Here is a 72089-nt window from a genome sequence, read left to right on the forward strand (position 1 = left end):
TTAACATAAAAAGCTTTTGCCATTTCAAAAAATCTTTGACTAATTCTTATTTGAGGAAACTTTTGAAGGAATCTTTCATAAAATTTTGTTTGAGTCATATCCAAATAGTGTTTGGCATTGGGCTCACGATTTCTAGATACAATTCACCTTCTAAAAACATCATTTTGGTTAGACAAAACCCTTGTGTTGTCGTGCCAAAAAGTTTCAATTAATGTTCTTAGTGCATCAATAACAACCTTGTCTTTGCGTGGTAGTCTACCCGAGAATGCCCAAAGAGAATTATTTGTTAGGATCCTCTATTTTCTCCTACCTATATAATGCTTTACATAATGTTATTCTACTTATGTTTAATGACTTACTTGTTTTGCTTATCAAATGATCTTTTTTTATTTTCTTTCTCATTATGGTTGATGTAATAACATGTCTAGTAACATTAGAATCTTTAGTATGTGATTTTGAGCCAATAGCTTGATATTCATCAAATAGATTTCTCACAAAAGTTCTTTCGCTATTACTTTTGGATGATCTTCAACCTAGAATTTTCATTGTCTCTCTAAAATTCATATGTTTAATCATTTCAACAATCAATTCAACACTGAAGGATGGCTGGTGATGGGAGATTTTAACACGCCTCTCAAGGAGAATGAGAAATTTGGGAGCATTCCTTCCCAACTTGAGAGTAGAATGGATTTGATGAATTTCATTGATAATTAGGCGCTACATGATGTGGATCTTCAGGGTGCTAATTATACTTGGACTAACATAATAACTGGTTTTGATCTTATACATGTGAGACTTGATAGGGCCCTTATCTCTAATGATTGGTTCAATAATTACATATGTTCATTCAATGCTCTTTCCCGTATAGGTTCGGATCACTATCCGATCTCTTTTGTGGTGGACCCTATCTCTAGGAGGAGAAATTTCCCCTTCAGATTTGACAAAATCTGGATGGCCCACCCCAAGCTTGAGGAGGCTATTAAGGTTCAATGGAATATCTGAGTGGAGGGTTTTGCCATGTTTCGTGTGGCTAAAAATCTAAGGCATGTGAAGGACAAGGTGAAGAGATGGAATAAGGAAGTCTTTGGTGATATTTTTGCCTCTCAATCTACGATCCAACTAGAACTCAAGGATATTTAGGCTAAAATCCAAGATAACGGGTATGATGAGGTCTCTATTACCTTTGAGAATGATATTTTATCTAAATATCATGATATCAATAAGAAAGAAGAGGTATTCTGGAAACAACACTCTTGTTCTCTATGGCTTGAGGAGGGAGATAAGAATACTAGATTCTTTCATATGACTGCCTTGAAACACAAGGTAGCCAATAGAATCTCAAAAATTTCTATAAGGGGGACCTTGTCTTTTGAGGAAGAGGATATAAGAAAGGAAGCTAGATCTTATTTCTTGACTCTGTTGTCGGCTGACTGCAATCTGGATAAACGTGTTCAAGATTTACTGATCGGGTGAGACCAAAATCAATTTCTCTTTGTTATTCCTTTGGAAGCTGAGATCAAGATGGCGGTCTTCTCCTTTGAAAGTAATAAAGCCCCAAGTTCGGATGGCTTCCCGAGTTCTTCTTTCATTCATTTTGGCACATTATTAGCCAGGACATTGTTAAGGGTGTTAAAGAATTTTTTAGATCTAAGTAGATTTTGAAAGAGATCAATGCAACCTTTTTGGTCCTTATCCATAAGATACCAGGTGTTGATGCTATGGATCTTTTCAAACCTATTAGTCTTTGCAACTCCTTTTATAAGATTATCTCTAAGGTTCTCACCTTAAGACTTATTTCCATCCTTCCTGATATCATTTCTCCCCAATAGACTGGTTTCATTCCTAGAAGGAAAATTCTTAGATCCATCATCTAACTCTCTAGATGTTTCCAAAAATCAGGGATTCTTAATGAAACTTGATTTGTCGAAGGCTTATGAACGGGTAGACTGGTATTTTCTTTTTAGAATCCTTAAAGCTTTTGTTTTTTGTGAGAGATTGATTCATCTGATATCCCAACTGATTTCTACTCCCTCACTATATGTTATTGTTAATGGTTCTCCTACCCCCTTTTTCAAGTCTTCAAGGGGCCTCAGACAAGGGGATCCCATATCCCCAATTTTGTTCATTATTTTGACTGAAAGTTTGGGAGGATATATCAGCAAACTTGTCTCTAAAGGTCATCTAAAAGGTGTCAGACCATTGTTGGCTGAAAGGGTTTGCTCTCATAAACAATTTGTCAACAACACAATTTTGTTGGGTGCTTCAACTATCAAGGAAGCCAGGACCCTAAAATTAGCTCTGAATAACTACTACCAAGCTTCGGGACAGTTGATAAACTGGAAGAAAATCTCCCTCTTCTTCCTCAATACTCCTGAATATAGGCAAGTTAGAATTGCTAGAATCTTGGGATGTTAGATCATTTTTCTCCCCTCTATCTACCTGGGTCTCCCTCTATGCCAAAAGCCTCCTGAATCATTTTGGAACAGTTTGGTGGATAGATTCCACAAAAAGTTAGCTGGTTGGAAAGGTGCTCTTCTGAGTCAAGCTGGGAAGATCCAATTATTAAAATACTCTCTCCAGAGTTTACCAGTGTATGTTTTAAGTCTATTTAGAATCCCGACCAAGTTCATTGGTGCTATTTAAAAGATTCAAAAGTCTTTCCTTTGGTCAAAGGTTAAGGAGAGGAAAAATATTTCTCTGATCGCCTGGGAAAATTTTGTAGACCGAAAAAAATGGGTGGCCTTGGTCTAAGAAACATTAAAACCATTAACAAAGCCCTCCTCTCCAAACAAATCTGGAGATCGTTTGGGGAAACTAGTGAATGAAATTCAATCTGAAATGACAAATACTTGCTTCCTCAAATGTCTCTCGTAGAGTTTCTTAATTCTTTTGAAGCCCCTTCTCATTTGTGTGATTTGGAATAATGCTGCTCATTCTAAAATTGTTGTTGGAATAGGTAAAAGATGGACTATTGGTAATGGTAGAAAATTCAACTTCTGGGAGGATATTTGGTTGTTGGAGACCCCCTTTCTAGCAAGGATTGTTTATCTCCTTTTATCTATGTGTTCAAGGCTAGATTTGGAACTAATGTGGCTGATTATTGGAAGGACAACCACTGGGTAAATCTAAATTCAATAGACCCAACCCTTAACCTTATTATGCTTCTGCTTAATTTTGTTTTGGTGGACCCTATGCTTGAGGATAGGATTATTTGGTTGTGGCTTCTATTGTTCTTTTGTTGTCCCATTCTCAAGAGCCATCCCCTTGCTAGTATAAAGCTTAGTTTCATGGTCTAACTCCCAAGATCAATATCTTTTTTTGGATCCTTCTATAGAATAAAATTATTACCACTAACAATGTCTACAAAAAAGGCTTCTATCTGCCCAATAGTGATGAATACTAAGAGGGGGGTGAATTAGTATACCAAAAACTACTGTAAACAAACTCTTAAATAGTTTAGTAGATAACCGATGAAACAGATTCACTAATAAACCAGTTAAGATAAATACAAACCAAATAGTAAACAAAGCATTCACCCACAAGAGCACAATCACCATAACACAAGATATTTGACATGGAAACCCAAATGGGAAAAAACCATGGTGAGCAAAAATTCACAAGTAACTATCTGCAGAATAGAAACCAGACCGGTTAAGGTCATACAATGTTCTTCACTAGAACAGATCCTATTAGGAATCTAGATCTCTGATAGGAGATAAGTCCTATTAAAGACTACCTTGTTAAAGGATTTTAGATCCACAGTTGTGGACCACCTTGTTAGAGGATTTACAAAGGCTTTATTGGGCCTACCTAGTTAAGGGTTCCAGACTTGTTGAAGATATTAGTAATCAACAAGTGAATGATCTAGGCAATAGCACAGTATGCTTAATTAGATCCTTGACAACTCATTGTTAATGCATTTCAGCATTACTTCAGTCATCAATATCTCCACACTCTGTCTCTTCACATAGACCTAATCTTCTCTCCTATGATCACACATAACCTTTACTATTCTATCTTGCATGCTCTCTCTCATACATACAAACCCTAGACATGATGTCCTTATAAAGGAAACTGATTTCATGTCGGTCCAATAGGAGTAGACTGCAAGTTCCCAAGTTTAGTGCATCTAGACACATTTGGTAACATGACACAAACTCACCACCAAAGTGTCGGTGGATGATAACTCATCACACATTACAGAAATACCAGCTGGTAACTCATCACAAAGTAATATTGGCTAATACAATATACCGATTACCGGTTGTCAAAAATGAAGACTGGTAGATCATAGTGTTCTGATCAAAAGTTAACTACCGCTTGTTTCCTTCATACCACTTGTGATCCTCGAACAGCTTGAGGTCTCCATACTGCTTGAGATCTTTAGTCAATCTGTGACTAGTAAACATCTTATGCAAAATACCGATAGTCTAAAGACTATACATTCAATAATGCACAATATTGGTTGGAACAATTATCAGTTGAGCATAACTCATACATCAAGAAAGTGTGTCCATCATCAAGAAAGTGTGTGTCCATCAATGAAAATCAAAACATCATCAAAATGCCAACAAATAGGTGTTACCTTTGCCTAAACGAGGAAGAGAATTTTAACCATATCTCTCTTCACTGTTCCTTTACTCACGCTATTTGGTCACAGATTTTGCAGCTATGGAATTTGAACTAGGTCTTTCCTAATTCTATTCAAAAGTGTTTCATTGGTCGAAGATGCCCATCCATGAACAATTATATCAAAATTCTATGGGACCTCATTCTTCCTCATGTAGTTTGTGGAATTTGGAAAGAAAGGAACAACAGAATCTTCAGAGACTCCTCCTCCCCTAAAGTGGCTTTTACTAAAATTAAATGAGCCATTGTGGAAAATCTGAAAGCTGATGGTAAGCCTCTTCTTTTTAGGAGAAAGGATGAATTAGATCTGTTCAATAATTGGAATGTTTCTTCCTCTATAGACATGGGTTATAAGAAGGATAAGAGAGAGAGTAGCAAGTGGTCTTTTCCTTTGACAGGTTGGCTCAAAGATAACTTTGATGGGGTGGCCAAGGGAAACTTGGGGCCGGCTGGGTGTGGGGGAGTGATAAGAAATGAAGCAGGCTATTGTGTTGCGGCGGTGGCACTCCCCATGGGATCCCATACTAGCCACTTAGCCGAAGCCATGGCAGCTTACCAAGCTCCCGCCCTTGCTAAATATTTGGGATTTAATAAAGTTTGGCTCGAGGGAGATTCTAATAACATTGTAAAATTCCTAAAGGGTCTTTCCTCCCCATCATGGACCATCAAAAACATTAAATCTCAAGCCAAGGAGATAATCAATTCCTTTGAGTGATGTGTTATCTCTCACAGTTATAGAGAGACGAATACCATGGCTGATTGGGCTGCCAACATGGCTATCCATGTTGGTCAAATGATCAGCTGGAAAGGTGATCTAGATCTTCCTCATGAGGCCCGTGCCATCCTCATTTATGACTGAGTGCATGGAAAAGAGGGAGTAATAAGTGATGATTACAATGTACTTATTAATGAAAGTTTCCATAATGAGTTGGAAAGAGCAGTGCTTGAAGGTTGAGCTGGTGTTTAATATGGACAAGACTCTGCATGCTTTCTAGGTGCCCATTTATTCTTTGAGGGTTTCCCTACTATGCACTTTGGTCTTTGTTTTTTCCTTGCTCTTCATTGTGAAGGGAGTGATAAATTCAGCCGTTGATGATATGGGAGGCAATGAGAAAATGATTAAGCCACTTTCCTACGATGAATGGAAGAAGAAGCAGAAAGCGTGGGCTATTTTAGAGACTACTAAGATGACAGGATATATGGAGTGAATTCTAGGAAAAAACCCTACTATTACCAGATTATTCAAGAAGAATTGGAAAGAGGGTAAAGATACTATAGGTAGAAGAATGGTGGAAATTGATGAAGGAATGATTGCTGAAGTCACTAGGATGCCAATGGAGGGCAGAAAATTCTATAGGGATAGAAAGCTCACAGAGGCTACTATTAAGCGATTCTCGAAGGAAGACTCTGAGAAAGCCAAACTAGTGAAATCCAACAAGACCTACTACTTGTTGAAGGTGATTAAAAAGGTATGGAGATGGATTCTATTTGTTGTAATGCAATATGTCGCTCTTGACTGTAGATACTCTCATGTTTATGGATATCATTTTGTGCTCTTGAATCACTTCCGCCAGAAAGATATGGTGTCTATTCCTTTTTACCTGTTTAGTTCCTTAAACACTAGCATAAATGATTTTAGGGCTAACTCGAATAGAAATCCACCCATGCATGAAGTGTTAATGTTTCTCTTATAAAACCATGTCAAGGCCTCCTCTGTGTAGCAATCTATTAGTGAGCTTTCAGACTCGGAAGATGAGTCTAAAAAATTAGATGATAGTGAAGGTGAGGGGTCAGATATGGAGTGGGAAGATAATTTTGATACGGATACCTCTGCTAAAGGTATTGGAAAGGGGAAGGATAAAGATATGGCTTCTGGGTCAAGCAAAAATAGTGTTGGAAAAGGGGTTAAAAGAAACAGGAGTAAGGGAGGAGGACAACTAGTTAGAAGAAGATGATGAGGATGATGATGGTATGGAAATTGAAAGTGAAAATTCTACCCCACCACCTAAGAAGAAAACTAAGCGAAGTCCTGTTATTATTGATATCTGCCCGGAGAAGGAGGATGGTACCTCAAAGACCCACTCTACTTCATTGGACCCTAATAAACAAACCTGTAATGTTTAGAAAGAAGGGAAGATTGTAGTGGGAGGTGAGACTTTTCCTCCTAATGACAAAATTATTGTTGTTGATGTGGAGACCCTGGAGAATAAAATTGTCTTTCCAAAATTTATCTAAAGTAGTAGCGATTCTCCTATGACCTTGCTTCATACCAAAAAGAGTGGGATAATGGAATTTTACAAGATTATTGAATGAGTCTACTCAGAGATAGAAAGCTTGAAGTCTCAATAGGTGGAATCATCCAGGAAAGAGGACACTTTAGAAGCTTTTGGGACAGGTAATCTCATCTCCTTACCTAATTATTTGAATGAACTAACAAAAGCTATCAGTGATGTGGAGGCTCTCACTAGATCTTATGGCTCTCAATTTAAGGTTATGGAGGCTAGGTTCAATGAATTGGAAAAGAGGGTTCTCAGCCATGATAACACCCTAAAGATAATTGAAGAACAAAGCCAAAAAATTATGAAAGCCTCTGTTGATAGCTTCAGTGTGATGATTACCAAATTAGAGCAGACCCACCAAGGAAAGAATAGGATAGACATTTATGAGGATAAGGTTCCGGCCCTTGAGGGTGTGGCCACTAGACATGGTAAAAGAACCTGGGAAACTATGAGGAAGATGACTCAGCAAGCCAAGGAGCTGGAGGATCTTAAGGGTGTTGCTACCTCAATGGTCCAACTAGAGAACGAAGCAGTGGAGCTTCTCAAAAATTTCTCTTAGGTATGTTGTTTTGTGATCTCGGTTGTCCCTTAGGTTTTTCTGTGCTATCTTTTTGTTTCCTTTTGTGCTCTTGGTGGCTTTTTGTCTCTACCAGCTATCTTTGTTTCTTGTTTTGTTCTATCTAGTTAGACTTTCAATGTTTTATCTATTTTATAACTTGCGGTAAAGGGTTTTGGAGCCCTTTCAAAACCTACTTTTTACTTAATCAAAAACAATTAATTGGCATCTTGCAGTTTGGTTTAAGTTTTCAAATTTTTTTTGCCATATTCTTTTAACCATTCTCCTACAAGTTCGTTCATTCATTTTATCAAGCATTGGCTTCAAAATATTTTCATCGATGTCAATTAGATACTTTGGTTTCCTATGAATGATTCTAGGAAGTGTTAACATCGGTGCATTGCATGTATTAGGTACATTCATCACATCAAATAGAGATGGTGTATGTTCATCATTGCGTTCATTAGGTTCAGATGGTAAATCAAATGTTGTTGGTGCATCTTCATCATTTGTTTGATTATTCATTGTGATCTCTTCTTCAATTGCATTATGTTCATTTGGTAAATCAAATTGAGATGTTGAGGATGATGTACCTTCTTGTCCCATTTATCTTATGTCACGTAATTTCTTCATGCATTGCCTTTGTCTTTCCTTATCAACCTCTCGTTGTTCCACTGTTCCTCACTTTTTCTTTCCCATTGTTAATACCGGTTGTCCTAAATAGAATCATTTTACATATATATGTAAACAAAAGTTCTTAAACAATCAAATAACCATAAATTTGAACAATCACAACTATTAAATAACATATATATGTAAAGAAAGGTTCTTAAATCAAAACTATTAAACAAACACAATAGCATTGACCAAACTAATAAGAACAATAATTCAATCATTTGAAATCATGCAAAACAAAAAATTCACTTACTTCTACATATAAAACTATCACAAAAGCATAGTAACAGTTGTAGTGGGGCCTTCAATGACCTGAAAAACTTCTTTTGAGGCCGTTGAGGCTATTGGGAAACTAAAACTATGTCTAAGAACCGCGTACACACTATGTTTAGTAACCACGTGCATGCTTTTAGTCCCTAAAAATGCTCAGTAGGCCAACATCCATATTCCCAGTACATCGTACACGCTTTTAACTTATCAAAACCTCGTACGTGTTACTTCTAGTAAATAAAATATGAAGGAAAAGGGAGGGAGGGAGGGAGAGAGAGAGAGAGAGAGAGAGAGAGGGGGGGGTAGGAGAGAGGATGGAGAGGGAGAGAGGGAGAGAAAGGGGGAGAGGAAGAGAGAGGGAGATGGATAGGGATGGAGAGAGAGAGAGAGAGAGAGAGAGAGATTAGATTATTATGTTCCAAGTGGTATATAACGAGATGGGTAAACAAAATATAGTTATAAAATAGGTGGGAGGAGAAAGTATTGTGTTACAGGTTGTGGGTTTCATGGATAACAGAAGAGTAGAAGTGATAGTGGAGGAGGTAGGAGGAGAAAGCTTGAAAGTATTTCTGAATTTTCTCTACATAAGAAAAGTGGGTGATAATGAAATTTTAGCCAATTATAAACAACTTGCGAGGCTTGTAGCCAATTTTCAAATAAATAAGTTGTTTACCAAGTTGAATTTGTGTATGGATGTGGTATGGAGGAAGGGGGAGAGGGGGACAATGCTGCTTTGTTGTTTGTGTAAGAAGTATTGGTACTACTTTTTATATTGTAATAATGGTTTGTCTTTCCACCTTAGGACATAATATGACCCCTTAGGACATCATATTCTCCTAAAGGGTCATATGGTGTGCTAAGGGGTCACATGATGCCATTAGGTGTTATGTGGGGTCCTAAGTAGGAGAGAGAGATAGAGAGAGAGAGAGGATGGAAAAGGGAGAGAGGGAGAGAGAGAGAGAGAGAGAAGAGCTCAGATTAAGGACATTCCATTATCTTTTGTTTTATAATATATTGGTAGGTGAACAGGTCAGATGTTTTTTGGGCCATGTTTGAAGGGGATCTAATGATTCAAAAGAAAGGAGTGATTGTGATAAAGGAGGTGGGAGATAAGATTATCATGTTCCAAGTGGTATATAATGAGATGGGTAAACAAAATATAGTGATGAAAGAGGTGGGAGGAGAAAGTATTATGTTTCAGGTTGCAAGTTTCATGGAGAACAGAAGAGTAGAAGTGATAGTCGAGGAGGTAGGAGGAGAAATCTTGAAATTGTTTCTGAATTTTCTCTACAAAATAAAAGTGGGTGATAAGAGAGAGAGGGATGGGGTATGGAGGAAGGGAGAGAGGGGGAGCATGCTACTTTATTATTCTTGTAAGTATTATTGGTAATACTTTTTATATTGTAATAATGGTTCATCTTTCCACCTTACGGCACTGTAATGTCATCTTTCCATCTTGACCCCTTAGGACATCATATGCTCCTAAAGGGTCATGTGGTGTTATTTGGGGTCCTAAGGGAGAGAGGGAGAGAGAGAGAGAGAGAGAGAGAGAGAGAGAGACAGACAGACAGACAGAGACAGAGACAGAGATAGAGACAGAGACAGAGACAGAGACAGAGACAGAGAGAGACAGAGACAGAGAGACAGAGACAGAGATAGAGACAGAGACAGAGACAGAGGATGGGAAAGGGAGGGAGGGAGATGGGGAAGGAAGTGAGGGATGGAGGGAGAGAGAGAGAGAGTGAGGAATAAAAAAGGGAGGGAGGGAGATGGGGGGAGAGGAAGAGATGTCACATGATGTCATTAAGGGTCACGTGGGATCCTAATTGAGCCACACATATGTTACAACATCGTATGACCCCTTAATACACCATATGACCCTTTAAGATATCATACATGGTCTGAAGGGGTCATATGGCATCATTGGGGGGTCATGTAGGGTCATAATGGGGCCGCACATGTGTTAGAACATCATATGGTCTTAAGGGGTCATATGTGTGCTAAGGGACCTTACATGATGTCATTAGGTGTTATGTGGGGTCGAGAGAGAGAGCGGGTAGGAATACAATGTACAATAAGATATCAAAAGACAATATATATCAATATACATGTACACACACATACACATATACATATAATACACATAAAATATCAAAAGATAATACACACATACATATTATATATATTATACATGTATATATTATAAACATACATATATGTATACATACACCATACACATATTATATACATATACATACATATGTGTGTGTGTGTATATATACACATATTATATATATATATATATAGTATCTACATATATACATATACATATATGTATGCACACACACACATTTTGAGCATACACATTAATTTATTTATGGTATAGTATCATAGGAAGAACTGCGTACGCACTGCTTATTCAAAAAAAAACCCATATGCGGTTCTTATTCAAAAGAAACCCTATACGCGCTCTTGTCTGTTTAGGCTTGTGAATAGGCTTGGATGACAAACTTGCGGTTTGGAAGTTTGATTTCCCTCCATTTCCCTCCTTTTTGACGTGTTTTGTTTTATGAACTTGGTTTCTCAACTTTGTCATCATCAGGTTTACACTTCATCGAGTGGGTATTACTAAAATTTCCACCATATTTTCACCCATCTTCTGAGCTTTCTAACCATATAATTTTTTTAAATTTGAACAATAATAACATATTATTACAAAATTTCGTTTACCAATGTTTCCATAGTTCTCAGAGACATACGTGTACCATTTTTTTATTAACTTTTGATCTACTTATCCAAATTTTAAAAACTTTATATATTATTGTAGTGCACTTGATTCTTTACAAAAAAAAAAAAATTTAATTGCATTTTTGATTGTTTTGGTGCAAGTTATGCTTTGCACACGTACACGTACCTGATTTTTAGGATGTGCTTGATTGGAAAAATCATTAAAAAAAACACTTAAAAAAAAATTACAAAAAAATACACAACTTCTAGTGCTCACTCTTACCTATCTTTCTGCCAAAGGATTTGTCAAATACTAAATGTAACTATGACTTTTTTGATGCGCACGTCAGACACTATGTTATGTTTTTCAGAAAAAATCAGGGTCTATTTTAGTGCGCAAAGGATTTGACCCCCTTAATCTTATCCAATTTTGAAAAAAATTAGTATTTTGGAAACTAGATTCAGAGTAATACAATCTTTGTTCTTTGAGTATCTTCATATCTTGGGTGGATGGCTCTCAAATTTCTCCTCCAAGTTTAGGTTTGCCTGATTTCAGAAGAAAAAAAAAGTGTCCACTTATACCCCCCTTTTTGCACCCCATCTTGGTGCACTTACCCATAACCCAGTATTATGAGAGAGAGAGAGAGAGTAATCAGGGGGAGGGGGAAAGGGGATGAGATTTATTTATCAAGAGAGAGAGGGGGAGGGAGAGAGAGAGAGAGAGAGAGAGAGAGAGAGAGAAAGAGAAGGTGAAAGAGAGAGAGAGAGAGAGAGAGTTTGGCAACAAATAAGGAGAATGTGATCTAGATAGGGAGAAGGATAGATTGGGAGAGAAGGGTAAAGAGATCTAGAGAGAGAGTAATTAGGGAGAGGGGGAGATGGGAGGAGATGGAAGTATCAAAAAAGAGAGAGGGAGAGAGGGGGAAAGAGAGACCTAAGTTTAGGAAGAGACTGGGCAGAGTGGAGTCCAGAATGGGAAAGGGCTTGAGGAGGTGGGCAAGGGAGAAAATGGTATAGGGAGAGCGAGAGAGATAGAAGGGGAGAGGGAGAGGGGATTGGAAAGGGAGAGAGAGAGAGAGAGAAAAAATGGTATAGATCCCTTTGCTCTTCTCTCCCTAGATCTCTCTCTCCCTTTCCCCTTCTCTCTCTCACTCTCCCTCTCCCTCTCCCTCTCCCTTTACCTATCCATTTTCCCTTCTCTATCTATTCCCATTCTCTCTCTCTAGATCCATATTCCTTTCTCTCCCTTGATATTCCTCTCCCTCTCTTGTTCTCTCTCTCTAGATCCCTTTCCCTTTCTCTCACTAGATCTCCCTCTCCCTTTCCTCTTCTCTCTTTCTCCCCCTCTCCCTCTCCCTCTCCCTCTCCCATTCTCTCCATATCTCTCCCTCTCTACTTCTCTCTCTCTCTCTCTCTCTCTCTCTCTCTCCCTCTAACTCTCCCTTTCCCATTTTGTCCCTCTCCCTCTCTCTCTCTCCCTCTCCCTCTCCACTTCTCTATCTCTCACTCTCCCTCTCCCTATCCATTTCCCCTTCTCTCCTTATCTCTCCCTCTTGATATGGGAGCACTCGCATGAGTGAATCACAATCCAACATCTTTACTTTAGGAGTTTGGCAGCTTGCATGTTTCGTTGATGTGACATGATGTATCAGTGAGACAATTTCCATGTCTCACCAATAATATGCTCTCTCTTTGATAATATCCTTATGTTGGAATAAATGAACACCGAGAGAGGGTGGGGGGTGAATTAGTGTTCTGCAATTTATAACTTTCTTTAACTGATTCTTAAACCAACGGATGCAAATGAATAAAAGTAAAGTGTAGAAACTCAACGTACACAAGCATGAAACCATAACACCAGAATTTTACGTGGAAACCTAGAAAGGAAAAAACCACGGTGGGATTGAGACCCACAATATTATAATATTGTGATCAAGAGTATAATAATATTACAAGGGGAATGCACATGCATTCAGGCACACTGCGTAGAGCTCACTTCTCAATTACAAAAGAGAGGGATATGGCCCCCAGAGGACGCACTATCCTAAAAATGATTACAAATGATAACTGATTGTCTAAACTGATGAATAGCATGTACAAAATCCTAAATGCAGTTCCGGTTAAGCACAAAGAGTCTTCTTCCATTGTTCTAGCTCATTGATCTGCTCTGTCATATACCAAAGCATAAATTTAAGGATAGCGCACATGAAAATATGCCAAGACACCCATACAATCTTCGCACACTACTCTCTAATACCAAAATGCTCATATAGATCAGTCTTATATATCCATATCACTTGATTAGGTCACTAACATGTCAGCTCCAAAAATGTTTACAAAATATGAAACATGTAACAAGAAGTCGGCTCAATCCAATTACAAATGCACATGCGGACCAAAAAAAATTGATAATACGCTTCAATCAAGTCAACACAACTACCTTGAACATGTCACCAATCCACAAAATCATCCTGAAGATTCCACATAACACGCTACATAACAAGATCCTTGTTCTTCCTGAAATACCGTATACTGGATCATCAAACTTGGACTAGAATCAACATCGAAAGTTAGGATTGCAGAATAAGCAATTCCAATAAAAAATTGACTACCTCTTCCACCGCAAACAAAAATGGGCACCCAAAATTAAGTTCTACTCAATTTACTCATACTTTGTCGAACACTGTGTTCCACCTTCTAGACTTAAGAAAAAATTCTAATAGAATGAATTTTCATATATTGAATGACGCTTCTGATCTGAGTTGCCATCAACGACAACTGCTAAACAATTCTCAAGCACTTATCTCCTCTAGAATAGTATCTGTTGCCAATAATCTCCCCCTTTGGCATTGATGGCAACACTTAGTGAAAAATGACTAAGTGTCAAACCAAAAATGACATACACTGCAAAAATTCAAAACACTTCAATCTAGCAGGCTCCCCCTGAGAATACACATCATTTTTCACTTCTCTCTCCCTCTTTGACATCAATGGAAAAGGCAGGTATCCTCTCAAAATTGTATGTACAATGGTATACATAGTAACTTACAAAAATTTGAAGATGTCTACAAAAATAGTCCTCAAGGACTGCAAGTGATCATCCCAACCTTTCTTCAGGTTCTCCAAAATGTTTATCAGAGCACTAAATAGGTATGCATGCATTTCTTCTCCTCTGAGATCTGAAGGAACACTCTTATTCAGTGCAGTCAAGGCATCCTGTTGACTGCTTAGTAAAGTATCCAACCAGGGAGTGATCAAGTTCCTCAACTTTCTCACTCTACCAATTATCCTATCCTTCTCTTGATTCAGGCTCTTGATTTTATCAAGTAAATACATTATCTAAGCTTCATAATTGCTTGCAAAAATAGATTGGGGTGAATAGGACTGAGATATACCATCCAGTTGTCCTTCACAATCTCTCATCTTCTTATCTATCTCTATAGTGAACTTTAGGAATAGAAGACATGACTTGTATATTTTTCTACATTCATTCAATGCCTCCTGAATTCCCTTCACACCGATTATCAGACTGACCCTATCACCTTCAACCATTCGCAAAACTATCCTTAACCTCCTTGCATTGAAATGATTCAAAAAATTTACATTTGCAGCTTTCTCTAGAGATTCAAAATGAGAGTATACTGCCTTAAGCATACTTCATAGATTACTAGAGGGCGATTCAAGTGTGTCTTGCTTGAATATCGACAATATTTTCTCTTGTATCGAAAGATATAAGCTCTATGTCCTTAGTGTGGGAATTCACCAAATATTCACTGGCATTTTCTTCTTTTCTTGTGGTATCTAGATCTTGAAGTGCCACTGTGAGTTGTTTCTATAAACTAGATTCCATTGCTTCACTATCCTGGATCTTCCTCAAGCTGTTAGGCTTCCTTAGAGGAACTAGGCTCTGATACAAATTGTTGCAATCAATGAACATTGAGAGGAGGGGTGAATCAATGTTTTGCAATTTATAACTTTCTTTAACTGATTCTTAAACGATCGGGTGCAAATGAATAAATATAAAGTGCAAAAAATCAACACACACAAGCACAAAAGCATAACACCATAAATTTACGTGGAAACCCGGAAAGGGAAAAACTATGGTGGGATTGAGACCCACAATATTATAATACTGTGATCAGGAGTATAATAATTGATAGACTTATAAAGCATTGAGAGGGAGGGGTGAATCAGTGACACCAAAAACAATACTACTTTAAACACTGACTGGTAGATATACTTAACAAGTTTACTCAACACTATGTATGCAAATCCAAAATGATATTAAATCATCCACAATAAGTAAAACATCCACCATAACATGTGTTTATACGTGGAAAACCCAAATGGGAAAAAACACGATGAGATGGGACTCACAAGTTAACTATCTGTAGTAATAGGTAGCTAGCCAGTTAAGGTCTACAAAAGTTGCTCTGCTAGGGGTGAATCCTATTAAAGATCCCAAATCTCTATAGGAGCTCTACCCTATTAAAGGTAGTACCCTGTTAGGAGTAACCTTGGTAGAGAATTTTTTAATCTGCACTAATGGATCACCTTGTTAAAGGATTTGTACAATGAATCTTGTTAGAGCTTACCCGGTTAGGGGATTTGACTGTTGTAGTGATTAGAAAACAATAGGTGGTGTGATCTAGAAGTAGCACAACTTGCTTGAATAGATCCTCTTTTGCGCACTCAAAACTACATAACCAACATATTTTGCAATGCCTTCAACAACTTAACACTTCTATCTTCGCATAAAATCATCTCATATCATATCTAAAATAGTTCATCATAATGTCATTATATAGACATTTAGATTTCATGTTGGCTTTGGAAATTATATCACAATTTCCTAGGTGCAATGTATATGGACAATCAAACATAACTCATCACAAATTACCGCCAAAATTTGTCGATTAGGGTAGCTCATCATGACCGGTGATAACTCACCACATAATCAATGAATATTGATTGGAACACTGATACCAGTTAGAGTTAACCATTTCAATATGTAAACTGATTGTCCTTCATTGCTTCTTTGATGGTCTCTGTTGAATCTTCAAGTTGGTGTCAAGTCATTCCTATATATACTAGTTGTCTACATGTACTAGTTTGACACTCTTGAAACCATCATAAACTAAACTTCCAATACCGGTTGTGTTGGTATTTTGGTATGGTTTTGTCATTGATGTCAACACCTACTAATACACCTACTTTGGAGATCCAACAACATTCACCGGCAAGCAAGTAAACTATGCAACAGTTACTGGTATATGGTTCACCGGCAGGATATATTGTTCACCAGTACCTGGAATGATATGGAAGACACTTGGTAATGTCGAAGACATCGTATGGACACTTTTTTTTGAAGAAACAATCATTGTTACATTCATATTTGCATATTTTCTTTTACCAGCAAATAGGTCCAAGTTATCTAGGGTTACACTGACAGGTTTATCTTTTCCAGATCAACATGGCATGCTATGGAGATGATTTATTATTGTTGTAAATGCATTAAGCCGACATGTTCAATCGATTATTGCATCAGATATTATATTGTTTGTAAATTGTTTTTATTGTAATATCTTGTACAGCCGACCTACTAAAATTGGTCTTAGGGTATGGTATAAATATAAGATCTTATTTGTAAGATCAAGTGTGGAATGCGAAAAAGACTTGAGTGAAGGTATATGCAAGATCAAGCAGGGATATACACGAAGACATCATTTGAAGGTGAAGTTAGGTTTTTGTAGAAGCATATCAGCATTACATCGGTACTGAATCCAGCATATGAAGATGCTATTTTGAGCAGTACATTCTTATTGGATTTAACCATCCAACTGTAGTCAGTGTGATTCCCATTTTGTGATTGAGCAATGAGCTCTAGGCTGTTGGCCTTTCTGCATGTGCAGACCGCATTTATGTACACTTACTATCTATAGTAGTATCATCTGATTGTGGGTAAGGTTTCGCACCGTGGTTTTTCCCCTTATAGGTTTTCCACGTACAAATATTGGTTTCATGTGTTGTGGATGACTTTACGTTATGTTTCATGCATTAATCCTTACCGGTATAGCAATTTACTGTTAACACTATCTACCAGCATACTTAACTAGTTTACTGATATTAAGCATTAAAGTTGGTTAATAAGTTTTTGGTTTGAATTTATTTGACAACTGATTCACCCCCCCCCCTCTCAGTTGTCTCTGGGACCTAACAATTGGTATCAAAGCCTAGTCCTCTTTTGCAGAAGTTTAAACAACTTGAGGAGATCCAATGTCTACTAATTATTTCAGGAAGGATAGTCCTAAACTTGATGGAACCAACTATGGGATATGGAAGATCAGAATGGAGACACATCTGAATTGCATTGGTAAAGACATCTAGGAAGTTACTAAGAATGGTTATACTGTTGCTGTAGCTGGTCAGACTGCTCCAACTACCTTAGCTAAAGATGAAGAAAATGATTGCAAAGCAAGAGAAGCACTTTTGTGTGCATTATCAAATCAAAAAATCATGGGATTATCATATAGGTCTACTACTAAAGCTATTTGGGATCATTTGGAAACACTGAATGAAGGAGATTCCACAGTCAGGATTGCAAAACTTGAAAGCTTCCGAGTCAAGTATGAACATCTGAAAATGGAAGAAGATGAAAAGATTTCTGCTTTTATGGAAAGAGTAAATGAAATTGTTTTGGGTATTAAATGTTGTGGAGGAACTCTGAGTGAGGATGAAATTGTTTCAAAAATATTAAGAGATTTTCCACTGGCATATAAAATGAAGGTTACTGTTATAAATGAATTGAGAACAATGCCTAATACATCAATAACAAGGGATACATTGATTGGAAAACTTTCAGCCTTTGAAATTGAGGAATTTGGTCCTGTTGCTATAAAGACTGATTTGGCCTTTAAAGCATCAACATCATTTGCTCCATCATTTGACAAATCAGACTGGAGAGCCTTTTATGCAAGAGAACTTGAAGAAACCAGAAAGGAGAATGAAGAGCTTGAAGAACTTGAAGCACTATTTGCAAGGAAAATGCCAAAAGGTCCAATTGGAAGTAAGTATGAAGGTAAAGCACCCTTTAAATGTTTTAACTGCAATAAGATTGGTCATATGGATTCAAGATGCCCTGATAGACATGCTAGACTAAGAGAAGAAGCTACAAGAACATACAAGCCTAATCCTGAATATCAGATATACAGATTTAAAAAGAACAAAGACAAATCTTGTTACATTGTTGATGAAGGTGTGACTGATGATTCTGATGAGGATCCAGTAGACAATGGATGGGTTTTTGTTGCTATAACAGAAGATCAACCAGCACCTATTGCTCAGCCAGTAGAGCAAGCCCTAGCAGCTAAAGTTGAAGAAAAGGATGAATGGATTATTGACTCAGGATGCTCACATCATATGACTGGAGACAAAGGTAAATTCTTGAACTTTCAAGAATACAATGGAGGTTTAGTAAGATTTGGAGATAACAAAGCTTTTTCAATCAAAGGTAAGGGTTCAATATCTTGATGGTAAACATAACACTGACAATGTCTACTATGTTGAAGGATTAAAGTATAATCTTTTAAGTGTTGGTCAATTAGTTGAGAAGGGATTTCAGTTACAATTTAAAAATGGAAAATGCAAAATCATGAATAGAATTGGTTTGGAAATTGCAACCGGTAATCAAACTAGAGGCAATATCTTTCATTTGAATAACAGTGAAAAGGCATGCTTAATTGCACACATAGACGAAAGTTGGTTATGGGATAAGAGACTATGTCATGTAAACTTTGATTGCATGGTAAAAATCAGTACTTCTAAGGCAGTTAGAGATCTACCTAAAATTGTGAAACCTCATAATACAATTTGTAAGGAATGTCAATTTGGGAAACAAGTTAGAGCTAGTTTCAAAAATATTCCAGAAAAATCCAATAATGTTCTTGACTTAATTCACACTGATTTATGTGGTCCAGCTAGAACTAGAAGCTTACAAGGTGATAGATATTTCATGCTAATTATTGATGATTATTCTATAATGTGTTGGGTTACTTTTCTCAGAGAGAAATTAGAAGCACTTGGAAAGTTCAAACTATTCAAAGCAATGGTTGAAAATGAAACCGGTAAGAAAATCAAATGTTTAAGATCAGATCAAGGAGGAGAATTCACATCTAAGGACTTTAATACATTCAGTGAAGTGAATGGAATCAGAAGATAGTTATCAGCACCTTAGACACCACAGCAAAATGGAGTTGTTGAAAGGAAAAATAGAACTATCTTGGATGCAGCTAGAAGTATGTTATCAGAAGCAAATCTACCACATGTGTATTGGAGAGAGTTAGTTAGCATTGTTGTCTATACATTCAACAAAGTTCACATCAAAGGTAAAACCGGTAAGACCCCTCATAAACTATGGTTTGGTAATACTCCTACTCTTAAGTATTTCAGAATTTTTGGAAGTAAATGTTATATTAGAAGAGATGAGTATATTGGAAAATTTGATCCTAGAAGTGATGAAGGAATATTTCTTGGTTATTCATCTAAGAGAAAGGCATATAGATGTTTTAATAAAAGATTGCAAAAAATTGTTGAGAGTAAAAATGTAAATATTGATGAACAATTCAGAGGAACTTCAAGGTATATAGACTCAGAACCGGCAATAGAAATTGTGACAAATGAACCTATACTGAATCCATTGGTACAAAATGAAGATCCAGTTACCTCGGTATCATCAGAAGATTCCACAATAATTGAAGAACAACAGCAAACTAAGACACCCCGGTATGTAAGATTGAATCATTCTGAAGATCAGATAATTGGAAACAAATTTAAAGGAGTTATGACAAGAGGAAGATTGGCAAATGAAGAGGTATGTCTTATTTTTCAAATTGAACCATCATCTATCAATGAGGCATGTGAAGATAAATTTTGGATTAAAGCTATGGAAGAAGAATTAGGACAAATTGAGAAAAATAATACTTGGACATTAGTTCCCTGGCCTAAAGATAAAAATGTAATTGGAACTAAATGGGTATTTAGAAACAAACTTAATGAAGATGGTAAGGTTGTTAGAAACAAAGAAAGACTAGTGTGTAAGGGATATTCTCAGAAAGGAGGAGTTGATTACAATGAAACCTTTGCACCAGTAGCCAGAATTGAGGCAGTTAGATTATTCTTGGCTTTTGTAGCTCACAAGGATTACAAAGTTTATCAAATGGATATTAAATGTGCATTTTTGAATGGAGATCTTGAAGAAGAAGTATATATTGAACAACCTGGTGGAATTTCTTTGATAGATGACAATGATATGGTTTGTAGGTTAAGAAAAGCTCTGTATGGATTGAAACAAGCCCCAAGAGCTTAGTATGCAAGGTTGGATAAGTATCTTTTGAAGATTGGTTTTACTAAAGGAAATGCAGATAGAAATTTATACTACAAAGTAACTAATGATGACATCTTGATTATTGAAGTATTTGTTGATAATATAATCTTTGGAGGAGAAGATGGATTATGTAAGGAATTTTCTCTTGAAATGCAGCAAGAATTTGAAATGTCTATGATTGGAGAAATAAAATTCCTTTTAGGTTTGCAAATTTCTCAGACTAATAAAGGTATATTTTTGAGTCAATCCAAGTACTTGAAAGAATTACTAAATAAATTTGGGATGGAGAGCTCTAAACTGGTAAGCACACCCATGACTACAAATGACAAATTATCTCAGAGGGATGAATCTACACCTGTTAATCCAGCTCGATACAAATCTATGATAGGAGGTTTACTGTATCTAACACAAACCAGGCCTGATATTATGAATGCAGTATGTATTGTTTCTAGATTTCAAAGTAATCCTAGGGAAAATCATGAATCAGCAGTAAAAAGGATTTTCTGGTACTTACAAGGCACAACAAATCTTGGATTATGGTATCCTAAAGATGAAAATTTTGATCTATGTGCATACACAGATACAAATTGGGCAGGAGATGTAGATGATAGAAAGAGCACCACTAGAGGAGCATTCTTTCTTGGAAAGAGATTAGTCTCTTGGTTGAGTAAGAAACAGAGTTGTACAGCTTTATCAACAACAGAATCAGAATATATTGCAGCAACAACTAACTGTACATAGGTATTATGGCTTAAGCAAATGTTGAAGGACATAAAGGTAACATGCATGGAACCTATTACTATATACTGTGATAACACTGCAACAATTGATATATCTAAGAATCTGGTATTACATTCTAAAACAAAACATGTTTCTATCAAACTGAATTTTCTAAGGGAAAAAGTTGAAGAAAAGGAGATAAAACTGGTTTATGTGAATACTAAATAACAGCTTGCAGATATTTTCACAAAACCTTTGCCTAAGGAGACTTTTGAGTATCTTAGAGATCATCTTGGAGTCATACCTCCACCGGTAGAGACTTAGACAATTGATTATTGTCATCAACTAGCAAAATTAAAAAGACAAATCTTTTATTTCGGTATTTGATGAGAAAGCTACTTCTCAGGGGGAGTAGTTGGCATATTGAATTGGTTGGTATTTTGTAAAAACTTGACTTTTTGTGACTTTGGAATTTGATGTCAAAGGGGGAGAGATATCTATGGAAAAACACATTATCTTTTTTTGGGGAGATATTTTAGGGGAGAGATTTTGAAAAACACATTTGAGAGATTGGTATTGTTACTCCCAGGAGGAGAAATATAGATTGTTGGTTTTTGTATTTGGCATTTCTGTTTTGGCACTTAGATGGTTTTTCCATCTTGTGTTGCCATTAATGCCAAAGGGGGAGATTGTTGGTATTTTGGTATGGTTTTGTCATTGATGTCAACACCTACTAATACACCTACTTTGGAGATCCAGCAACATTCACCGACAAGCAAGTAAACTATGCAACAGTTACTGGTATATGGTTCACCGGCAGGATATATTGTTCACCGGTACCTAGAATGATATGGAAGACACTTGGTAATGTAGAAGACATCATATGGACACTTTGTTTTGAAGAAACAATCATTGATACATTCATATTTGCATATTTGCTTTTACCGGCAAATAGGTCCAAGTTATCTAGGGTTACACTGATAGGTTTATCTTTTCCAGATCAGCATGGCACGCTATGGAGATGATTTATTATTGTTGTAAATGCATTAAGCCGACATGTTCAATCAGTTATTGCATCGGATATTATATTGTTTGTAAATTGTTTTTATTGTAATATCTTGTAGAGCCGACCTACTAAAATTGGTCTTAGGGTATGGTATAAATGTAAGATCTTATTTGTAAGATCAAGTGTGGAATGCGAAAAAGACTTGAGTGAAGGTATATGCAAGATCAAGCAGGGATATACACGAAGACATCATTTGAAGGTGAAGTTAGGTTTTTGTAGAAGCATATCAGCATTACATCGGTACTGAATCCAGCATATGAAGATGCTATTTTGAGCAGTACATTCTTATTGGATTTAACCATCCAACTGTAGTCAGTGTGATTCCCATTTTGTGATTGAGCAATGAGCTCTAGGCTGTTGGCCTTTCTGCATGTGCAGACCGCATTTATGTACACTTACTATCTATAGTAGTATCATCTGATTGTGGGTAAGGTTTCGCACCGTGGTTTTTCCCCTTATAGGTTTTCCACGTACAAATATTGGTTTCATGTGTTGTGGATGACTTTATGTTATGTTTCATGCATTAATCCTTACCGGTATAGCAATTTACTACTAACACTATCTATCGGGATACTTAACTGGTTTACCGGTATTAAGCATTAAAGTTGGTTAATAAGTTTTTGGTTTGAATTTATTTGACAACTGATTCACCCCCCCCCTCTCAATTGTCTCTGGGACCTAACATGTTGCAATACAAGTAACTTTATAAGTAATACCGGTAGACAATGTGAACATATGTGTGTGTACATGTTTCATCAATGATAACATATGAATTCATTCATTACAATCATCATCAAGCCAACAATCTCCCCCTTTGGCATTGATGGCAACACTTAGAAAATTTTACAACTTTACAACTAAGTGTGCTTACAAAAATTGTACACATATATTTCTACTCTTACTCCCCCTTAACAATACACACAAGGAAATGGTTGTTGTCCCTATTGGAACCCAAACTAACCATAAAGCTAAAGCTATGGCAGCTCTCCAAGGTATCCTCCTAGCTAAAAAATGGAATTGTCCCTACCTATAGATTGAAGGGGACTCAAACAATATTATAAATTGTCTTAAGGGGGTCTCAAAACTCTCATGGTCGATCTACAACATAATCATCTATGCTATAGACCTTATTAGCACCTTTAAAAAAAACTACATTTCCCACATTTATCGGGAGGCCAATGGCTCTGCTGACTGGGCTGCCAATGCGGCGATTAACAAGGAAGCAATTACCATGTGGACGGGAGAACAAGGACTCCCTGAAGAAGTCAGACAAATCATTTGCAATGATTGTTATAGAAGTACTCCAAAAATACTTGATGGGCAGGATAATTATGAAAAAAACTGACTTGAGTACTTCGAGTCATTATAATAATGAGAGACTCATTCATTATAATACCAATGTCATTATTTCCCACACTTTTTGGGCAATTTTGATAGTTCTGAAAAGCTCACCAGCTAATTTGCTCTGCAAGTTTCAAAATTTGGTGTTGAGGAGCGACAACATGGGTGTTAACAGGAGGCGATATGAACCAAGTAGCTGTAAAGAATGGAAACAGAAGGAGGAGGTTTGGGGTATTCTGCAGAAGGGTGGCTTCTCGAAATTCATGGAGAGACTCCATGGTCAAGACGACATGGTCACCATTTTTTTCTGTAAAAATTGGAAAAAGGGCATGCTGAAAATGGGAGACCATACTGTAGAAATTGATGAAGATTTAATTGCTCAAGCTACAGGCCTCACAAGAGAAGGGTGCAACTTCTACAGAGATAGGAAAGTCAGTAGGGAAGCTATTGAAAGATACTCGGATACCGAGAAGGAGAAAAAACTGTTACTATTTACTAAGTTGTCATTAGTTTTATGTCCAAAGTCAGCCTATATACTCTAGTCGGTTATTACTACCGAAATATTCAATCGGTAAGCACAGAGCAGTCAGTTACAAAAGTTACAAGTCACAAAGTTTAGTATACATCAAGTTGTCTATCGAGTAACATTCTATGACTACCGAGCAGCAAAGATGGTATACCGAGTTAATACACACCAAGTGAAACGTGTTACCAGATTCATTGAACCTAGACACATATGGGAAACATGTTACAAAGATCGAGGAACAAGAAACCGTTAACACATTGGAAATTGTGACTTAAGATTTTATATGATTTTGAGGATATCTATCCAATGAAATAATTTTGTATGGTTATTCTTTTAATGAATCATGTTTGTAAGATCGAAGCATGAACATATCACTGTTACAAGAGATCTATTTATACAACATGAATTGAGGATCAAATATATGTGTGTGAAGCAAGACATATGTGAAAAGAAAAATCATGAGAAAGCACTAAGTGTTATGACTGTTACGATTGACAGATATACACAGAGGTCACTGAGAAGGATTTCAGAGAACAGTCAAGGAACAAAGTAAACAGAAAGGTTTACCGAGTTAATTTATGATTTACCGAGGTATGCTATAAGCAAGGTAATTTCATTTTGAGCACATAGAATCTGCTATAACATTTCAGATGTGAAGTTGTAGATATTTTGTAAGATTTTGATTGTAATATTTTGAGTTGTAAGAGAAACCTTTAACAGGGTAAAAGACTCTAACAAAGTCTATAGATTGTAAAGCCTTTAACCAGGTGCAGCATTTAAAATAAGTGTTGTAAAATCCTTTAGCAAGGTAGATCTAAAGATCTTGATACTCCTAACAGGGTAAGCTATCAAAAATAGCTAAACATGTAGCTCTAACCAAGCAACCTTTATTATTGCAGTAGTGAAGTTGTGGGTGCCATCCCCACCACAGTTTTTCTCTCTAACCAAGAGTTTTTGCGTAACCAAAATATATGTGTTATGGAGTGAATCATGTATGATTGCTATTTATTTGTTTTAGCATTATATTATGTTACAGCAGTTTTCGGTTTATGCTTAACAATAAATTTCTTGTTGAAGAGATGATTTGAAGTACTGATTCACCCCTCCCCTCTCAGTACATTAGCTTTCCATATTGGGCCTAACAATTGGTATCAGAGCTTGAATCTTGGAAAAGGGTTTAACTACCTAAAGAGAAAGATCTTATCAATGGAAGGCTACAAACAATCTCGGAGAATTGTGAATCTACAAAATGAATTGGATCATGCTAATCAAGGGATTGCTAACATGCAGAAACAAATGCAAAAATCTCTGAAAGTTAGAAGAAGATTGTCTGATAATTTATAGGACTCTCAAGAGTTGGTGGAACAAATTGAGACATCATCTGAGAACAATATATCTGAAGAGACTGAAGAAATGATTGGAGCATTGAAAGAAAAGAACAAAGCACTGACTGATCAGCTAAAAGAAATGAAAAGAGAACATGAACATTTAAGCACACAGATGACTGAAAATCTTGATGCATTGAGGACAACTGAGGATAACATAAGAGATACAAAAAGAGAAAAACAACAGCTTGAAGTATTAGTGTCTGAAAAGAATGATGAAATCACAAGGATGACTGGAATTCAACAAAATCTATCTAATCAATTGGGTTATGCACATCATGAAGCAAATCTTAAAGATGATGAGAAACAAGCATTGAAACTTGAAGTATCAAGGTTGACCAATGAACTTGAAACAAAGAAGAAATCCAAAGAAACACTGAAGAAAAGTTATGAAGCATCGAGGATGTTGGATGAGCAACTAACTACAAGAAGACCCAACAAAGATGTAGGACTCGGTTACAAAGGAAAAGACTCTACCGAGAAAGGAATCCACATCACCGAGAGAGGAGAATCATCAAAGGAAAGAAGCCTATTTGCAACTACTATGGAAAACAGGGACATACTGCCAACATGTGCTAAATCAGAAAAGGTAAGCAACCGAATGTCAATAGGTCTAATGGTTATTGTTACATTTGCAATAAATATGGTCACACATCTAACCAATGTAGGACAAAGTCTACTAGCAATTATCAGAAGGCAAAATTCAAAGGGTTTTGCAAAAACTACAATAGATATGGACACAGTACCGAGAAGTGTTAGTTTAAGCAGAAGAACTATATGTGGTCTGCACACCGAGCAAATACTAGAGGCTATCGAACTCACACAGATCTTAACCAATAGTATACTACAGTACCATGGGATTATAATACAAGGATATGGTGTGAATGTTGTGGAAGATATGGACATATAAGTGCCAATTTCTTTATAAGGTTTGGAGTGAACAACCGAAGATCATGGAGAAATCCTGGTATGGCATGTTTTCATTGTCACAAAGTTGGACACTTGGCTAGAGATTGTAGAGATCAACCTAGAGGAGATATTGAAGAAATAAAAAGCAAATTCTAGATGATTTGGAAAAAGAAGGAAATTGTGTCAAATGAAGAAAGCGCCTTACCTACCAAGTTAGGTGCATCTACTTCAAATTAATCGGTAAAGGTATGAAGGGATTGCATTCTCTCAAGGTTAAATATTAACAGTTCCTATTTTATCATGTACTTAATTCAAAATCTGCATAGCTAAGATACATTAGCAAGTTTGAAAGTTTATCAAGTCTTTTGGAGCACTAGTCAAGTCGGTAAATGCAGGAAGCCTATCAAGTTGGTAAATGCAGGAAGTCTGGCTACTCGGTAAAAGCATAAAAAGGAAGGTAAATCGGTTTAGTGGAATCAAGTGCATTTAATGTTTTCTGACCTGACTGCACGGAGCCCGATAAGGTAAAATGTGTACTTAAAGATTTTGCACAGTCATTTTACACTTACCAAGTTTTTAGAAAGCAGAGCAAAGCGATTCAAAGGCGATCAAATCTCTTCCAAAGCAAAATTCAAGGTATTTATATCAATCACAATGCATTGTCAAGCAAGTTAACCGATCATATTAGTTGTGAATATTTGTTTTATATTTACTAAGTGGAAAGCGTCTGCTGGTTAAAAGTTTTCAAACCCTAAGGCTCTTTCATTAGTGATTATCCAAAGTTTGAAATGGCTCCTAAGATTCAGAAACTCGTTGTTGTTGAGAACATTGAGAAGCCCTCACTGAAATACTCACTACCTCCCAAAGTAGCATCTGAACCGGATGATAAAACTGCATTTTCACTCATTCTGGATAGGGTTTTATTAGTTGAGGATGTCAGATTCTTCACTAAGTGCCGTGTTGAGGAACTAGGTCACACAGAGATCAAGGACACGTATGATGAAATGTGTACCAATGGAAAACTAGATAGCAAGTTTGAACATATCAAAGTCAAGGGATTGACCAAAGCCCTAACCTACCCGTGAGTCTTCAAACCCCAATGGGTTAAATTTTTTTTTAGTAGAGTTCATGATGACTTTATGTGGTTAGAGGAGCAACCATTCAAGATCACCAAGGAAATCATCCACTTGATCACCAGTTACCCTATTTTTGACCATGCCTGAGCTTAGAAAATGATTTCACAGAAGGAATTGATCACTTTAATCGGAATTAAATCTGATTGCAGAGGTCTAAAACTAAACAATATCACAGAGGCAGAGCTAAAGTTTGCAATTAGAGTCATAGGTTAGTATTTCTTTCAATCGGCAACGGAAAATAGTGTACCCTGTGCTACTGTTGATTTAGCCTATAAAATTGTGAAGAAAGGTATGAAGATTGATCTATGCGAAGTGTTGTTGAAAAATATGTTTGAAAATCTCAACACCATAAGGAAGCTAAAGAAGAACAACTCGACAAACACACTGAAGTTTGGATCACTTTTGGTATGCATATTTTTCTATTTTGAGAAATTATTTCCATCAGTCGGTAATGTAGCTTGGGACCTACACTGACCAATCACCCATCAAATCAATGACTTCATCAAACAGCTAGGTGATTACTTCAATGAGATTATGGATGATTATTTTAGCAAGTTTCAAGAAAAGATGCATAACAGGTACAGAATACCACCCCAGTTAGTGGAGAAATATAAGGACAATATATGTTTTGAAGTGGACACCGAATACTGCTATGTCAATGCGGTAGAACCAAGAACTCAATGGTTTCCACTTATGGGTTATGAGATTGATTTTGACATTACGTAGTAGCAAATAGATGCCTTTCTTGCACTGCCAAGGCATGCTATCGAGATCAGATACGGTACATATGAAGAAGTTAAAGAAAAAGTCAAAATGAGCATTGTAGTACCAAAGGCTACAAGGAAAGCAACAAAAATGATTAAAGCATTAACAAAGAAATTTGGAGAAGGTTTTTCCTCCACTCCTGTCAAGAGCGTTCAAGTCATCACTGAGGAGGAATCTGAAGCCCAAGAAGCAGCTATTACATTGAGCACCAAGTTGCAAAAAGGGAAAATTTTGAAAAGGAAGAAACATGATACATCATAGGTATCACTGACTCCTTCAGTAAAGCGCCCAAACACTAGATCATCTGTAGTGTCACCAAGCAAGAAATAGAAAAATGTTGCAATTCCAAAGATAACAAAAACTTATAAGAAATCTACTCGGAGACTCATTTTGAATAAAGAGTCCAGTGACACCGAATCTGAAGACGTAAGTAAATTTCAGATTGTTAAGAGTAAAAAGAAAGATGTACATAGTGTTAATAATTTTTGCAAAAGTTTGAAACAATATGGTGGATTTGGAGCATTTAGATATGTAAAATATGATTCTAGATCTAATGCAAAAAAGAGACAAATAGAAGAAGCCATAATCTGCACTCTTTTGAAATTTTGATTAGTCCCATTGGAAGTAACTAATTCTCTTCCAAAAGAATTGTATTTACATATTGATAACAAGTGTAAATATGCTATGGACTTAGAAAAATAGATAAGAGAAAGAAGTCTGGTACATCTCTTTCCAGACATGTCAGTAGATGAGATAAGTGAACATCTAAAAAACTACCAAACAAACTTCCTAGTCAAGCAAAGAGCCTTGAAACTGATGAATGGCCTTTATATTGAAGTAGAGAAAGAGACAAAAGAACAATGGCAAGAAATTTTTTGAATCAAGAGTACTGATGAGCAAGGTGAAGTTGAAATAGTTGATATCACCGAGCAAGATCCTGCTAAAACTATACAACCTGATGAGGATGTCATGGATACCGAGGTACAGGAACAGGAAATAATAGAAGGGAATGCTTATGCCAAACTGGTATCAAGTGAGTCAATTTTGGAACAAGTCAAGTCCTATCCTCTGGTAAGCCAACATGTTTCAACTGAGACACCTCAGGATACAGAACAAGGAAAAGAGGGTCACCAGTCTACAGAAGGAGAAGCTATTTCTCAGGCCACCGGGGAACAAACTTCTCAAGCCCCTTCAAGTACTGACAATGTTACAACTAAGACCTCAAACAAGGATTCACTGAAGGCTACATCTGAGGCTAAAGAAATTGACAAAAGTGTTTCCTCTACCGAGCAACCTACTGAGGGTGAACAAACCTCCCAAGCCTTTGTATTAGTTCAATTGGTGAAAGCCTCCTCCTCTAAAGAAAAGAAAATGAAAAAGCATAGTTTCAAGTTAGATTTGTTAAAACCAATTGTGTTGCTGAATGTAGACATATCCAAATTAAAAGGGCAAGAACTTATTGGATTCATTGACTATGCAAAGCCAAAGCCAAACAAGAGAAACAAATGGCTATACAAAAGAAAAACAGAGTACTTCAGAAGGTCAAAGCACTATTAACAGAAATGCTACCTGAAGCTACAGTGACAAAAGATGCAGCCATCCATATTCAACTGGATGAACTCCTCAATAATATTGAAACATCTGGAGTAGATGCATTTGAATACCTAAGAAAATTGAAGGACAAAGAGCTCATTGCAAAAATGATTGAAGAGGTACAGAAAGCCATTGCTATCGGTAAAGTAAAACTTGTCAAATTTATTGCTGAGTTGTCCCCTCAACTCAAGCACATTCTTTATTTATTTCAGAAACTCTGTACATTTTCTTTATTCATTAAAGATATTAAGAATAAAATAGAATTGATTGAGAAAGAGATCACTGATCTCTCCAATAAATTGACCACTGAGCCAAATTCTATTCAAAATTTCTATACCAAGTTACAAATGCTCATGGCTCAACAATTGGAACTTAGGAAGGAAGAGCACAAAATAAGGATGGACATTATGACTCTTCAAACCTTATTCATTCCACACTTGTCCTCCATCCAAGAATAGATCAACAAGGCTACCTCCTTATCCACTCAACAAGAGGGAAGCACTTTAGATGGTCTGATTTCACTGTTAGCTGATATTACAGCTCAGAATTCACTCATGGATAGTGTCAAGGATGCACTCTCTGCTGCTCTCACCAATGCAAGAACAAAGTATAAATCCATTTTTGACCAGTTGCCTCCACCAAATGGTAACTAGTTTTGATGTTTGTCAAAAAGGGGGAGTATAGTGTATACAAGAGGAGTATACCGAGCAGATCAACATATTGGAGTATATAGATAATTTTGACAGGGGGAGCAGTGAACCAAGCAGTGAATACAAAATATTGATCACAGCGCATGCATAATTAGAGTTATGTACAATATATTGATAAGGGGAGTATACTGAGTATACTATTTTATTGACAATTGTATATACTGTCAGTTTAGTCAAATTTTGTAATGTATATAGATTTTTTGAGTTATGACTTTGAAAGAAGTTTTGTCAAACATTTCAAAACTAATGTCAAAAGGGGAGATTGTTACTATTTACTAAGTTGTCATTAGTTTTATGTCCAAAGTCATCCTATATACTCTAGTCAGTCATTACTACCAAAATATTCAGTCGGTAAGCACAGAGCAGTCAGTTACACAAGTTACAAGTCACAAAGTTTAGTATACACCGAGCTGTCTACCGAGTAACGTTCTATGACTACCGAGCAGCAAATATGATATACCGAGTTAATACACACCAAGGGAAACGTGTTACCAGATTCATTGAACCTAGACACATATGGGAAATGTGTTACAAAGATCGAGGAACAAGAAACCATTAACACATTGGAAATTGCACCTTAAGATTTTATATGATTTTGAGGATATCTATCCAATGAAATAATTTTGTATGGTTATTCATTTAATGAATCATGTTTGTAAGATCGAAGCATGAACATATCACCGTTACAAGAGATCTATTTATACAACATGAATTGAGGATCAAATATATGTGTGTGAAGCAAGACATATGTGAAAAGAAAAATCATGGGAAAGCACTAAGTGTTATGACTGTTACGATTGACAAAGATACACAAAGGTCACTGAGAAGGATTTCAGAGAATAGTCAAGGAACAGAGTAAACAAAAAGGTTTACCGAGTTAATTTATAATTTACCGAGGTATGCTATAAGCAAGGTAATTTCATTTTGAGCACATAGAATCTGCTATAACATTTCAGATGTGAAGTTGCAGATATTTTGTAAGATTTTGATTGTAATATTTTGAGTTGTAAGAGAAACCTTTAACAGGGTAAAAGACTCTAACAAAGTCTATAAATTGTAAAGCCTTTAACCAAGTGCAACATTTAGAATAAGTGTTGTAAAATCCTTTAGCAAGGTAGATCTAAAGATCTTGATACTCCTAACAGGGTAAGCTATCAGAAATAGCTAAACATGTAGCTCTAACCGAGCAACCTTTATTATTGCAGTAGTGAAATTGTGGGTGCCATCCCCACCGCAGTTTTTCTCTCTAACCAAGAGTTTCTACGTAACCAAAATATATGTGTTATGGAGTGAATCATATATGATTGTTATTTATTTGTTTTAGCATTATATTATGTTATAGCAGTTTTTAGTTTATGCTTAACAGTAAAGTTATTGTTGAAGAGATGATTTGAAGTACTGATTCACCCCTCCCCTCTCAGTACATTAGCTTTCCATATTGGGCCTAACAAAAATGACTGGTAAAGTTGAGAAAAACCTACTACCTACCTAGGGCTTTTGCCAAACCCTAGCGGGAGGTCCTCTTTGTTTTAATGTGTTATATCACTCTAGATGGTAGGTTCACAAAAGTTTATGGTTATCACTTTGTTCTGCTGAATCACTTTAGGCACAATGATAAGGTTAACTTCCCTTATTTTCTGCTTTGTTTGATGAATGTGTCCCTTAAGGCCTACAAAGAGAACCCACTGGGTGATACTGCCATGCATCAAGGCCTTATGGTCCTAATTTATGACCATCTTAAGGCCAACCAAATTGCTTGGATGCAGCCCTTTGTGGATTCTGAGGATGAGGGGTCTGACCCTACCTTCTTAGAGGAAGAGGAGTCTGAAAGTGACCCTTCAACTGACACTGAGGAGAGCATGGATGTCTCAAATTATGAAAGTGGGAAGAAGAGGAAATACATCAAAACTAGACCTTCATCCTCTAAGGGCAAAAAGCCTAAAGGTAGACCCCTGATTAGCATTTCTTCGAAAGAGGAGGCTTCAGATGACTCTGAGGAGGAGAACCCTCAAGGGCTACTGAAGAAGAAGACAAAAGCTCACACCCAGACTAGGAAAAAGCACAAGAAGAAAGAGGAGACTATTAAGGAACTGGAAGCCCACAAGGAGGTAAGGGTCCCAGAAGCTGATCAGAATCTGGAAAAGGAGACCATGGAAGAGGCTCTTAGGGCTATTGACACAACTACCACCCAGCACACCCCTAAAGAGGAAAAGGCAATGCCTAGAAAAGTTAACTCCCCCTCTAACCCTCCCCCTGAGGGATTGCAAGGTTTCATGGAAACTATGGAGTGGCTTATTAATGGTTACAAGAAAGCGGTGGACGAAAACAAAAAACTCTATAACAGAATCTTGATCCTAGAAACCATCAATACTGGGGAAGGGAATACCATGGCCAACTACATAAAGGACCTGAAAAGCACCTTTACCAAAGCCGAAGACATAAGAGATGCTTTCAACCCCAGGTTTGAAAAAATTGAGAAGGATTTGCTAGAAAGGAAAAATCTTGCTGACACTAATGACCACACTCTCTCGGAAACTGTTAGCAAAATTGGTAAAATTGAGGAGTGTCTGAAGAACATTACTGAACAAAGCCTAAGCATCTTGAAGATTTCAGCCAACAGCACCAACACTCTCATCAGCAAACTGGATGAAGAAAAGGAAATCCTGTATATTGAACCAGAAACTGAAGGAACAGGGGAAGCTCAAGGCCCCTGAACCCGTACCATAGGCAAAAAGAAGGACAAAAAACCTAACAAGGATCTGGAAGACCTTAAAGCTGTCGGGGCCACTTACGACGAGCTAGTGATAAAGGTGAAGGACTTGTTGAAGAAAATTATTGTGTAGCGCCTTCTTTGTTTCTTTGTTGTTGTTTGTTTTGCTCTCCTTTTAGTTCACTGGTTTTTTTGCCGGTCTTTTTGTATGCGGTTCTTAAGCACTGATCTTTTTGGTGTCTTATCTTAATATCCTTTGTTAAAGGTTTCGGGTCCTGAAAACCTATTTTTTTAATTAATCAGAACAATACACACAACACATACATATTTCTACTCCCCCTTTGACAACAATGCCAAATTGAAAAGTAAAATGCATATATATATATAGCAAAATTTCCAGCAAATGTTAACATATACAAAAACTTAAAAAGTCTATATTAAGGAGTGTTCACTTCAATTTGCAAGAAAATATCACTGAAAGTAATCTTCATTTGAGACAAAACATTTTCCCATGTTTCCAGTAAAGTTTCAGTGATCTCAATGGTTGTCATAATCTATGCAGAAAATTCTTCCATGGGATCAATTGCACTCATCTTTGGAGTCACCAAAACTGCTTCTGCATCCTTGTATACTCGCTGCAAGATGTCCACCTTCGGTCTCAATAAGTTCTTTAACTACTTCAGGGATCGAAGTCTCTTTGCCTATTCAAAATCATAGACATCTAACTGGCTTTGCAAATCATCCACAGATTTGCCAAAAGTTAAGAAAAATGAAACATTAGATGTGTGCGCTAGAATTCCATACATATCTTGTAAAGGTATGTAGGCATTACATATCTTTGCCAGTTCCTTTTTTGTCTCTGTTTGATTCTTAACTATATCAACATAGAAAAATGAAACATTAGATGTGTGCGCTAGAATTCTGCCTCGTAACTCAATAGCTTTTCTTAAAAGATCTTTGTTCAAGGATAAAGCAATCTTCCCTGTATCAATATCTTTCATTATTTGTTCTCCTCTTTTCTTCCTGTAGTTTTTCTTAGCCATAGTTTGAGCTGCTTCCTCAAGGGACTTGAGTTGGTCAGAAGAATCAGAAACCAATTGGCCAAGCTTGTCAATAGGAGTGGGCAAATTCCCTATAGCAGTCTCTCATAGAAGATCTGACAAAATTTCCACTACAATTTGGATGGTTTTAGCTTCCTTCCTATGTTCCTTAAGTCTCTTCTTTTGTACTTTGGATTGCATCACATTTGCAATCTCCAACAATTTTGATGCACTCATGTTGTCAACATCTATAGGACCTTGTATGCCAATTGAGTCATCATCATCATCAGTCTGCTACTTGACTAATGCCTTCTCTAGTTCAACAGATTTCTCCTTCTCAATTTTCTCTTCCTCTTGTTCTTTCTCCTTTTCCCCTTCAAAGGATTTCTCAGCAACTTTTACAACAGGTTTCTCCTGTGTAGCCTATGAAACCGGTGGGATTTGAGGTTTCACTGGTTGATCTTTTACCAGTGTGGGTGGAATATTCACACTTGGCTGAGTTGTCAGTATCTCCACTATATTAACCTATGAATTAGTAGTTACAGGTCGCTTCTTATCAGGTTCAATGATATTCCAAGATAGACCTATAGTATCATGTATGTCATCAACAAAGATCACCAGTTGAGAAGTAGTGCCATCCTTATTCTTGATAGGATAGACAACATCAGCTTGCACTATTTCTTCCTCATCTATTTTTGGTCATATTGTAGGCTCAGTTTGCTCATCATCATAAGACTTTGAATGATTATGCATCCGTTGAACATTTCGACCTATCTGATGAGTCTCAACTTCAACAAATTGAATTTTCCCATTCAATAACTTCAATCTTCTTGCCTTAGAGATAAACTGTCCTTTGTAATTATCAAGTAAGGCAACTAATTCATCTCCAGATAATTTAGGAAAATATTGAATAAATACATTATCAATAATTTCTTGGTCTTTGTCAACAACAATTTGCCACTTATTTGCAAGAATAGAATACAAAGAATCAGAAATATCATCTTTAAGATCCTAAGGTAATCAGTTATATTGACATAAATAGTTGATTACCTGTTGAATAATTTGTTCCTTTTGATCTTAATCAAATGAATTAAAACATTTCTTGACATTATCAAATCTGTTTCTCCCTAATGTTTTCAATGTCTTCTCAAAATCAGTCATAGGCTTGTAAGATAAGACATTAATAGGAATACTTGCCTTTAGCACTTCTTTTACTAGTTTAGCTGCTTTACCAGTTGCTTTCATTTTCTTGGGTTCCTCTTGAGTATCATTATCATCAAATTCTGCTTGAAGAATCAGTTGTCGACCTCTCTTCTTTGTTGCAGACTTCTTCGTAGTAGTTACTTTGGGTACCTGTTCCTTTTCTACTTGGACACTGTGTGTCACTCTTATATTAGTAGGTACAAAGGGTGTTGAAGGTTCTTTCTCAACCTTCTTCTTCTTTCCTTTAACATTATTGGGTTGAGCACTACTGGTTTCAGCTTTTGCAGTTTGCTCCTTAATAGTATCCAATCTTTTCTTCTTCTTGTCTAGTGGACATGCCAATAGGTTATTGGCATAACCAATCAATAAGTCATAATTGACTTCATAGCTCATGTCTTCCATTTCATCTTCTCTTGGTTCAATAGATTCCATCAGACAAAAATTAGTGGTGACTGTGAAAATGATGTTCTTAGCAAAGTTTTTCACCACATCCTCAGGTAGCCTTACCCTCATACTCATTTTCTTCTGAAATTCATTGAAATACTTGTTTATTGCAGCAGAGAAAGTGTTTTTAACAGCCTTAATGTTGTTCTTGATTTGAGCAGTTATCGATAGGTCTTTAGACCATTCAATATCACCAATTACTGGTAGGAAATTCTGAAAGTAAAAGAATAAACCAATCAATAACTAACCAAATTTGAACTTTTGATTGTGGTTATTCTTAATTGGCTATAGATTCAACATCAATTGACTCCTTATGGCCTCACATAGGTCATAATTTGCATTCTTAGCAATCATTTTATAGGCTATATGCATTGCTGTAGATGGCACACTATTCATTCTACTGGAATAGAATATCCTATAGCCTCTAACCATAGTAGCCAGTTTAATTGTTGGGTCCTTAATGTTATTAATAGAAAATGCACGCCCATCAGAGGTAGATGAGGTTAAAGTGGTTACAATTTCTTTAGAAAGCCGCCTCAGCTTGGGAACTTCACCGGCTGACCAAAAACCAGTCATAGCTTGAATAGCTTCCTTGGTTATAGCGTGTGTCCTTTCCAAATACATGTTTTCACCATGAAAATGACTAAGAATGATTCTTATGTGTTCCTCTTCAAAATCCTCAAGAAAATAAGTTGCATTATTAAAACCCTTCTCATAAACCCTAATATACTCAGGTTGGATCTTTCCGCTCTTATCACAAAGGGATTTCAATTGAGAATAAATTGACAATGATCCTAAGTCTTCAATTTTACAATCAATATAGCTAGTCAAATCACCATTTACAATGACATCGTCAGGAACTTGAGATAAAGAATTGTAAGACACAATTCATTTTGGATTCCACAACCTCCATAGGTTCTGATGTGATCATTAACCTCTCTACTTGCTTAGATGACAAAGCCATTCAAAAAAACTAGATTCGAAAAGGGATTTACAAAGAAATACCTTAATTCTCATGCGTTTCCTTGGTTATCGGTTGATTACTCAAATGCACACCAGTTCAACCTTTACTAATCTTTGAATCAGCTTCAATCATGCAAATCACAACACAAATTCATCTAAGACCAGCTATCAATTTTCTCTTCACTCTGCAAGTGCTCAAGAATTCTCTTTCGAATGCATTTAGGGTAAAAATAACATAGTAAAACTTGTTTTTATCCTTTTTACCTACAGCATTAAATGCTCGTTCGCTAGGATTACAAACCCTAATACACCGCTTAATGATGCATACAATATTAACAGGTGTAAAACTGGTTGATAAACTTTCAAAAAACTAATTGACAAAAGATGTCAAGATTTCACACATAATAACTCAAAATTCAAACTCTCTTACCACTCATCTTTCAATGGGTCTAGAAGTAGATTACCGCTATGCTCCCCTTAGCCCTGTTGAAAGGCTCAATTCATCGGTGCAAGATTCTCCACACTGGGTGAAGGATTAGGTTCTTCTATAGGTATATCATCACTCTTCTTTTTCTAGATTCAGTTCATCTCTTCTCTGGTTTCCTCAACATTTACCTACTACTTACCTTTCTGATCTTTAGAATGATTAACCGGTTTGTTCTTTCTGGTTCTACAAAAATTTGCCATGTGCCCTGGTTTATGACAATGATAGCAGGCCATTCTAAATGATCTCTAGGGTCCTGCATTTCCTCTTCCAGTTCTTCTTTTGCAATTCATAGCAACATGACCATAACTGTTACAAATGGTGCAAATGATATTAGTTACCTTTTCCATCTCAAATGGACTAAAACGGTTGACATAGGGTCTTTGCCATTTCATGTTACCCCGGTTGTCATAGGTTCTCATCCAGTTACTATTAGGTCTTGGATTCATGTGAGGTACTGGATTATTTGCTCCATATCTGCATTCAACTGATCTATGTCCATACATTTTGCATGTGAAACAATGACCTTCAAATCTCTTAGATACATACCTAGTATTTGCATTGTAGCCTGTATTCACATTGGGTTTGTTTCTACACACATTTACAGTATGTCTAGGCTTATGAAAGACAAAGCAAATAGGTTTTAAGACTTTCTTACCAGTAGGCTTGTTACCCTTAGGAGCATTTTTGTCCTTGTGAATGTTTCTCTTTGTACCAGAAGACTCTCCTTTCTCAGATGTGTTAAAGCCTAGTCTAGATGTATCACCTTTCATCCTTTGTGATTGGATATGCTCATCCAACATGGTAGAACTTTTATTGAACTTTTCCAGCTTTCCATTAGGCTCAGTGAGCTCTCTAGTAAGATCTTCATTGTGCTTTGCAAGAGTCTCTCTTAGGGATGATGTCATTTCAAGATCTAGCTGTAAAGCCTATTTTTCTTCTTTTTCAACATGAAAATGCTCATACAAAGTTGCATTCTCTTGTTTGATCTTAGCAATTTCATGATCTCTCTCTTTGACAAGGTCTTCAACTGCCCTCCTAGCTTCTAGATCTTGACTCATGCGAATAATTAGGGCTTATAACTCTCTTCTCAGATTAAGCTTTTCACCATTCATTTTGTCAACATCTTCAGCTAATGCATCAATGTTAGCTTCATCTGAAGAACTATTATCAGATATTTCCAATAGTTGTTCAGTTAGCTCTCTCCTTTTGACTTGTAAAGTTTTAAATGTGACCCTTAGGGTTTCAAGCTCATCCTTAGTAGCTTCAAGAACTCTAGCCATCTCAAAGTAGCTCATATCTCCCATGGTGGATTTAGGGTTTCCTTCCAAGTGATTAAGCCTTAAATAAGTTAGGCTCTAATACCAATTGATAGACTTATAAAGCACTGAAAGGGGAGGGTGAATAAGTGACACCAAAAACAATACTACTTTAAACATTGACTGATAGATATACTTAACAAGTTTATTCAACACTATGCATGCAATCCAAAATGATATTAAAACATCCACCATAACCCAAGTGTTTATACCTAGACAATCCAAATGGGAAAAACCATGGTGAGATGGGACTCATAAGTTAACTATCTGCAGTAATAGGTAACTGACCAGTTAAGGTCTACAAAAGTTGCTCTGCTAGGAGCAAATCCTGTTAAAGATCCAAAATCTTTGTAAGGAGCTATTCCCTATTAAAGGTAGTACCTTGTTAGGAGTAACCTCGGTAGAGGATTTCTGAATCCAAACTAATGGATCACCTTGTTAAAGGATTTGTACAATGAATCTTGTTAGAGCTTACCCGGTTAGGGGATTTGACTGTTGTAGTGATTAGAAAACAACATGTGGTGTGATCTAGAAGTAGCACAACTTGCTTGAATACATCCTCTTTTGCACACTCAAAACTGCAATAACCAACATATTCTGTAATGTCTTCAATAACTTAACACTTCTATCTTCGCATCAAATCATCTCATATCACATCTATAATAGTTCGTCATAATGTCATTATATAGACATTTAGATTTCATGTCGACTTTGGAAATTTCCTAGGTGTAGTGTATCTAGACAATCAAACATAAATCATCACAAATTACTACCGAAATTTGTTGGTTATGGTAACTCATCATGACCAGTGATAACTCATCACACAATCAATGAATACCAATTGGAACACCAATACCAGTTAGAGTTAACGGTTTCAACTTGTAAACCGATTGTCCTCCATTTCTTCTTTGATGGTCTCCGCTAAATCTTCAGGTTGGTGTCAAGTCATTCCTACATATACCGATTGTCTACATGTACCAGTTTGACACTCTCTAAACCATCATAAAATAAACTTCCAATACCGGTTGCAATACAAGTAACTTTAGAAGTAATACCGGTAGACAATGTGAACATATATGTGTGTACATGTTCCATCAATGACAACATATGAAGTCATTCATTACAATCATCATCAAGCCAACAATAACATTACAAGGGGAATGCACATTCATTCAGGCACATTGTCTAGAGCTCATTGCTCAATTACAAAAGAGATGGTTACAACCTCTAGAGGACTCACTATCCTACAAATGATTACTGATTGTCTAAACTAATGAATAGCATCTACAAATGCCAAAATGTAGTTCCGGTTAAGCACAAAGAGTCTTCTTCCACTATTCTAGCTCAGTTCTCTATTTTGCTTTGCTCTGTCATATATTGAAGCATAAATCCAAGGATAGCACATGTGAAACTGCACATAGACACTCATACAATCTTCGCACACTACTCTTGAATACCAAAATGCTCATATATATCGGTCTTATATATCCGCATCACTTGATTAGGTCACTAACATGTCGACTCCAAAAATGTTTATAAAATATAAAATGTATAACAAGAAGTCAGCTCAATCCAATTATAAATGTACATGCGGACCAAAACAAATTGATAATACGCTTCAATCAAGTCGGCACAACAACCTTGAACATGACACCAATCAACAAAATGATCTCGAAGATTCTACATAACATGCTACACAATAATAACCTTGTTCTTCCTAAAATACCAGATATTGGATCATCGAACGTGCGCTAGAATCAACACCGAAAGCTAGGATTGTAGACTAAGAAATTCCAATCAAAAAATTGACTACCTCTTCCACCACAAATAAATATGTGCACCCAAAATTAAGTTCTACTCAATGTACTCATACTCTGTCAAACACTGTGTTTCACCTTCCAAACTTAAGCAAAACTTCCAGTAGAATGAATTTGTATATATTGAATGACACTTCTGATCTGAGTTACCATCAATGGCAACCCTTAAATAATTCTCAAGCACTTATCTCCTCCAAAACAATGTCTCTTTCCAATACCTTATGCATCATCAACTCTTGTCAGCATTTGTGTTGAGTAGATCATGGTGTGTTTGCGAGACAACTTTCATGTCTCTCTGATGGTGTGATCTCTCTTTGATGGGAGGCATGTGCATGCCTCAGCATTGTATGACCAAGGAAGAATGATGGTCTTCTACCTCATCAGTAAGACAGAGATATTGGAGAGACCTTTGTTAAGTCTCCTCAACTTTTGTGTGTCTCATCAACGATGGGGATCTGTGGGAGGTTCTAGGTGATGATGTATTTCTTCATCGACGAGACTTGGCGATGTCAGCAAGATCTAATGGGAATTCCCACCAATAATTATTGTCTTATTGATGGAGATTTTTGTTGTAAGAGAGTGTGGCTCGTTGAGTGTGGATGGGGGAAACATTAATAGGACTAGTGAATTAGTTGGAGGAAGAATCGAGAATGAAGGAAGGATGTAGAGAAGTGAAGGAAGGAGGAGAATGCGAGGGAGTCTTGGAAGGGAGAGGGTTGCAAGGAAGAAGTAGGAGATAAGCATAGAGAATGTGGATCGATGATTGTGAAGTCTTTATGATGATTTTAATCCAATAAGGCATGCTTGCTTGTAATGTAAACTAGGATTTCTATAGGAACAAGGGGAAGTTTGAAACTGTAAATGTAACTATTTCTATGGAAAAATCACTCCTGCATAATCAAATTTAAAAGAGTAAACCACTAATACTCTAATCTAATTAAGCAATTCCATACAATGAAATACATAATAGAATTCAATGACTAAGAAATTAGAAATTAAACACATAAAAATCCCTCACTAATTCCATTGATTACTTCCATTGCTCTTCTTATTCATCATGTTGGCATGGCTCTCAGTGTTGCACTAGGATACCTGCATAAGGATGGCACAATAATTCTGAAGATAGTAGTTAAGGAAAATTGAGGGAAAATGGGTTGAATTTATAGATTGTGGAGGATGAGAATGGATGGTTGAGATTCATTTTGGAATAGAATTGATCAATTGCTGAGATTGCTTGAGACAAAATTGATTGGTAGTTTAACTTATTTGATTGATGAGTTGACTAGAAGGATTGATCAGTGAACTGATTAAATTGATTAGATGATTGAGTTGATTGATTTGTTAACTAAATTGATTTCTGTGTTCCAAAAATCTGATTGAGAGTTGAAAAAGGTGATTGAGCAGTTAACTATGGAGATAGTTGAATAGATTGCTCAGTTGACTGATTTGATTGCCTAATTAGACTGAAAGTGAGTGGGAGTTAGAAATTCAACACGTGCTATAGGATTTTGAGATTAAATTCACATTTGATTTTCATCTTATTTCAATTTGGATTTTTGAAAAGTGAAATTCACATGTAATTATTTCAAATTTGGGGAAATTTTGAATTTTGAATTTTGAATTGGAGGAATAAATTGGTTAACTAAATAATTTATTTAAATTATTTAATTATTTAAAAATGAATTTAATTAAATAATAAATATTATTTAATTAAATGATTAAATTTTAATTAATTAAATAATAAATATTTAACTAATTGTATAGAAATGGTTAAATGATTAATTGATTAATAAGATAAAAATAGAATAATTAGTAATGTTGAGGTAAAATGATTGAAATTAATTTGGAAGAATTTAATGAGTTAATTAAATAATTAAAGAATTATCTAATTAATAAGATGAATAATTAGTATGCTATTGATGAGACATTTTTAGGTGTCTACATTTGCCCCTCTTTGAGACAATGTTGGAACAACATTGCTTCAAAGAAAATGAAAAAATTTGCTGCCCCATCGGTGGTAGAGTATAATGCCCCAGTATGTCAAGAGATGAAGGTAGGATGACCCCTCAAGAGATTGTTTGTGCATTAAAGACATGAATGATCTCTTGAAAAAATAAGAATGTTATATGAAAGATGAAAGAATGGTTAATTGATGACATGAATGGGTTTGATTGGATAGAAGAGATGATTGGAGTGATTTGTAGATTGATTGATCGATAAGATTGATTCGGTTGATTGGATTGATTGGATTGATTGAATTGATAAGATTAAGATTAAGTATGGTATCAGGTTGGACACATCCTGTATAAGAAAAAGATGATCAAAACGTCTAATTTCAAGAAGAATACATCCTGTATAAGACGAAGATAGATGATCGTATCTGATTTCAGGAAGGACATATCCTGTATAAGACAAATGAAACATGAAATATGATAAAAGTTGGATGAATGATGAAGAAATTATGAAGTGAAGAATGTTAGGAATTAGAATTGATTGATTGATAGAATAGTTGATGTAAGGAAATGATTTGAGATGGAATTATAGATAAGATAAATAGATTGGAAAAGATATAACCATGACTTCTTGTGCCTTTATTTTTTAGCGCAACATTATCATCATTGAGCCTTATTATGTATCAATGGAGCTTTGTACACTAGGGTATAAGGAACCAAGGTGTAAAGATAATCTCATTACAAAAACAAACACATTGTAGACAAGGAGTGAACCCCTCCATTCAAGGTGTAGCATTAAGGGTCGAGGTATGGGTGATAGTCACAAGAATAATTGTCCTTGACTTTAATTTTTGCATAGGATACTTGCCGAATGAACGTACCAACACAGACACCCAAAGAACCATTGCCCCAAAACTTCACCAATTCACACCACAAACAACAAACAAAGAAAAAGCTCATGACCATCCTGGCTCCTCTAGTCACTTGTGGACATCCTTGAGTAGCATAGGAACATGATCCGTCATAAAATAATAAAGATAAATCAAATAAAAGATAAGACTAACTTGACCAAATGAGTCAACAACCATATTGATCTTCTTGCCAAGGATAAGTGTTTCTTGGTAGGATGATTATTCGATAGGATGTCCATTGTAGGAAAGATGTATCTGTTAAGACAAGATATCTAATAGGTGCCCATTTTAGGAACGATGTATCCATAAAGGCATGTTGTTTGATAAGGATGTTGAAAATTGATAGGCAATTGGTTGGTTAAGTTGTAGGCTCGCTTGGTTGTTTGTCTGTTGATACATGATTTGTTAAGCTCAATGTTTTGATCTATTTTGTATTTTGTGTCTGTTGAAATGTCTGTCATTTGCAAAGGATAATGTATTGTGAATTGTGATTGATGGATTGTTTTAGTGTTTTTAATTTTTTTTTAGGACATTTTATGATTCTTTTTTTTGAGAGATTTTTTATGGATTTTGAAAAAAAAATTGATTTTTTTTGTTCAGATTTGGAAAGATTTTTTGAATTTTTTTTTCAAGACATTTTATGATTTTTTGGGGGGGGGGGTTTGGAAGATGAAACATGAACTATTATCAATTGATAAAGATAAGACTAACTAGGATAAAATCCAGTAGCCATACTGATCTATGTCATTGTTTTGATTGCTTAATGATTGATAGGTATGTCTGGTTTCAAAGAGTGAGTACCCTATATAAGACCAATATGTTTGGTTTCTAGTCTACCCTTCCCTGTATAAGACATGTTGATTGATTGATTGATTTTGATCGATGGATTGATTAACAAGACATGTGATCAATTTGATTATAGACTTTGAGAGTTTGTCTGTTATTGATTTGATTCAATGGATGGTTTATGCTTTCATGCTTTGATTTTTGTGATTTTTTGGCTTTTTTAAGGTTTTTTTTGGATTTTGAAATTTTTTTTTTATTTTGAAATTTTGTTTTCATTTTTTTGTTGTTTTGGATTACAAGAAAGATGTATTTGTCTTCCCCCGAGTGTCTAGCAAGGCAAGGAGTATTAAGAATGGATGAATGAATTATTCAGGTGAAGATGAATAGGAGAAAGATGGAGGTAGCATATTATGGAGTGAAAGGTGAGTTGGTTTAGATGGACTATCTTGTGATGGATAACATGTTTCCAAGATAATGGATTTTGAAAATGTAAGGAAACAGTATGGTGCATTGAATGACATGTGGTCCACATGAAAGGACATGTCAAGAGCTTTTTGAAACCGTGTTTTTGAAATTTTCTTTATGTCCTTAGTTTTGATCAAGATCAAGACCAAGGGATGAAAAAGGGGATATGGATGGAGATAGGATATGGATAGGAGAATAAATATCATAGGTAGTAATGGATGATAGAAGGAAGGAATAGATGACAAAATAAATGGATATGATAAGGGATATGGACTAGAAGGGAGATGTAGCAGGAAGGATAGAGAGGATGAAACTTTCCCCCAAGTGTAGAGGTATCCATTTGCAAAAGGGTGATGTGTGAAATCTTTAGAACATATAGAACTGCTCGAATAAGTGTTCTTAAACATTTCAAAGTTAGAGACCCAACCGACATTTAGAACCTTCAAAAAATTCAATCGAACATATCTAGTGACTAGGAAACATACTCAAAAGGTAAGAAGAATCCTAAAATAGATCAAGGTACTTAGTCTTTGATTACCCGTGTGTGTGCAAATGGGTTCATCTTGTCCATATGATCATTGTAATATTTAGAATCTGACATGACTAGCTACATGAGTTATCTTGGCTTCAAAAGAATCTTGGATATAGATTCATTCTCAATGAGAATCCATAGCTCCGATGAGGTTATCACTATAATATCACAAATATTGCTCCATTTCTAGTCAGGCATCCATAGCCCCGATGGAGTTACTCACATGTTCCCAAAGCCAAGTATTTTGATATTTTATTTCATGCATTTTTCCTTTTCTTTTCTTGATATTTGTTTTCTTTCTCATTCTTTTCTTTTGATCTTTCAATATTGCTTTTATCATCATTTTTATTTGTCACATGGACTGTAAGCAATGAAGCTCACATGGGTTAGAGAATTACAGTGGCGCTGAAGTATAATTTTAGATTTTCACTAGCCACGTCATCACCTAAGAAACCACAATGATTTAGGGAAATTGATTAAGTGTGTGAGATATAGTAATCAAAAGATGTTAGTATCAAGACACAATAAGTGATTATTTTCCAAATTGAGTATGCATCCCAACCAAAAGATAGTGTTAAAGAGGAACAGTCTCAAATTCTGAAGCGTTTCATGAATATATATCTAGGAAATGGATCAAACATATGATTGAGCATAGGTGAGTGTATGACAAAATGACACGAAAGCCTATTTTACAGATGAAGGTTTTATGCAAAGGATTGAATGGGAGGGATGGAAGGATGAAAAAGAGGTGTTGGATAGTAGATAGGATGTTGGAAGATTTGTGGTTGGGTGGATAGAAATGTTTTCAAGATCAAGGTTGGCACACACCTTGAGGGGTGGTGGAGTGATGAAGGAAAAGTGGATTTTGGATTTTGAGGTTCAGATGGAGGAGTGGATCTAGAAATTGAGACATAAGGACCCAACATAGATGAAGGAAATGATGGAAGAATAAATTTGGAAAGTGGGAGATGTGTAGACAGGCGATTGAGGGAAACATTTGGAATAGCAAGTTTGGATGCGAGTTTTGATTTTCCTTTGGGATGCAATGTTTTTATGGGAATCTAGATTTTTATTTTTCTTTTCCTTCTGGTTATTTGGAACACATTGCTTCTATGAGAAATTTAGGAACCCACATGGTTTTTGATTTTTCTTTTCTCATAATGGGCCCTTGTAGCCTTTTGGATATTTCTTTTTGCTTTTGGAACAAATTTTTCTTGCATTTGACATGTTGATCTTTGGATGTATGTGGATTTTTGGACTTGTGGATTTTATTATTGGCATCCACATTGCTTCCAAAGGGAATGGAATTCATGGATGAATAGGAATGGTATGGAGGTATTTTGGATGGGTTGATGTAGTAGATGGTTGGAAGGTGCTCAAAGATGTGTGCCTTTGTTGATCTTGAATAATGATAGAATAATTAAATCATGAGCTAGGGATCATATGAATAGTGGATGGAGGGACATAGGGTCCTAATATGGAAGGAAGTTTGACTTTGGAATAAAAGGACCCAAAATGGATTCGGAGGATAGAGATTATGTATGCTTGGATTTAGAAGAAGGGATACTTTGATCTTGACTTGGAAGAGGATCATCAGAGTTTGTGCTTCACTCTTGATTTTGAATTGGATCATTGGAGGGGATAGAAGGAATATCATGATATTACTTAGGAAGTGAATGTTGAATGGGACTAGGACATTTTTCTCTTGAGATGGAAGGGGATCATCGTGGATGGAATACAAAAAGATTAGGAGATCATCATAAGACTCTTGAAAAGTGGGATCTTGATAAAAAATTGAATTAGATGAAAGGGTTTGTTCCTAATCTTCATTTATTTCAAGACTCATTTCTTATGATTTTGGATCAGATGCAAGATGAGGACTAAGGACTTTGGACAAACCTATGATCACAAAAGATGTGAATAAGATATTTTTGTTTTGAATTGAGGACCTTGTTTGGCAATTTTATTGTTGATTGAGTTGGTTGTTTCTATGACCTTGTTTGAGCACAAATTTTATTTTTGAGATACTTTGAAAACACTGCATACAAATAGAAAAGACAGTATGGTCAAATGGACTTGCTTTTGACAACTCTGAAAATAAAAGTTACTTGAGCAAAAGGGCCTAGATTGGCCCAAAAAAGGCTGACCCTTACTAGTTTAAAACATCAAACAAATTAGAGACATGAGAAAGGATTTACAACCTAGGATGGAAATTGGAAACTATTCAATGGGGCCTCTATAATAAAATACCTCATACAAGATGGGCAGATAGAGATTCTAGTAACATAGACTCCCCCACCACGACACTCACTTCTCGGGCATACTAGATTCTATTACCCTAAATATTCAAAGATCTTATCATCAGGGGATTCATGTCTCATCAAGATGGGCACATGAGAGGTATCTACGAGGTACGATCTGCACTCCCTGAACCATCAAATGTAGAATTTTTGGTCATCTAAAATAATTGGCTTGTAGTATAGCTCCAAGAGATCACCAATCCAATTATGGATTCTCAAAGCAAGCCAATTAAAGCTTTAATTGAGCTAATCAGTGCAAAGGGGGCCTCCATATATGTCAAATTCACTCAGTGCTCTAGCCACCTGACCAACATATTTATATAGTAGCTCAAAAAACCCACTCAAGATCACGTTGGGAGATTTGATATCCCCAACATGTCCCAATTCAAGATACCTCTATGGGGTGATGAAATCCCCAGTCAAAGAATATCCCTCACTACTAAAATAAAAGTGGTTGTCATTGTCACTTTTCCCTATCTCCCAAGAACCTGAAGCTGGATGGAAAGACACTTCATGCAACTGTGGGTCCACCCAACAAAATGAGAAAGTTCTCCAAACATGGAATACAAAAGTTCATTAACCTTAGAGAATTTCAATGTGGTCTAATCTAAGCATAAAACAGGTCCATGTCCATTTTTAAAACCCAAAACGAAATGTGAATTGTATACATAGATTGATTTTAGAGCACCAAAATCCAAATGTGAGAAAAAATGGAAACTAAGAAAGGACACCCTACAATCCACAAGTTGGTAGTTTCAATAAGAGTCTTTGACCAATCGTTCCTTCATTGTTTCTTTGCCACACACTGAAGATATAGGATTAGAAACACCCAAAATCAAAACCAGAATGCAAGACCTAAATCAGAATTAAATATCATTTTTACCAGTCTTATGTGAAATATTAATATAATGAATGTGAAATGATATCAAAACGCATGCAAAATACTAAGATTACTGATACAAATTTCTGACTAAAATAATGTGAAATAAATCAAAATGAATGTGAAATATTTTCTACACATGTGAAATTTGATAACGCGAAAATCTAATAACATGAAAAAATATGATAACATGAAAATATGATAACACAAATGTGAAAAAATGATAACACAAATACGAAAAATTGATAACATAAATGTGGAAACCTGATAACACAAATGCGAAAATTTGATAACACAAATGAAAAAATTTGATAACACAAATGCAAAAAATCTTGGCACGCATGCGAAAAACTGATAACATGAATGCGAAATGGGTATTGAATGAATGTAAAATTATGTGTAGGCGGATGCAAAATTCTGTGTGTCTATAAAAATCCTTACCGAGAACATGCAAAACATAGAAAAATGCAATTGAAAATTAGTTACTGTTGTTCATGTCAAGTTCACCATTGTTTCTATGGAAAAATTGATCATATATAATCAGATTTAAAAGAGTAAACCACTAATACTCTAATATAATTAAGCAATTCCATAAGCATGATGAAATACACAATAGAAATCAATAACTTAGAAATTATAAATTAAACACATAAAATTCCCTCATTGATTCCATTGATGACTTCCATTGCTCTTCTTCATCATCATGTTGGCATGGCTCTAAGTGTTGCACTAGGATACCTGCATAAGGATGACACTGTTGGCATTTGGCATAACTGATATAGATTAGGTGATGCATTTAAAGTTGGATGACTGCACCGGTAAAGGATAGAAGTCTATTTGTGATGAAGAGATTGAGATTCTATGAATAGATGACATGATCAGTTATTTGTGTTGTCATTGTTGGCAATTGATGTCAAATGATGTTTAATGATGTTCTTGATGTTTCGTTTTGTCATCTAAGTGAATTGGTTTCTTGGAACACAGGGTTTACTGGTAGAGAACCAAAGTCTGTGAAATAGGACTTTAACCGATAAAACATAGATGTTTTGATTGGATGGGTTGATTGGCGATGATTGATGTTTTGCGGTTTGGATGGTGAACTTGTATCATGGAAAGGTGTATGTGACCAGAACCGAAACTTGTGATGATTATCGAAAGGTGTGTTTCAAGTTTCTGATGAAGTTTTGCTAAGGTTTTAGTAGGGTTTAAGGACCAAGGACCGGTGATGAAATCCTCAAACCGGTATTGATTTTTGTTATGATGGTGATTGACGATGAGTCTACATCAAGTTGGTAACACGGCACAACCCACGTGAAAGATTTGATAGCTGTTTTGGCACAATTCAAGGAAGATTTTCGTGGGAACCAGCGATACGCTTAGTAGAGAGTTTTATGGATACAGATCAAATTTTTCGTGATGGGTTATGATCAACGAACGATTGATATTACATTTTAATTTATTGTAATGATCTGTATAATGATCTATGATGATCTAATTGTGATCGAATTGTAAATTCACAGTGTAATTGGGTTTTGTGGCTGACCTAGTTGAGATGGCTATTTATGTTGACACATTTGATGTTCATTGTGTTGGTGGTCTTAGAGAATATGTTAAGCCATCCAAGTGAAGTGTGAGATCTGTGTGATAGTTGCAGAGTGTTGTGTATAACTAGATCTGATCAAGAAAGAAGAGAAGTGCAAGTAACATATCAATCTTTCACTGTTGTTCCGTAACAGCTACAACAGGTTAAATCCCTTAACCGGGTACATTTGTCCCCTAATAGAGAAGCTCTCAAAAGAGTGTTAAATCCTCTCACAAGTTTGATCCTAACATATCATCAAGCTCCTAACCGGGTGACTCTTAACAGGGTCTGCTCCTAATTAACTGGGCGTATTGTAAGCTCCTAACAAGGCGTACTTGGAAAGAGTACAAATATTTGTGGGTGCTAACTCCCACCATGGTTTTTTCCTATTTGGGTTTCCACGTCAAAAAATTATGGTGTTCATATGTGAAATGTTTTTCATGTGATGTTCTTGTTTATATTTCATTTCATGCATTATTTATGAGACACCGGTTATGATGTTTTATCAGAAGTTTATCAAAGGTAACCGGTACTGATAATAAGTTATTTGAGAAATTTTTTGATCTTATTGATAAGGTTAATGATTTGGTAAATGATCAAGTTTATATGATTTCTTTGGTGGTGAAAGTATTGGTAAATGATTTGATTAATGTGTTAAGAAAATCTGATAAAGAGGTTATTAGATTGGATTACAGAAGTTGAGTTATTTGTTAAATGATTTCAGATCTAAGATAAGTTTGTTTTTGAGTTAAAGTTTCAATTGGTCTTAATACTGATTGACCCCCCCTCTCAGTATTAACCAGATCCTCATAGGATTAACAGACACAATAATTCTAAAGATAGTGGTTGAGGAAAATTGAGGAAAAATGGGTTGAATTTATAGATTCTGGAGGATGAGAATGGATGGTTGAGATTCATTCTGGAATAGAATTGATCAATGACTGAGATTTCTTGAGACAAAACTGATTGGTAGTTTAACTCATTTGATTGATGAGTTGACTAGATTGATTGATCAGTGAACTGATTAGATTGATCAGGTGACTAAGTTGATTGTTTTGTTAACTAAATTGATTGCTCTGTTCCAAAAAGTTGATTGAGAGTTGAAAAAGGTGATTGAGGAGTTAACTAGGGAGATAACTAAATAGATTGTTGAGTTGATTGAATTGATTGCCAAGACAGACTAAAAGTGAGTGTGAGTTAGAGTTTCAACATGTGCTATAGGATTTTGAGATGAAATTCACATTTGATTTTAAGCTTATTTCAATTTGGATTTTCGAAAAGTGAAATGCACACGTAATTAATTGAAATTTGGGGAAATTTGGAATTTTGAATTTTGAATTGGAGGAATAAATTAGTTAATTAAATAATTTAAAGAAATTGTTTAATTATTTGAAATTGAATTTAATCAAATAATAAAGATTATTTAATTAAAGGATTAAATCACAATTAATTAAATAATAAATATTTAATTAACTATATAGAAATGGTTAAATGATTAATTGATTAATAAGATAAAATAGAATAATTAGTAATGTTGACATGCAATGATTGAAATTAATTTGGAGGAATTTAATTAGTTAATTAAATAATTAAAGAATTATCTAATTAATAAGATGAATAATTAGTATGCTATTGATGAGATATTTTTAGGTGTCTACAGTAACCTTTTGGATGACAATAAGGACTATTGTTTTCGCATTTTCTCTCTTTGTGTTTCTTTTGAATTGTTGTGTATGTTTGGGAATCTGGAATCAAGTTTTGTGATTTTCTTTCCCACCTTTTCCCATTAGTGCTATCAGAGTAGGTTGTTCTAAGTGTGTGGAGAGAGAACCAAGAAGAGGAAGTTCATACTAGGGCTCATGAGTGTGGGCTAAGTGTGTGAGAATGCCTTCAAGAAGAGTTCGGAGAGGTCCCAACAGAGTTGAAGATAGAAATCATCCTGATGTCAAAGATTTTAATGCCCTTAGGAGACAAGTAGAAGCATTACAAGAGGAACTATGTAGAGTTGTTGGGGAAAAAAGAAGGGATTACAAAAGGGAATAAGAGGATGCATTTGAATCCTCAAGTCAGTCCAGTAGTGACCAAGAGTAAGAAATAGTAGAAAATGGTGCATTGATTAGGGAAATTTCAAGAATAGGAAAGAGACCTCGGATTGATGTGTCTACTTTTAGTGGTAGTCTTAACCCAAAATAACTTATAGATGGGATCAATGATATGGATGAGTACTTTGAATTTGAGGAAATTAAGGACCAAGATAGAGCGAGGTAAATGCTAAGACCAAATTGAAAGGCCATGCAAGGATTTGGTGGATAGAAATATAGTTGGAGAGGAGAAGAAGAGGAAAATATCAGATTCACAGATGGGACAAAATGGTAGATAAGATGAAGAAACAATTTATCCCCAGAGACTACAAATTAGATATGTTCAAGAAGATGCAGAACCCGAAGAAAGGAAGTAAAAGTGTCAAGGAATACACTAAGCAATTTCATAAAATACTAATCAGAAAGGGACATACAAAAACCAACAAGGAGAAGGTAGCCCAATATATTAATGAACTAAGGTCAAGCGTACAAGAAGAGTTGAGTCTAGTAAGATTATACACCCTTGAGGATGCATATCAGTTTGCACTCAAGGTGGATGAGAAGTTGAATAAAAGGTTTGAGAGTAAGCAAAGAGGAAGAGGGAGAGGTCAAAATCTCAGTGACAAACCTTATGGCAATTGGTTTGAAGATTCAAACTAGGAAAGATATAAGGGTGAGAAATATGATAGCAATCAAGGGCAAAAGGGTAGTGACATATATAGACCTCATGGCAAAAATCTAAGAGGATGAGGTATGGGCAACAAGGGAGTTAGAAGAGGTTGCTTCCAAGGTACTTGTTTCAAATGTGGAGGAGAAGAGGGACATCATGCTTATGAGTAATATCCACATGACATTGGTCTTCGGTGAGAGAAGGAGATCTTTGTTCGACCCCTACTGTCTCCCCGATGATATAAAGTGATATCAACAGACTCTCTCTAAAATACTAAATGTTATAGGAGAAAAAATGGTTATACAATATCAGTACAAGTATTAAGTCTTTTTCTCGATCAAGTGACAAAACCAAAAGGAATGCACAGAGGTTGCAGAAAGGGGAATAGGAAATCAAATAGAGATCTCAGAGTTCGTGGGTGCTTCAAAGAAAGAGGGTGTGCCATCATTGTTTAATAGAAATGGACAAAAGAGGCATTATGAGTGGAAAAATAAAGTGATTCATGGAATACATTCAGAAGAATGTTCACATTTATCAATTTTGCAAAGGCATTCCACTCACCACAACTGTTGCGTATGTGTGTAGAAAGTATAAACTAGAAATAGGGAAATAATGTGATTGCAACTCTTGACAAAAATGGAGGAATTTATTGTCATCATGAATATATTTTTCACGATAAGGGTCCAAAACTCATTTGCAAATACATTATGATGTAATTAGTTAATGTCTCTATAGCTTTGATTGTGGTAATCGGTTAGTTTTGTAGTAATTAGTTAAATGAACGGTTGTGATATTTTGAAAACCAAGAGGTAACCATTCTGAGGGGATCCCTTGTGTCTATAAAAGGGAAACCATAGATTGGAGATGAGGGGAGCATATAGAATAGGATCTCATCAATTGTAATGTACTATAAAAAAGGACGTAAAAATAAGATTTCAGTAATAGAATCGGTGTTTTCATTTCAATTGTGTTGTGGAAGATCTTTTGTTCAAGTTATGCATCCTCTAAGATTTTCATTTCCAGTGAATGAATGCTATATAAAATTCTCTTATGAAAGAATTGCTTGTTACCATAATAATCAGATAAAATGGGATACATCTGTGACAACCTTATCCTTATGTTCTTGTTGATTGGTCTTTTCAAGGGAAAGTTAAGCTCAATCAAACTCATTATTGTGGTAGATAGTAACTCAAATAATATTGAGAGTTCGATACGATGGCAGATCCATCTATTGGGTGGATTTAAAAATTATCTCATAGGGTTATACATGAAAGTCTAGAAGAGGGTGACCCTATAGCCCAAAAGAGGAGAAGGTAATAGTTAATTACATATAAAAAATTTATTCAAAACACTGCAATTATTCCAAATTATAGTAGGAGATATAAGTAGGATACACAAGTAGGAAGTAGGAAAATTAGAAGTAAGAACGATATGAATTGGAGAAGCAAGAATTAATTAGAAATCAATTAGAGAAGATAATAAAGAAGTTAGAAGAAGTTAAAGAGAAAGATAGTTTATCTCAAAGACATATGCTACTTTGAGATAAACACCAAAATCAGAGTATAGTTTAGAGACACAATCTTCTATAAAAAGCATCAGCCTGAAGAATCAGTTGGTGAATAGGTACACCAACCTAGGTCTTGCAGAGCCTGAAGTGCAGGGAGTTAGTAATCTTAAGGGTTCACTTTGGTCATTTGCCAAGTTAATTAGAAGGTTTGAGCATAGAGCTTGGCATACTCTTATAACTTTCCAATCTATTGATTTGGGGACCAACAGAGTGCTACCAAATGAAGAGAGTAATCAGGCTTAGAGGAAGAGTTTATTTAGAACAAGATGCAAGTGTGAAGGAAAAGTATGTAATATTATAATTGATAGTGGCAATTGGAAAATCTTGTGTCTGAGGAGATGGTTAGAGATGGTAACCAAGTTACAACTAAAGAGGAGAACGCACCCACATCTAAATAGGATTGCATAGATCTAGGATGATCAAAACTTGTTGAACAATGAACAAAGCCTAGTGAAATTCAAGATTGGAAACTATAGGGATGAAGTTTTGTGTGACATCATTCCCATGGATTCTTGTCACATGTTGTTAGGAAGACCATCACAAATTGATAGGAGAGAAATCCATCACAGGTATGCAAATACCTATTCATTGACCCAAAATGGTGTGATACATAAGTTGAAGTCATTAAAAGAGGAGATGGGCAAGGTATGTCGTAATGCTAGGAAATTTTTGAATGGCATAAAACATGAAGGTGTTTTCTTTGTGTTAATTCCAAAAGTGAACCAAGAAAAGCTAGAAGATATTCCCAATGAAGTTGCAAATTTGATACAAGAGTTTCAAGATATTGTTTTAGACAATGTTCCAAATGGACTACCGCATGTGAAGAAGATAAGTCATCAAATTGACTTGATACTGGGAGCAAGTTTGTGTAACAAGGTAGCACATAGAATGTCACCAATAGAAACTAGGGAGTTGAATAGACAAGTGGACAAATTGTTGAAAAGGGGACTGATTAGAGAAAGTTTAAGTCCTTGTTTTGTGCTTGCATTTTTGGCACCCAAGAAAGGAGGTGATTGTTGAATGTGTAAAGATTCAAAGGCCATCAACAAGATAATGATCAAATATAGATTTCCATTACCTAGAATGGACGATATCATGGACTATCTAAGTGGACAAGAATAATTCACAAAGGTCAATTTGAAGAGTGGGTATCATCAAATTTGAATCAGAGAAGGCGACGATTGGAAGACCATATTTAAGATAAAGGAAGGTTTGTACAAGTGGTTGGTGATGCCTTTTGGATTGACGAATGCACCCAAAATGTTTATGCGGCTAATGAATGAGGTATTGAAATAATTTTTAGGTAGATTTGTTATTCTTTATCTTGATGATATTCTGATTTTTAGTGGGATACTAGAAGAGAAATTAATGCCCATAAAGAAATTTGTTGATAAACTAAGAGAGGAGAAGTTGGTCATAAATCTAAAGAAGTGTAGTTTTGCGAAAAGGGTACTAGCATACCTAGGATTTGTTGTATCGGGAAAGGGGCTGAGAATGGATCTGAAAAAAAGTTAGAGCCAGAATTGAGTGGCCAACATCGAGGAGTGCAAGAGAAGTGAGATCCTTCCATGGATTAGCACACTTTTATAGGAATTTTATAAAAGGATTCAACAGTATTTGTGCTCCATCAACTAAAACCATGAGAGGGGACAAGAAGGAATTTAAATTGACTACTAGAGCTCAATAAGAAGCTTTGAGTTGTTGAAGGAAAAGCTGACTGAAAAACCTATTTTAGCACTCCCATATTTCAAAAAAGTGTTTCAAGTAGATTGCAATGCCAATGGAAACACTATTGGGGAAGTTCTAAGTCAAGAGGGTAATCCCATCTCCTACATTAGTGAGAAGTTAAATGATGCAAAGAATAAGTATTCAGTTTATGATCAAGAATTCTATGCTATTGTTTAAGCATTGAAAAAGTGGAGGTTGATGAGACCAATTTATAGTCCTGTTTTCTAAGGGTTTATTATGTTGTTTATGATAATAATTTAGACTTTGATATTGTGATGTCACTATTCACTATACTATCTCCTTAAAAACTATTACCTTTTGGGCTTAAGTTTAACCTTGAAACAATTCATGATACTAATGCATATGCTATGCAATTATTTGTTAAATGTGCATGTGTTGAAAAGAATGTTGTTTCAAGATGATTTGGGGAATGTGATTGTTTGTATGTGCTAATGTGTTTTGCAGGTCTGTGCTAAGAAAGTGGTGTTACTATGAAGCTTGCAAAAAGGAGCGTGATTCTTACCAACTGGTCGGTTGTTGAAGAAGTCAAGGAGTAACCAAGGTGGAGGAGCTTTTTCTATTTACTACTATAACTACCTTTTAACTAATCATGTATAGAAGTTGAGTCTATTTAGGGGCATGCTGAGCTATATATCCATTGAGGAAGTTTTATCCGACTTGTTTAAGTGCATGCATGAGATTTACTTTCCTCTTTTCATGCTTTCAATAAATGGCACCCTCCTTATATTGTGGAGCTGGTCGCCCAGTTAGTTAGGATTAGTTGGTAGTTTTTCTTCTATAAATAATGATTTAGATGATCTCTTGTGGAGTTTGAATATTATGATGTTGTAAGTTTACTTTCAGTTTTGAAATACAGTTTAAGAGAATATTGTTATATCTTGTGTCCTTTTGTTTTGATGAATAAAGTGATATTCTGAGTTTCTAGCACTTTTGTTAATCTAGAAAGTCTCACTCAAGGGGCCCCACTTGGTGATAACTCTATTTAGTTAGTGTTGTAGTTATTATTCAATCAGTAGCTAGCATTGTTCCAGTAGTTGTTTGTTCCTATAGCCATTGAACTCTATTTTGTGTATGTTCCTGTAGCCAAAGCGGTCAGAGTAGTTTTCTGTCTATTTGTTTGGAATTTCATTCCTGTGGTTTGTGTGAATTTAAGATTTGCATGTTTAGATTAGTTGTTAATCTAACTTTAGTTTCTTTCATTAGTTATTTGTAGTATTTCAAATTCCTGCATTGTTCTTTGCTTAAGTTATGATGGCCATAACAAAGTCTTAGTGAACATATAGTGTTGGCCCATTTCAAATTCACGTCCCTAGGTTGATAAGTTAAATGATCCTTCATAATGCATCTGATAGCTACTTAGTATAGATGTTTAATCTTTGAGTTATAGCTTTAAGGGCTTAGTTATTGAACCATTGAAGAAGGTGAATAGAGGCATTGCCTCTTACCAAAGGATTTTTTTTTAAAATTTATTGATCATCAAACTTTTCAATACTTAAATAGTCAAGGAAAATAAATTAGAGGAACATGAAATGGGTGGAATTTCTACAAAGTTACATGGTTTTTTTTTAAAACATAGAAGTTGGAGGTCTAACAGAGTTGCTGATGTGTTAAGTAGAAGACAAAATCTATTCACTAAAATGTAGGTGCAAGTGGCTAGATTCTAGGAGGTGAAGGAATTGTATGAGGTAGATCTAGACTTTGGAGAAGTTTGGAGAAATTGTAAGGAGCCCGTGGCAACAAATCAAACCAAGTGGCTGGATTATTTAATTCAAGATAGTATGTTGTTTAAGAATAATTTTCTTTGTATTCCTAAGAGCTCTATGAGATTAAGTCTCTTCAAGGAGAAACATAGTGGGGGAATTGCTGAACATTTAAGTGTACACATGACCATTGCATTAGTTGTTGAAATTTATTATTGGCCTCAGTTACAATAGGATGTGAAAAGGTATGTTCAAAGTTGTGGAGTTTGCCAAGTAGTTAAAGGAACCAGTTAGAACATTGGATTATATCAACTATTACTTGTACCTGAGAGGCCATGGGAATATATTAGTATGGACTCAATGCTTGGATTTCCTAGGACACAAAGGGGCCATTACTCCATCTTTGTGGTTGTGGACATATTCTCGAAAATGGAACATTTTATCCCATGTAAGAAAACTAATGATGTCGTACACATAGCATAATTATTTTTTCAGGGAAGTAGTGAGATTACATGGTTTTACCACGAGTGTAGTTTCAGATAGACATACAAAGTTTGTTGGTTATTTTTGGAAGACATTGTGTAAGAAATTGAAAACATATTTGAATTTTTTCTCAACTTACCATCTGTAGACTAATGGACAAACAAAAGCAGTGAATAGGAGTTTGGGCAATTTGTTGAGATGCTTAGTTGGAGACAAATCAAAGGGCTAGGATTTAGTGTTGCCCTAGGTAGAATTTACAAACAACAATTTGGTGAACAAAAGTATGAGAAAGACACCTTTTTAGATTGTTTATGTTAGGATCCCAAGGAATGTTTCAGAACTAAGGAAGATGGATGGTGAAGACAAGAAGAGTGTTGAAGCTGAAGAATTTGTTAAGCATCTGAAGAGCTTACATGAAGAGGTGGGAAAACACATTGAAAGGGTGAATTCTTCATACAAAGCCAAATCTGATCAAAAGAGGAGACATAAGGAGTTCCAAGTCGGAGATGAAGTTAAGGTGCACCTATGAAAAGAAAGATTTCTAGTTGGGACTTACATAAAACTAAAGATGAGAAAATTTAGACCTTGTAAGATTATTCATGGACATGAATCTGGGAATGCATATGAGATTGAGTTGCCAGGTGATTTGAATATGTAACGTCATAAAATTGTGACCCTTGCAATTTTGACTTCGTTTTAGGTCCTAAGCCTAGCACCTGCATCTCCCTACTCAATTCGTGTAGAACACAAGATATCACTAAGAGGGGGGGTGAATCAGTGATAATAAACAATTTAAAATAATGTGTGCAACCAGTAGGATAATGAAAGCACTAAAAAGCAATCACACACAAGAGCACATCACATAACACAGATATATGAGGAAAACCTAATGTGGGAAAAACCTCACTGAGAAATGTTGCTGGAGATCTACTTCTCCAATCTAGCCTCACACTGAAATAACAGTTTTATAATGTTTAGGGAGCCAAACCAAGGAGCACCAACCCCTAACAAATTATGGGCACCTACCCAAAGGAGCACCAACTCAAGGAACACCAACCCCTGCACCGAGCACCCACTCAATGAAATACAATGAGATATAAAATCAATACAATGATAAAAACTTGGTTACAAATGAGTTTTATAATAGCTGGAAACTATTCACTCTGTCGATTAAACTCTTATCTATCTCACTGCTTCTTTGTTCTATCGGTCTTCTATTCTTACTTTCTAAATCCTCTATCAACTCAGTTTCAGCCTTGTCGGATCTTCTCTGACTCACTCTTCTCTCCTTCACTCTCTTCTGCTCTCTTACCAGTTCAGACTCTATTGGTTTAACAGACTGTTATACTCTATAATAGTTTGTCGGTTACCTTAACCCTTGCTAGTTAAACCTTCCTTACCAGTTCTTCTCCAAGACTCAATCGCTTCAAAATATTCTATCACACTCAAACTACTCAACTCTTGCCTCACAGAGATTCACTATATCATCAATCTCTCATCAAGCATACCCTCTCCAACCTTACTTAAGTTTTTGATCTGCATATATATATATATATATATATATATATATATATATATGCTTTCCCACCAAACTAAAAACTCAAACTTCACACGCTTAGGGTTTTCTTCACCGACCTCGATCCATATTGAATTGAATCTCATTTTTTTTGAATTGACAACCTACAATAGTACAACAAAAAGATCTGTCCTATTTTATTCTTCCTATGAACGTTTACTATATTTACCAAACTGGACTTTGTTCATCAATCTTGATTTTATCGATCATAATAAATGATTTTGCAGTTTATTTGTCTAGATCAACTAGATGATCAAATATCCTGCTTCAATCATGATGCCAAAGAATCAAATCTCTGCCCTTTGATATGATTTGAGCCGCAATCCTCTGGAACTGATTCATGATTTTTGCAGTTGACATTAATACGGACTTAGTCGGCAACTACCTCATCGACACACCATTCACCTATCCAATGCACGTTTGCCACCTAGAGTCCACATGACATCTCTGTCAGTATCCAGCTCACTTGATTGTGTCGGTTCAACTTTGGTCATCAACTGAACATGCTACCGATATACACTAACCAATTAACCTTCATATCAGGCAATTTAGTATTCTGTCGATTAGGTCATGTTATATCAGATTGCACTTACTGGGTTTGCTTTCTTACCAGATAATAGACTTACCAGTTAACATCCCATACTGGTTGACATCAACATGCCAACAATCTCCAATGCTGGTAACAATATCTTGCATACCGGTTGACATCAATGACAATATAATGCCAACAATCTCCCCCTTTGGTATTGATGCCAACACCCATATTATTGACTTAACCTCCACAACCGAGGCTTACAATATGCACTCTTTCCAACTGTGACTTTTTCCAATGCCAACTGTGTCCCCCCTTTGACAACAATGACAAAGGGCCAAGACAACTTTATGAAGTCTTCTCCTTTGCAGGTAATTCATGAACGACTATATTTTATCTCCTAGTTGGCTAGACAACGTTTCCCTTGTTAGGTCCCGGATACAACTAAGAGGGGGAGGTGAATCAGTTGTATAATAAATTTAAACCAAAAACTTATTAACCAACTTAATGCTTAATACTGGTAAACCAGTTAAGTATGCCGGTAGACAATGTTAACAATAAATTTCTATACCAGTAATATTTAATGCATGAAACATAAACATAAACTCATCCACAACTCATGACACCAATATTTGTACGTGGAAACCCTGTAAGGGGAAAAACCACGGTGGGAAACCTTACCCATAATTAGATGATACTACTGCAAATAGTAAGTGTACAAGAGGGGTCTACACATGCAGAAAGGCCAACAGCCTAGAGCTCACTACTCAATCACAAATGGGAGTCACACTGACTATAGTTGGATGGTTAAATCCAATACGAATGTACTGCTCAAAATAGCATCTTCATATGCTGGATTCAGTACCAGTGTAATGTTGATATGCTTCTACAAAGACCTAACTTCACCTTCAAATGATGTCTTTGTGTATGCCTCTGTTTGATCTCGCATATACCTTCACTCAAATCTTTTTCACATTCCACACTTGATCTTACAAATAAGATCTTACATTTATACCATACTCTAAGACCAATTTTAGTAGGTCGGCTCTACAAGATATTATAATAAAAAATTTTACAAATAATATAATATTTGATGTAATAACCAATTAAACATGTTGGCTTAATGCATTTACAACAATAATAAATCATCTCCATAGCGTGCCATGCTGATCTGGAAAAGATAAACCTACTGGTGTAACCCTAGATAACCTAGACCTACTTGCTGGTAAAGGCAAATATACAAATATGAATATACCAATGATTATTTCTTCAAAATAAAGTGTCCACATGATGTCTTTGATAGTACCAAGTGTCTTCCATGTCATTCCAGGTGCCAGTGAATATTATATCCTGTTGGTTAACCATATACCAGTAACTGTTGCACAAATTACTGCTTGCCAATGAATGTTGTTGGATCTCCAAAGTAGGTGTATTCAGTAGGTGTTGACATCAATGACAAAACCATACCAAAATACCAACAATCTCCCCCTTTGGCATTGATGGAAACACAAGATGGAAAAACCATCAAAGTGCCAAAACAGAAATGCCAAATACAAAAACCAACAATCTTCATTTCTCCCCCTAGGAGTAACAATACCAATTTCTCATACCAATTTTCTTTAAATGTGTTTTTCAAAATCTCTCCCTTAAAATCTCTTTTTCTTACCAAAAAGATAATGTGTTTTTCCATAGATATCTCTCCCCCTTTGACATCAAATGCCAAAGTCACAAAAGGTCAAGTTCATACAAAATACCAACCAATTCAATATACCAACTACTCCCCCTGAGAAGTAGCTTCCTCATCAAATACCGGGATAAAAGATTTGTCCATTTAATTCTGTCGGTTGATGACAATCATCAACTGTCTAAGTCTCTACCAGTGGTGGTATGACTCCAAGCTGATCTCTGAGATACTCAAAAGTCTCCTTAGGCAAAGGTTTTGTGAAAATATCTGCAAGTTGTTCTTTAGTATTCACATAAACCAGTTTTATCTCTTTTTCTTCAACTTTTTCCCTTAGAAAATTTAGTTTGATAGAAACATGTTTTGTTTTAGAATGTAATACCAGATTTTTAGATATATCAATTGCTGCAGTGTTATGACAGTATATAGTAATAGGTTCCTTGCATTTTACCTTTATGTCTTTCAACATTTGCTTAAGCCAAAGTACCTGTGTACAGTTTGTTGCTGCTGCAACATATTCTGATTCTGCTATTGATAAAGATGTACAACTCTGTTTCTTGCTCAACCAAGAAACTAATCTCTTTCCAAGAAAGAGTGCTCCTCCAGTGGTGCTTTTTCTATCATCCACATCTCCTGCCCAATTTGCATCTGTATATGCACATAGATCAAAATTTTCATCTTTAGGATACCATAATCCAAGATTTGTTGTGCCTTGTAAGTACCAGAAAATCCTTTTTACTGCTGATTCATGATTTTCCTTAGGATTACTTTGAAATCTAGAAACTATACATACTGCATTCATAATATCAGGTCTGGTTTGTGTCAAATACAGTAAACCTCCTATCATAGATTTGTATCTAGTTGGATTAACAGGTGTAGATTCATCCCTTTGAGATAATTTGTCATTTGTAGTCATAGGTGTGCTTACCAGTTTGGAGTTCTCCATCCCAAATTTCTTTAGTAGTTCTTTCAAGTACTTAGATTGACTCAAAAATATACCTTTATCAGTCTGTAAAATCTATAATCCTAATAAGAATTTTATTTCTCCAATCATAGATATTTCAAATTCTTGCTGCATTTCAAGAGAAAATTCTTTACATAATCCATCTTCCCCTCCAAAGATTATATCATCAACAAATACTTCAATAATCAAGATGTCATCATTAGTTACTTTGTAATATAAATTGCTATCTGCATTTCCTTTAGTAAAACCAATCTTTAAAAGATACTTATCCAATCTTGCATACCAAGCTCTTGGGGCTTGTTTTAATCCATACAAAGCTTTTCTTAACCTGCACACCATATCATTGTCATCTGTCAAAGAAAATCCATCAGGTTGTTCAATATAAACTTCCTCTTCAAGATCTCCATTCAAAAATGCACATTTAATATCCATTTGATAAACTTTGTAATCCTTGTGAGCTGCAAAGGCCAAGAATAATCTAACTACCTCAATTCTGGCTACCGATGCAAAGGTTTCATTGTAATCAACTCCTTCTTTCTAAGAATATCCCTTACACACTAGTCTTGCTTTATTTCTGACAACCTTACCATCTTCATTAAGTTTGTTTCTAAATACCCATTTGGTTCCAATTACATTTTTATCTTTAGGCCGGGGAACTAATGTCCAAGTATTATTTTTCTCAATTTGTCCTAATTCTTCTTCCATAGCTTTAATCCAAAATTTATCTTCACATGCCTCATTGATAGATAATGGTTCAATTTGAGAAATAAGACATACCTCTTCATTTGCCAATCTTCCTCTTGTCATAACTCCTTTAAATTTGTTTCCAATTATCTGATCTTCAGAATGATTTAGTCTTACATACCGATGGTGTCTTAGTTTGTTGTTGTTCTTCAATTACTGTGGAATCTTCTGATGATACCGGGGTAACTGGATCTTCATTCTGTACCGGTGGGTTCAGTGTAGGTTCATTTGTCACAATTTCTATTGCCAGTTCAGAGTCTATATACCTTGAAGTTCCTCTGAATTATTCATCAATCTTTACATTTGTACTCTCAACAATTTTCTGCAATCTTTTATTAAAACATATATATGCCTTGCTCTTAGATGAATAACCAAGAAATATTCCTTCATCACTTCTAGGATCAAATTTTCCAATATACTCATCTCTTCTAATATAACATTTACTTCCAAAATTTTTGAAATACTTAAGAGTAGGAATATTACCAAACCATTGTTCATGAGGGGTCTTACCGGTTTCACCTTTGATATGAACTTTGTTGAATGTATAGACAGCAGTGCTTACTACCTCTCTCCAATACATATGTGGTAGATTTGCTTCTGATAACATACTTCTTGCTACATCCAAGATAGTTTTGTTTTTCCTTTCAACAACTCCATTCTGCTATGGTGTCAGAGATGCTGATAACTGTCTTTTGATTCCATTCACTTCACAGAATGTATTAAAATTTTTAGATGTGAATTCTCCTCCTTGATCTGATCTTAAAAATTTCATTTTCTTACCGGTTTCATTTTCAACCATTGCTTTGAATAGTTTGAACTTCCCAAGTGCTTCTGATTTTTCTCTGAGAAAAGTAACCCAACACATTCTAGAATAATCATCAATAATTAGCATGAAATATCTATCACCTTGTAAGTTTTTAGTTCTAGCTAGACCACATAAATCAGTGTGAATTAAATCAAGGGCATTATTAGATTTTTCTGGAATACTTTTGAAACTAGCTCTAACTTAAATTCCAAATTGACATTCCTTGCAAATTGTATTATGAGGTTTCACAATTTTAGGTAGATCTCTAATTGCCTTAGAAGTACTGATTTTTACCATGCAATCAAAATTTACATGACATAGTCTTTTATGCCATAACCAACTTTCATCTATATGTGCAATTAAGCATGCCTTTTCATTGTTATTCAAATGAAAGATGTTACCTCTAGTCTAATTACCGATTGCAATTTCCAAACCAGTTCTATTCATAATTTTGCATTTTCCATTTTTAAATTGTAACTGAAAACCCTTCTCAACTAATTGACCAACACTTAGAAGATTATGTTTTAATCCTTCAACACAGTAGACATTGTCAATGTTATGTTTACCATCAAGAGATATTGAACCCTTACCTTTGATTGAACAAGCTTTGTCATCTCCAAATCTTACTAAACCTCCATTGTATTCTTGAAAGTTCAAGAATTTACCTTTGTCTCCAGTCATGTGATGTGAGCATCCTGAGTCAATAATCCATTCATCCTTTGATTCAACTTTAGCTACTAGTGCTTGTTCTACCTGTTGAGAAATAGGTGTCGGTTGATCTTATGTTATAGCAACAAAAACCCATTCATTGTCTGTTGGATCCTCATCAAAATCATCAGTCACACCTTCATCCGCAATGTAACAAGATTTATCTTTGTTCTTCTTAAATATGTATCTCTGATATTCAAGATTAGGCTTGTATGTTCTTCTAGCTTCTTCTCTTAGTCTAGCATGTCTATCAGGGCATCTTGAAGCCATATGACCAATCTTATTGTAGTTAAAACATTTAAAGGGTGCTTTACCTTCATACTTACTTCCAATTGGACCTTTTGGCATTTTCCCTACAAATAGTGCTGCTGCAAGTTCTTCAAGCTCTTCATTCTCCTTTCTGGTTTCTTCAAGTTCTTTTGCATAAAAGGCTCTCCAATCTGACTTGTCAAATGATGGATCAGATGATGTTGATGCTTTAAAGGCCAAATCAGTCTTTATAGCAGCAGCAGGACCAAATTCCTCAATTTCAAAAGCTGAAAGTTTTCCAATCAATGTATCCCTAGTTACTGATGCATTAGGCATTGTTCTCAACTCATTTATAGCAGTAACCTTCATTTTATATGTTGGTGGAAAACCTCTTAAGATTTTTGAAACAATTTCATCCTCACTCAAGGTTCCTCCACAACATTTGATACCTAAAACAATTTCATTTACTCTTTCCATAAAAGCAGAAATCCTTTCATCTTCTTCCATTTTTAGATGTTCATACCTGACTCTGAAGCTTTCAAGTTTTGCAATTTTGACTGTGGAATCTCCTTCATTCAGTGTTTCCAAATGATCCCAAATAGCTTTAGCAGTAGACATATCAGATAATCCCATGATTTGTTGATCTGATAAAGCGCTCAAGAGTGCTTCTCTTGCTTTGCAATCATTTTCTTCATCTTTGGCTAAGGTAGTTGGAGCAGTCTGACCAGCTACAGCAGTAGTATAACCATTCTTAGTAACTTTCCAGATGTCTTTACCGATGCAATTTAAATGTGTCTCCATTCTGATCTTCCATATCCCATAGTTGGTTCCATCAAGTTTAGGACCGTCCTTCCTGAAATAATTAGTAGTCATTGGATCTCCTCAAGTTGTTAAACTTTTGCAAAAAAGGACTATGGCTCTGATACCAATTGTTAGGTCCCAGATACAACTGAGAGGGGGGGGGGGGGGGGTGAATCAGTTGTATAATAAATTTAAACCAAAAACTTATTAACCAACTTAATGCTTAATACTGGTAAACCAGTTAAGTATGCCGGTAGACAGTGTTAACAATAAATTGCTATACCGGTAATATTTAATGCATGAAACATAAACATAAACTCATCCACAACTCATGACACCAATATTTGTACATGGAAACCCTGTAAGGGGAAAAACCATGGTGGGAAACCTTACCCATAATCAGATGATACTACTACAGATAGTAAGTGTACAAGAGGGGTCTGCACATGTAGAAAGGCCAACAACCTAGAGCTCACTGCTCAATTACAAATGGGAGTCACACTGACTACAGTTGGATGGTTAAATCCAATAAGAATGTACTGCTCAAAATAGCATCTTCATATGTTGGATTCAGTACCGGTGTAATGCTGATATGCTTCTACAAAAACCTAACTTCACCTTCAAATGATGTCTTCATGTATGCCTATGCTTGATCTCGCATATACCTTCACTCAAATCTTTTTCACATTCCACACTTGATCTTACAAATAATATCTTACATTTATACCATACCCTAAGACCAATTTTAGTAGGTCGCGTCTACAAGATATTATAATAAAACATTTTACAAATAATATAATATCCGATGCAATAACTGATTAAACATGTCGGCTTAATGCATTTACAACAATAATAAGTCATCTTCATAGCGTGCCATGCTGATCTGGAAAAGATAAACCTGTCGGTGTAACCCTAGATAACCTGGACCTATTTGCCGGTAAAAGAAAATATACAAATATGAATATACCAATGATTATTTCTTCAAAATAAAGTGTCCACATGATGTCTTCGATATTACCAAGTGTCTTCCATGTCATTCTAGGTACCGGTGAACATTATATCCTACCGGTTAACCATATAACAGTAACTGTTGCATAGATTACTGCTTGCCGGTGAATGTTGCTGGTTCTCCAAAGTAGGTGTATTCAGTAGGTGTTGACATCAATGACAAAACCATACCAAAATGCCAACATCCCTTTCACCTTGCGGTCCAATTTGTGATTTTTATTAAGTACAAATTGAATAGACACTGAAAAAAACCACAAACATGGATTGATGAGCACATTCTACCCGGTGAAGTTACTCTCCTGGTCAAGCTGATTGTGACTTTGGTAGATAGACAAATTGAATAGACAAATTTCCAAAGTCCCAAACCTAATTTCCTCTTTGATACTAAAATTTTTGCCAGTCTTGTGAATTGAAGAGACTACTGACACAACTAAGAAAATCACAAACAAGCTGGGGATGTGTACTCTCCCCCTGAGTACAACATATGGTTCAAGAGTCAAAATATGTATGGCTATGAACTCCCCCTGAACCACAGATCTCCATACACAATTAAGTGCATAATGCTGGTGAGAAAACTCCTAACTTGTGTCTTAGATATTCAAATGTGTTTACTGGTAGAGGTTTTGTGAAGATATCAACAACTTGTTCACTTGTAGGAACATTTCTACCTTCACTTCTTGCTCTGCAACCTTCTCTCTAAGAAAGTGATGTTTGATAGAAATGTGCCTTGTCCTTGAGTGCATAACCGGATTTTTTGAAATGTTGATTGCACTTGAGTTATCAAACTGGATTGAAATAGGGTCAAATATTTCTATCTGAATGTCCTTGAGAGTCTACTTCATCCATAATACCTTAGAACAACATGTAGTAGTAGCAATATATTATGCCTCGATAGTAGATAAGGAGTAAATCTCGCTTCTTGTTGTGCCATGAAACTAACCAGTCATCTAAAAAGAATACACCACCACTTGTTCTTTTTCGATCATTAATACAACCTACCCAATCGGCATCAGTGTAGGCTTGTAAAGTAAAATCTCCTTGCTTTGGATACCATAAGCCATAATTAAGTGTTCCTTGTAGGTTCCTGAAGATTCTTCTAACTGCATTCTCATGTGACTGTTTAGGTGCAACTTGAAATCTTGCCACCATACATACTTCCTACACTATATCTGGTCTTAAGGCAGTAAGGTATAACAGACTACCAATCATGGATCTATATAGGGTCTAATCCACTTCCGGTGACTCATCAACCTTTCTCAACTTGCATCTGGTCACCATGGGGGCACTTATCAGTTTGTTGTCTTTCATCTGAAACTTCTTCAATATATCTCTGACATACCTGGTTTGAGAGATAAATATTCATTTATCTTGTTGTGAAATTTGCAAACCAAGAAAATATGAAATCTCTCCAAGCATTGACATCTCAAACTCTGATTGCATCTGATCAGCAAACTCTTTACACAAGATATCCTTGTTGCCTCCAAAAATTATATCAACATATAGAACAATAATAATAAAGTGATTTCCATCTTCTTTTATGTGCAGATTACTATATGCACCTCCCTTTCTGAAACCTTGCTCCTTAAGATAATTATCCAACCTTGAATATCATGCTCTTGGAGCCTTCTTTAAACCATAAAATTCTTTCTTCAACTGGCATACAAAAGTTTCATCATCATGCAGCAGAAAAGCTTCTGGTTGTTCTATGTAGACTTCTTCCAAATTATCATTCAAGAAATCAGACTTGACACCCATTTGATATACGTTGTATCCTTTGAAGGAAGAGAATTCTAAGAACATTCTAATAGTCTCAAGTCTTTCATCCTATGCAAATGTTTCTTCAAAATCAATTCCTTCTACTTGAGAAAATCCTTTGCGCAATAGCCTTGCTTTATGCTGGACAATCTTACCTTCTTCATTCATCTTGTTCCGGTAGACCCATTTAGTACCTATGAAATTCTTATCTACTGGTCTAGGAACTAATTCCCAAGTCTTGTTCTTTTCAATCTATCGTAGCTCTTCTTCTATTGTATCCATCCATTTCTCACTTTTGCTGGCCTCATTAAAAGTTTTGGGTTCCATTTCGGTCATGAGGCAAAAAATCACTTATTCATTGTTCTAGGTAAGTCTTTTTCTTGTTTGTACACTGTCACTTTTATTTCCTATAATCTTCTCTTTCGGGTGATTTTTATGCACATATCTATTAGGGGTCTTGCTAGGTACTTCTCCTGGTTCATTTTCTGGCTAAACTTCATCTTCATCACATGAATCATCATACCAGTTTACATGTGCTTGTTTGTCTTTATGCAAATCTTCATCAACTCTTACATGCACACTTTTAATGACTATTCTCAGTCTTCTATTATAGCATTTGTAGGCTTTGTTGTGAGTAGAGTAACCCAAGAAGATGTCTTCATCACTCCTAGAATCAAAACCACCTAAACTATCTTCATCTCTCTTGATGGAGAATTTACTTCCAAACACTTTGAAATATTTAACTAATGGCTTTCGGTCATACCATAGTTCATAAGGTGTCATTCTATTATTTGTTCTCAGCTGAACTGAGTTCAATGTATATACAAAAGTATGTACTACTTCCTTCCAGTATGTTTGTGTCATTCAACATAGTTCTAGCCATTTCCTTTACAGTCCAGTTTTTCCTTTCTACAACACCATTTTACAGTAGTGTTCTCGGGGCCGAATATTGTCTTCTGATTACATGCCTCTCACAGTAGTCTACAAACTCATTTGATGTGAACTCACCACCCTGGTCTGATCTTAGACACTTCAACTGGCATCCACTTTCCTTCTCAACCATCTTTCAAAATATGTTGAACCTCTCATAAGCTTGTGATTTGTCATGTAGAAAAGTGACCCATGTCATTCTTGAGAAATCATCAATGAACAGCATGCAGTATCTCTCACTAGCTAAACCTCTTGTTCTGGTTGGACCACATAGATCTAAGTGCATAATTTCTAAGGGCCTTGAGGTATTATGTTCTTTGATCTTGAAGGTTACCTTAGTCTACTTGCCTCTGAGACATTCATCATAAAAAGTAGTTGCCGGTTTGATAATTGGTGGTATATATCTCACACAACCTTTCTTTCTCACCTTAACCAGATTATCAAAGTTTATATGACCTAATATTTTGTGCCACAACCAACTCTCATCTACTTGTCCCATCATGCATTGGGACTCAAATAATTCCTTCAGATTGTACACATTTCCATCTGTCCTTTTACCTTCTATAACAATCTGTCTGGTACTATCCTTCCTTATCTGACAACTGATATGTTGGTATTATGGATGTGTTGCATTAGTTTTGTCATTGATGTCAACACTTATCCTTTTGGAGATCTACATTGTTGATTTAGCACTATGGTTATATTGGTTTACTATTGAACCGACACATTGTGTTCACTGGCAAGGTCAGTGACTTATGCACAGTCACTGATATATTGTTCACCAGCAGGTTATATGGTTCACTGACATTGATGATGATGTGTTATCATCTCGAGATCACTTGATTATGTCAAAGACATGGTTTGGATACTTGGTTTTGGTGTTTTGGTTATTGGTCTAATCGGGTTGACATATTTGTTGTTACCGATAGAGTGGTCTAAGTTATGGACTGGTATGCGTTATCTATTCCAGATCAGCACAACACATTATGGAGATGATTTATTGATTGGATATTGTTGTAAATGTATTAAGACGACATGATGCATCGCATTAAGAATTATTTGTAATTGATTTAAATGTAATATTCTTAGTGAGCCGACCTACAAATTTGGTCTTAAGTTTTGTATATATGTAAGATCTCATTTGTGAGATGAGGTATGGTATGTAAGTTTATGGTATGGTATTGTAACATGGTATGTGTGAATATTGAAGATCATATGAGCAGACCATAGAGAAGGATCAAGGAAGGTTTCAAGGTGTTTATTAGAGCTTAATTGGTATTGAATCTAGCATTGGAGATGCTATTTTGAGCAGTACATTATTCTAGGATTTAACCATCCTACTGTAGTCATTGCAACTCCGATTTGAGCAGTGTGCTCTAGGCAGTTGGCCTTTCTGCATGTGCAGACCCCATTTGTATACACATACTATCTACAGTAGTATCATTTGATTGTGGGTAAGGTTTCCCACTATGATTTTTCCCCTTACAGGGTTTCCACATCAAAATCTCTATGTTATGTGTTGTGGATGTTGTTTCTCTTTCTGTTTTATGCATTAAGTTTCATCGCTATTGATATTAACCGCTAATCTGTCAACCGACATTAAGTTTGGTTTGCTGGTATTAAGTATCAAGTTTGATTAAGTTATAATTGTGATGAAATTCATTGACAACTGATTCACCCCCCCCTCTCAGTTGCCCTTCCAGTTCCTAACAATTGGTATCAGAGCTAAGTCCTCTTTTTGAAGAAGCCTAACAACTTGAGGTGATCCTATGGCAACTAACATTTTCAAGAAGGACAATCCTAAAATTGATGGAACTAACTATGGTACATGGAAGATCAGAATGGAGACACATCTGAATTGCATTGGAAGAGACATATGGGAAGTTACAAAGAATGGCTATGTTGGTCCTACTCCGAATCAACCTAATCCACCAACATTGGGTAAAGATCAAGAAAATGATTGCAAAGCAAGAAAAGCACTTTTGAGTGCATTATCAGATCGGCAAATCATGGGATTATCAGACCGATC

The sequence above is a fragment of the Cryptomeria japonica genome, chromosome 11 (genome assembly GCF_030272615.1).
Source record: "Cryptomeria japonica chromosome 11, Sugi_1.0, whole genome shotgun sequence".
In the NCBI taxonomy this organism is placed as follows: domain Eukaryota; kingdom Viridiplantae; phylum Streptophyta; class Pinopsida; order Cupressales; family Cupressaceae; genus Cryptomeria; species Cryptomeria japonica.